Here is a 60,948-nt window from a genome sequence, read left to right as displayed (position 1 = left end):
CTATTATGGAATATAATGAGGCTTAAATGCAACTCGGGCTCTACACACTTTACATTTGCACTTCTACTGTATGTACAGTATAAGTGCATAAGCTTGCATCCTCTGCAAAATTAGCATGGGTTGTTGGTGTGACATGGAATTTTCATAAACATGAATATAATTAGTATTGTAATCATTTAAAATGCAGTATATGGTTAAACATGCATTTGTAACTTTTATAAATTAAAAAGAAAATCATACAAATGTTAAAACACACCATAGGACACATTTCAATAAAAATATAGAAACATATAAAGAGGAATCATCTATTACAAAATTTGTAAACAGTCACTGATGCTCATTAAGGTACCTTTGACATTTTACACCACCAGATGTCGCTAGACACCGCGTTGAAAGAGTTAGTCTCCTGTTGCACTACTTGTGCGTATTTTAAACATTATTTTAGATTAAAAAAGCCTGCCACTAGTTAAATCAATTTAAAGCTCAGAAAGTATTTTGTGTGTACTTAACTAAAGAAGTGGCGCAAACGTACCCATCCTACTATGGTGAAGGCTTGTCTCATAAATATGCAACGTGATGTTCGTCCGATAGTACTTCCTGATTGGCTGGATTTTATGGTAAAGGCGGGGCTCATAATAATATTAATTACCTCGTTTGAGCGGTGGTCTCTCCAGGAAGGTCTCTTTCTAAGCAACGTCAGCCCTTACCTAATTAATAATTATGAGCTGAGCTAAGCCTTGACCACGTAGGATTGGCGCTGCAGCACGGGAAGTATTGCGTCACTGCACGGCCGCTTCCACACGCACTGGTGCTTCATGTGGGTGTTGGAGCAACTTTAGGAAACTTAAGTGTCCATCGCTTTAAAAGTAGGCTATCACACATTTGTACTTGTTCTCCGTTGGTTTATTATTTTCGAAAAAGCTTTTACAATCCAACGAGATCAACAGACGTTGGGTCACTGTCTTGGTAAGTAGATTGTAACGTTATTAGTTTAACTCTTCAACAGTTGTTTGATAACTTAACGTTAATGCCTTGTCAACTCGTTTATATAAGTATTACTAATTCACCTTTTGATAATGGATTTTTTGATAGACTCAACTGACACTTAATATGTAATGCTGACCCCCTCTTAAACACACACACGACTAAGTTAGTTAACGTAAGTTATGTTAGTCATACTCATAACAATCAGTGTTAGTAATAGAAGCTGTCGTTCATGGGTTTGAGCTATGTGTACAGACATGTGGCTCTATCCTAGTTCAGATGTAGTCATCTCAAACACGTTTATTATGACCTAAAATTTTAATTTTGTCAGAGTGGAAGAAATGTCCTGGGAATTTACCTGTCTCACCTGGGAAAATGCACTACTTCACTCCCATATCAGGTTACCTGTCAGGAATGTTTGGTTTAGGGATCATTTTTCCTTCTGAATGATCGATTTTCCATTCTTTCTTGCTTAACTGGTGGTGAAATATTGTAAGACATATGTTTGTGATTCAAAATCGATCTATTCTGTGGATTGATTTACCATGATCACAAGGGTATTCTAAAAAAAAGTTGAAGTTTGAGACTAAAAAGAATATGTCACCCTCCAAAACTAATATTTCTCACCCTGCCTGGTGTCATACCAAATCTGCTATTTTTCTCGCAAAATGACCAGTTTTTCCATGAAGTGAAAGTTAATGGTAAGTTCAATGATGTTTGGTCACCCGACATATTCAAGAACCAATTACGTTGATGTCACTTACATCAGACTTGCACCATGTTTAAATGTCCACAAATTTGAGAACTACAGCGGAAAAGAGACTTTTTAATAAATAATTAATATAGAATTAAATATCATTCAGTTCCACAAAAATCTCTCGCATAACTTCCGAAGACTAGAATATACAACACAAATTGTATGGACTACTGTATTTTTAGAGCTTGTTCACTTTCATTGCATGTAGTCAGAATCTTCTGCTAAACATTGTGTTTTGTGTTACATGGAAAGCGTTTGGAATGTGGAGCATGAAGAGTGAGAAAATATGGTTTAAATATTACTTTTAAGTAACTCAAAAGTGTAATCTATCATCAGAAGAACTTTCCACAAAGCTTTAATCATTAAAACTGGCTTATCGGTTTTTCCTGTCTGTTCTAGAGAAAGCAAATTAAATGAACATTGGAGTGTGTGTGTGTGCGAGCGCGTGTGTTTTTAAGCAGGGTCTTGGCAGGGCTGGGAATTGAGGGTCACATGACAGGATGGCCAAGAGCACATGAGCACCAGCTGATTGTTATTAGATAAGCCTAATGTTAAATCTTACAGTTCACATCCTTCTGAAACACCAAAAACGATTTTAGTGTGTCTGAAGTGTGTCTGTTTACACTCGCTATGGCAAAATACACCTTATCCAATAGCAAAGTTGATACAATTCATTATTTAGTTAATGAAGAATGTTTTCAGCCAAGTGAACACGTATTTATGACTGTAATATAATTTCAGCTCAAGTTAATAATAATAAATAATAATACTTTTTTTTTGTAACGCACTTTATATTAAAACAAATCTCAAAGTTAGTACAATTTGCATTATTAGTATTGCTTGCGTATCCTAAGTATTAGAGTTGAGCTTGTCAATCATCCTGCAGCATTAATGTTTCAGACATGATTGATTTCTCAAATCATGTGTGCTGTTGAGCTGAGTGTGCTTCTGTCACTTCACTAAGTGATCAGATTCAATATTTTCACCTGCTCAACCATAAAACAAGCGAAAAAATCCCACATACACACATTAAAGGAGGGACCCGAGTCATAGTGTGTTTAAGTCCTCCTGAGAAGGTTGCGTTTACAAATTGGGAAGTTGTGTATATATATATTTTAGAGGTGGGCATGCCATAGATACAATTTCTTAATCTAGATTAATTTTGAAATTAATCTTAAAATGGCTCATCTGAATTCAATCACACTGGAAGTGTCACAGCAGCGGCTCCCACGCTACATATAATGCCAGAGCCTATATACCTGTCTGAGTGTTACATACTAAACTAAAAGAATGTTTATCATATTTCCTGTTTTGTTTATTTATTTATTTTATAATCATAACCATACTTTCACCCAAACTGAATAATTAAAACAAGTTTAAATGGGTTAATCTCCTAAAGATATTTTTTATTCTTCGTTTTTTTTTCTGACATACTCCAGTAATTGTGTGCATTTTAAGCACTTTTTGTCCGAAATCATATTTATTTTGTCCATTAAAGGTCCCATGGGAAGACTTTTTTTTATTTTATGAGGTTTTTCAACATTAATATGAGTTCCCCTAGCCTGAATGTTGTCCCCAAGTGGCTAGAAATGTTGATCGGTGTGAACAGAGTTCTGGCTCTCTTTCTCTGCCTTTGAGAAAATGAGAGCTCAGACGAGCTCATCCTGAATTCTCCACTTATGACGTCATACCAGGAAAGGTTACCTTCCCTTTACCCCCTCTCTCTGGACTGGCAGTGCTGCTGGTGCCTCGCTAAACCACGCCCCCTCCGTGTGTAATCTCATTTCAAATGCAAAGATGTCAGCCAATCACAACAGTCGGTGTGTTCACTGACGTATCACATCAGACACACCCCTTGAAGCAGAGCATTCAAGCCAGAGGGTTTATATCAGTATAGAACAAATGCTTTTTATTTCTAAATGTTGAAATTTTTTGATGTAAAAACCATACTAACAATATAAGTACACGTCAGGAAACGTTATAAAATAATAAATAAAAAAACATGCCATGGGACCTTTAAAAGTGTACTTTCACTTTAATTGAACGTCAACAGCGCAGCTCCTGCTCCCGGTGTCATGACAAATCCTGTCCGCTTGTGAAATCGTGTCCGCTGGTAGCAATTTTAAATGCCTGATCGAAAGTTGTTAACTTATACATGGTTCTGGACAAGCAATTGTTTAAAAATAAACTATGAATTCATTGCCATACTAAGTACACACATACACACGCAAAACATTTATTTGAAATATGTAATTGATTGCTATAATGGGAGCAAAAACATGTTGAATTATTTTGACTGATAAACTAATTGCCAATACAAAATCATGACATAGTAATGTACCTATAATGTAAATAATAAAACGGCAATATACAGAACAGGTGCACAAAATAAATAGATTATATACGAGATATGCTTGTATATATCTATATAAGCACTTATAGCTTCAGTTATATACTACTAGTATATGAAAAATATGATTTGTAAGACATTAAGACTATGGCTGTAACCCTGTGCGAGCCATATGTCTTGACAGTTGCGGAAGCTATTATGGTCTCGTGTTGTTTTCACCAGTGCAGAACATCTCATTGTTTCTTTTAATTAATAAAATAAATATAAAACGAAGGAGAAGTCTAAAAAAAGGCCCGAAGCCCGGTCCGCGTTTTAGGTATGACGTGAAAATTGGCCCGAAGCCCGGCCCTAAGGCCATAAAAAAGTCGGGGCCCGTCCGACTCGGGCATAAATGCAGGGCTTTACAATAGACGCCCTCTAGCGGACGGAAAAATTACATAGTGCAGCTTTAATTACATTGTGGTCTATGGAGTAGCCTGAGAATACTCTGATTTCATCAAAAATATCTTAAAGGGGGGGAGACTCCATTGTTCTATGTATAACGTTACACTAGTCTGACGTGCAAAGCCGTTTTGCTTGCTACTGCTAAGGTTTAGTCGCATACAATAGTCCATAAACCGAATCATGTCCTCATAAACTGCGAGTAAAGACACACAAATGTTGACAGGCCACTAAATACAGTACATACCACAGAGACGGACGTCCTGCTGTTGCTGTTTCTCCTGTTCAATTTATTTCAGCCTCCGAATGATTCTGGATCATTATCTGTGATAGCGATGGGTTTCTCCAAGCTTGAGGACGTCACCGCTTTGCGCGCTTGTCATTCTTTAGCTCCGCCCACACAATACGCCTCCAGGCGCTCGTTTTTTTCCGGAAAGACTCTGTACAGCCCATATTTCTTTTATAAATATAATTAAACTAAAGACTTTTCGGAGATATAAAGGATGCAATACTACTCTATAGGTACTCAAGATTGACATGAGATTGACTGAGATGCTGCATCCATTGTGTCCGCCATGTTTTCTCACTTATATGCCTTGAACTTGTAAACTTAAAAAAATGTAAATGAAATTGCGACTTTGTGGTGCTGTTCATGCTCTTAAAAACGAATAAAATACAGTATTTCTGACATGACTTCAACGCAGACCAGATGACCACAAATACTTTTTTTCATGCCAGACATACCAGAATGTTCTGTCCTTTTTTTTATCAGCAGAACCAGAATGTCCTAGATTTAACTTCAAGTAGTTCACCCGATTATATTTATGTTGTCGCATTTTCTAAATCTTTCCCCGCGAAACACAGAATTTTCCGTTTTTTTGTGAGAAAACGCTTCCCCACCAAGCACAGAATTGTCCAGAGTACAGAAATCTCCTGATCAAAACACGCAAGGAAGACACAAAAACAAGCAATCATATGTACACAGAGATGCATATGTAAAATAACGTGATTATCAACATTAAACATCATATAAATCAAAACGATCTACTGTAATGTTACTGAATGAAATGTGGACCCAGGACTCTATCTTCTCTTGATAATCGCTCTGAATCTGATCTGGATGTAGGCTTTGACAAAAACGTGATTTTTCTCAGCTTTTTGTTCAAAATGTGTATTTTATTTTTTATGATATGTACCCATATTTAAGTGCTGATAAATAAAAAGGAATACATGAAGCTAGAATACAACAGCTTTTTGTTTAAAAAAAGAGGGTCAGCTCTTTCTTTTGATTTATTACACGGCTCTGTGAAATACTTGATTCTGATTGGTCAATAGCACATTCCAGCGGTATGTTATTTCCATATAACAACCGCTCATCCGGGTAATACGAGTTATCTTGACCGGTACTACTTCTATGCTTAACGCTGGCGCCATCTTTTGGCTGTTAAATACTTAAACAGCCATGGCTACAATGAATGGAAGACTTCAAGGTGGGGTTCCTTTATAAAGTTTGGATATTTAAAAATATGGATATTTTTCTTACAAAAACGCATCAATTCGAATCAGAAGGCTCTATTAACCCATTGGAGCCATGTGGAGAACGTTATTTGGCGGACAGCTGCATTTTTTTATGGACTTCAAAAACAGCTTACGTTACAACTACTGCTTGGATTAACGTTAGCCTGGACTTTTTAAAGGGGGGGTGAAACACTCAGTTTCCGTCAATCTCATGTCAATCTTGAGTACCTATAGAGTAGTATTGCATCCTTCATATCTCCGAAAAGTCTTTAGTTTTATCATATTTATAAAAGAAATATAGGTACCGAGTCTTTCCGGAAAAAACCGAGCGCCTGGAGGCGTATCGTGTGGGCGGAGCTAAAGAATGACAAGCGCGCAAAGCGGTGACGTCCTCAAGCGTGGAGAAACCCATGGCTCTCTCAGCTAATACAGATAATGATCCAGAATCAAATCTGAGGGAGAAATAAATTGAACAGGAGAAACGGCAACATCAGGACGTCCGTCTCTGTGGTATGTAAGTTACTGTATTTAATGGCCTCTCCACATTTCTGTGTCTTTACTCGCAGTGTATGAGGACATGATTCGGTTTATGGACTATTGTATGCGACTAGACCTAAGAAGTAGCAAGCATACTGTAACGTTATACAGAGAACAACAATGGAGTAACCGTTAGCGCATTTGAATGACGAAGCACGCGATCGTGTCGTTTACTGATGTTTACTCATGCGTCCGTAGCCAAAAGCAGAGACATTTGAAGCAGTTTAAGTTAACTCACCGGCTGCTTCCAAAGCAGGACCGAAACTTTATCGCTGGGACTGCTCCGTCAAAAACACACTTCTTTGGTATGATTTGGTAAAGTCCTGACAGCAGTAGCGTGTAAATCCATTTTGAGACGCAACTGAAACGATGTTGTGAAGCATCCCATCATTTCTGCGTTCAAATCGGTTCAAATGCAGCGCTGCCTTCCCGGAATGCTGTGCTGAAGCGTTGAAGTCGCTCGACGTCACCCATAGGAATAAAGAGAAGCGCGGCGCCACATAAGTGTTCACGGACGACTGGATCTGCATCTGAGGGACTGTTTACGGCATGCTCTAGTCACGCGCGCGCACCCTACCGGGAGAAGAGCCCGTACGGCCCATACAAGGACCTTCCGCTCTTATTAACGTCAAGTGGACCCATACTCGAAAAAAACTCTCTGAAACTTGTGAGAAACCGGAAGGAGTATTTTTAACACAGAAATACTCCATCAAACGTCCAACATTAGTTTTTGAAACTTTGTCTATGTTTAGGATGGGAATCCAAGTCTTTAACAGTGTAAAAAGCTCAGAATGCATGAAACAGCATTTCTCCCCCCCTTTAAATATAACTCCGATTGTATTTGTCTGAAAGAAGAATGTCATATACACCTATAATGACTTGAGGGTGAGTAAATCATAGACTTGGTTTCATTTTTGGGTGAACTAACCCTTTCAGCATTCATTTTCAACATTTAGCAGCAATAGATAAAGGCTTAAAGCAGTTTGGAACTGTTTTTCTCCGCGGAAGCTTTGAGCAAGAGCTAATAAAATATTTAATCTCAAGACAATATTTTGTGTCTAATTTATTTCAGACTAGTAGCCATGTAATAAGCGGGATAATGTATCCCGCTTATTACATCTGCTTCGCGTCGGGTTCTTGATCACTCTGTCGGGGTTTATTCTGCGATGACAACCGGCTGGGTGTACATTATCCCTTACATATAGCATGCTCAGATATTCATAAAAAAAATATTCTGTGGGCTATTACATTTTTGTGAAAATTACCAAAATCCTTTGGGGGGGCTGGCTACTTTTCTTTCTTTCTTTTTTTTTTTTTAAACACTAGTGGGTAAAGAGTTAAAAATAATTATGTGTATATATATATATATATATATATAATATGTGTGTGTGTGTGTGTATATATATATATATATATATATATATATATATATATATATATATATATATATATATATATATATATATATATATATATATATATATATATAATGTGTGTGTGTATGTGTATATGTATATATATGTGTATATATATATAAAATTAAAATGTGACTGTAGTTGGGTTGGAATGTCTACCAGGCCAAAGAAGATGTTTATTTTGTTTATTATGTTTCTTGCGTCAGGTCAAAGGTTATGAGCTTCTGTCTGCATGATAGTTTTGTCTTTCACAAGTACAGAACAGCTTGAAAAGAGGGAAGTACATGAGAGAGAAAAAAACTTGTCACAGCTTGACTGTCAGTGAAGAAACTCTGGTGTGAAATGCAGAAGATGTTTGGTTTGTGGATCAGCAGCTCTCCGTCAGCGCTGGTATGGCACCCAGGGTGGGGCTCTGCTGAAAATGTTTGATAAAATCCTCTGTTTCTTTTTTTCTTTATCCCGGCTTTTATCAGGGCTGTTTTGGTTGGACGGGAAGCACAACTCAAACTCAGGCGTTTCGTTGATCTGTTGCACAAGGCCAGTGTTTGTTGATATGCATGCGTTGTGTAGATGTGTCTAACTGAATGAAGGCGGGTCTGACAGTCTTCAGAAGTTACTGTAGTGTCAAATCACCATCAGACGTGTCAGATGAAGCAGCCAAACACTCACCCTTTGTGTCTAGAACGGATCCTATAAGGCTTGTGTGCTCATACACATGCACGTAAAGATAAGGTTTTTGTAAATCGCTGGACTTGTTTCCACACATCAAAAACCCTTTCTAACCATCTGATATGTCAGTTTTCTTGTAGCCAAGCCATAATACATTTCAATATATGAAACCTAAGGTATAGTTGCAGGTGTGATCCTTCTACAGTAAGATTCTTAAATTTGAGCAGATTTGTCCTCAAGAGTGACTCTGTTCTTGTTTACAAGCTCTGTGCAACTAAGAAGATCAGTGCATACTTGAACTTGAACTTCTGTTTTGTGCACATTGTTTTTGAGCACTAGACTTATGCAAGTATTATGAAGTGACTGTTATTATCCATGTGCTTCCAGTGTTAACAGTAGTGATAACAAATTTTTGTGTAAATCGTTTTTAAAGCCACTCTGATGTAAATTTTTCAGATTCATAAAAGCGTTCGTATTTTCAAAAATGTTAGTGTCTACAAAATAAATTGACACCTGGGGCCTGTTCTTTGTTCATCGCTAACTCTGTTAGCTGGATGTGATTTTTGACGATTTGGCTTGATCTCAAATTGTTTGGTTTGGTTGAAGCTCATCCTGGACTTGCTGTCATAGCAACAGGTCCGTAAGCTTAAACCTGCACAGGAGCAGCTTATTTCATATAAACAGGATTAGATTGCATCTTGGAGTGATACTTAAAATCTGTCCCAATCAACTGCTACTTTATTACAAAACTTTATTATTGAACCAGGGGCAATAATAGTTTAAAATTAGTTTATTTGAAAATAATATTTTAATGTTGTGTAAAAGTTGTGTATAATACTATAGACACAGTCACTTGATTGAGAGATTTATTTGTCAATTGTGATGGAATAATTACTTTATAGTTGTATTGGAGGTTTACACACATTTAATCTTCGTAGTGCATTCATTTGAGTATTGACGGATAATATGAAAGTGGCTTAGTGGAGCGCAAGTGATCCAGATAATTTGATCTTGACCGTTAAGAAACTTTAATTAATACTGTCACATAACAAATCTGCTTCAAATTGAATTAAAACGGAAATTACAAGTACAACATTAAAATAAAAATGTAAAGTGTGTACAAATATTATAAAATCGTGAATATACATAATTGGGAATCATGTTCATCAAAACACACACATTTAATTTATCTAACTTTTATTGCTGGTTTGGTCGTTTGTCTGTTTCCTTATAAAGGTCCAGAAATTTGTTATTCTGTTTTTGCTAGTTGGCTTTTCTAATTATATGATGTCATTATGTTGTCTTGACGCCAGCCAATCACTGAATTGCTGATCGTGGTTTCAAGTATCGATTGATCTGCCCTCTTTAGGGAACACAGGCACGAACAGTGATCTCAGATAATTTAATCCAGATATTTTTAATCCAGTCCGCAAATTAGTTTGAAGAACCAAATTAGCCAGAGATCAGTTATCATGTCAAATCATCTCAAATGTATTAAAGGGTTACTTCAGCGATTAGCATATGGCTTTCTATCAGTAGAAACCCTGGAGTATATTCAAATGATCGTGCTCACCCCTCTCATATCCCCCTGAGATGAGAGATTTATGCATTTTATTTCTGGAAAAATTACTCCGGTGACGCAAATATCGTCGATTTGCGTCATCGGTAAAATGTTTGGCCAGACGCTAAAGACTACAGCCAGCAGAGGGAGCTATTTCCGCATGTTTTCAACTCGCACATGGGGGATGAGGTCGCACTCACAGCTCAGCTCGGCTCAGGCATTCATGGAAACGGTGCGGCCGGCGGAGCAAAGTGAGTATTTTATCTTTTCAAGTTAATTTCTATGGAAGTTAATCTTCTAAAAGGCATGAACTGAAAACGCGCTAGACTGAACACGCGCTGAGAACTACTGCCGCGAGCGTGGACGAGTTTACCTCAGCTCTCATTATGAGCAGTTAAAGTTTGGATGCGTGCATCACATTTTCTGTTATCCGGGCGTGACTCGCGATGACGCGCTGCTAAAATGGCAACGACCAGCTCATCTTTACTTTACGCTTCAGAACAGCTTATCGGAATCCTATGGGTGACGTCACAGACGCTACGTCCATATTTTTTTACAGTCTATGGTTTCAGCACTTCATGCTCGAACCCCTAAAAATTGTGGAAAATGTTTTTTGTTAGTAAAATGAATAAACTATATTGTGTAATATGTGAACAGGTGTTAATTCCTCCCTTATTTATTAAGGCTCTCATAACGAGCTTTACATGTTTCTGAATCAATGTTTTTTAGCTGAAAGTCTGACTCTAATAATGGAAAAGAAACACCAGCGCAGTTCTCTGTTCACCCAGAAAAGATGAACCCAAGAAAAGTCTCCTGTGGTCTCGCTGGATGCATCTGATTGCTTGGGTCAGCCCCAGACGTTAAGCAGCTTATGGTCAGGATGGTCTTTAGCCCTGCCGCGTGAAATAATGTGGTCGTTTGTTTGAGTTATGTTCTTTTTGCAGTCATATGATCCGCTTTAATGCGGCCTTCAGCGGAACTCCAACTAAATGTGCTCACAGCGACAGCTGAGCCAGCTCCAGATGCTTTTCTCTCCTCAGTTGTGTTTGCAGACATGACAAGACAAGATGCGCATCAAGACATTATGAAATCATACTGCTGTAGAATCAGGAACGGGTTTTAAGCACTCAAGCTGTGTCTCATTTCAAAGGCGGTGTCCTCCGGAGGCCGCATTTGTTAGCCCTGTATGTCTTAAATGATGTCTTATTTCAGAACAGTAACATTATAAAATGGATCGTTAATCCTAGTGAAGTGTGAATTGTGGTACTTTAGGGATAGTTCACCCAAAAATTTAAATAAGCCCATATACTCACCCTCAAGTCATCTTAGGCATGACTTTCTTCTTTCTGACGAATACAATCGGAGTTAGATAAAAAAGTCCTGCCTCTTCCAAGCTTTTATAATGGCAAGAAATGGCTGTTTCTGTTTTAAAGTCCCTAAAAGTGCATCTATCAATCATAACTGTGCTCCAAAGGGTTAATATAGGCCTACTGAAGCGATGTGTTTGTGTAAGAAAAAATATTAATATTTAAAACTTTACAAATTCTAACTTTCGCTAACTGGCGTACATGCATTCATGAGAGACTGGCGTTCCAACGTAGGACGCGGTTGTAGTGTAGGTTCCAGTGATGAACGTGAAAGCACAGAGGATGGAGCAAAAGAAAAGTTAGTTCTTGAAAGATACATATTCTCATCGGAGCGTCATATGCTGGAACGCCAGTCTCTCTTGCACGCGCGTAGTACAGTGAGCATAAGTTAGAGATTACAGTTTGTAAATTTTTAAATATGGATATTTTTCTTACACAAAAGTATTGGTTTGCTTCAGAAGGACTTTATTAAAGGGGTCATTAATTGATAAATCGATTTTCCCTTGAGCTTTTGATATATTACAGGCCATGGTAATATAAGAATATCCTGTAAGTTTCAGAGCTGAAAACGTCCTTGTAAGTCAAAAATAAGCATTTACACCAGGCTCATTAAACGATCAATCTCAGAATATGCCACACCTTGGCGTCGGAGGGATGGGCTTCATAGAAGCAGGAAGCAAATGAGCCGTTCAAAGGATGGAGACAGCGGTGTGGAATAAAGGTAAAATATAAGATAATGTGGCGTAAAAAAAAAAAAAAAAAAGATGTATCAAGACGGGTTATACTGCGCCCCATAAACACAACACAAGCACCACGGAACCACCCCTTTAACACTGAAGCTGCTTTGAAACAATCGTCACTGTTTAATGAAGTTGACTTGTACACAGAATGTACTGTGAGTGTGCGTGCATGTGTGTGTGTGCGGTGTGGGTGAGAAATGCATTGTTTGCATTTATATCCACCGATCGGGCGGGCCAAGTAATAAAGAAAAATAACATTCCAATCAATCGTGGGTAGATGCGAGAGAAATCATTGTGTTTGTTTTATAAAGACGTTTTTTTTTCCTGTAGGCAATCTATTCAGGTTGCCGTTTTCCCACATGTACTGACAAGGGAGCTGTAGATTATTAAATACGCAAATCTTATCTTATTCAATCCTAGCTGTGGGTGTTTACTTCCAAATCTTAAGTGCGGCACGCCCATAAAATCTGAGTGTTGCAGGAGAGAGCCTCAAAACCAGTGTAAAAAATAGCCTATTACTTTTTCATAGATTTTTTTTTTAATATAAAAACCATGCGGACGTCATAAGTTGACCTGAGACAACAGCATTTTTTTTTTAAAAAAGCCAGTTCAGGAAACCTTTAACCCCTGGAGCCATGTGGAGCACTTTTATGATGATAGATGCACTTTATTCTGTCAATATAAAGCTTGGATTAGCCAGGACATCTATATAACTCTGATTGTATTTGTCTAAAAGAAAAATGTCAGACCCACTTTATATTAGGTGGCCTTAACTACTATGTACTAACATTTTAATTAATCATTTGATACAATGCACTTATTGTGTACATACATGTTTTTACATTGTACTTACATTTTAAAAAATACCTGCATTTAATTACGTCTGTAATTCATTTCTGTAGTTACATTTTTAATTACACAGTTGGCATTTCCCTTACACCTAACCATATCCTTAAACTTACCCACACCACCACATCTGTCTCCCACCTCAATATCAGCAAAGGTGTTTTGCAATACAATTTGAACACCGTGTGTAAGTACATAGTACTTAAGGCCACCTAATATAAAGTGGGGCCAAAATGTCATATTCACCTAGGATGACTTGAGGGTGAGTAAATCATCGGATGATTATCATTTTGGGTGAACTATCTCTTTAATGACATTGGAACGTTGTGGTCAGTTTACTCAAATGAAGCGGCCGACAAATACGATCTCCGGAGGATGCAACATTACAAATGAGAGACGCAGCTTAATTTTATTTATTTTTAAGCTTACACGCCATCTCGGAAAAGAAAGATGTTAAATGATCTTGTAAGAAAAGATGTTAATGTGCTGTCAATCAATCGATCTACTTTATTTATATAGCGCTTTTACAATGACGATTGTTTCAAAGCAGCTTCAATATTGCAACAAAATTTGATTTGGCTGTACAGTCGTTCCTAGCTGTAAAAGCTTACTGTAATTTTCAGTCTTGTCTTTTGCAAAATTAACAAACTCTTGTCACAGAAGGTCTTGTGATTTCAGTGTCACGTTAAACCTACAGTACAAGCATTCAAATATTTTACTGACGGACAAAAATAGAGCATGACCATTTTAAAGGCTACAGTGACAGATAATGACTTTCTTTAGTTTTAAATTCCATAGGTTATGAAACCACTTTTAACTGAATGTCTCTCGGTTAACAGTGAAAAGAAACTTGAGTTGACAAATGTGAGTGGAAATAAAAGCTGTTGTGTAGATGCATTCAAGTGTGTGAGAGTCTGTTTCCTCGTTTAAGCTCCAGGATTTTAGCATTTATGGACTCACATGACCAATAACAAATAAAATAGTTTTAAGAAGCATATTTGCTGTTCTAAAATAGAAATGCAGTTGTTTCCTGTTACCAAATCAGCACTGTTACATCAGTGAAAACACTCGCCTTTCTTAATTTTGAACGAAATGCTTGAAAAATAATGGTCTCTTGATGGACTTTGTCAACTAATTGTTTAATTCAATGTTCTCTAAAGTCAGCATGAATGTTGTTGAATATCCTGCATGTTATGAATGTAAAATTGGTTTGTGAAAGGAAAGTTGTGTCCCAAATAATGCAATATACACTATGCTCTTATACTATGTACTATGAACTCAACAGTGCAGAGTTTTATATGGTTATTTCCTCAACCAGCATGATCAGCGTCTGATAGACCCTCCCCTCCGCAACTCACCCGGGTATTTAAGTACACTTTATCTTTGGAATTTTCAAAGTGAACACTACTGTATATTCACACTATTATACTACTAAACAACATAGAATAGCGCTTAAGCGAATTCGGGCTCACATGAAGCTCACCTGGACTAACTTCAATATATATAAGCCATATATTGTTAGTGATTTGTTTGTAGGAATTCTGTAATATTTGTGACATGGGTTATTATTGTCAAGTAAAACGAAAACCATAAAAACATGGCGCTTTTGGCGGAGGACAGGGGTCAGCTTAGGCATCCTGACTAATTTGTGTCTATGCAGCCCAATACGCAACAAACGCTGATGCGCTGTGTACTCGAAAAGCTTTCTGTCAGAGCCAGCATTAACCACTTGAGCAATTTGAGCTACAGTAGTTCATCTGTTTGATCGGCCCACACAGGGCAGCCTTTCGCTCCCCACGTACATCAATGAGCCCGGGTCGCCCATGACCCTGTCGCCGGTTTACCACTTATTGATAAAGACCACTGCAGGAACACCCCACAAGAGTTGCAGATTTTAAGATGCTCTGACACAGTTGTCTAGCCTTCACAATTTGGCCCTCATCAAACTCACTCAAATCCTCACCCTTGCCCATTTTCCCTGCTTCTAACACATCAACTTTGAGGAAAAAATGTTCACTTGCTGCCTAATATATCCCTCCCACTAACAGCTGCCTTGATGAAGAGATAATCAGTGCTATTGATTTTAACTGTCAGGGGTCATGATATGCCTGATTATATGTTAAAATGGAATTTATTCATGCGATGCAAAGCTGAATTTTCAGCATCATTACTCCCATATTTTTGGGGAAACGTTCAGAAGAACTGCATTTTTTTGGGGGGGAAAAAATTTGTTTGTAAAATTAGAAATGAATTCCTGTCACTTTTGAGCAATTTGATGCTTCCTTGCTAAATAAAAGTGTTCATTTCTTCTTTTTTATCTTACTGACCCCAAACCTTTGAATGGTATTGTTTATCAATAATACTAAAAGAGACTGCTCTGTGTTTGTCCATTGTAGGTCCTCGTTCAGCTCTCAGTATGTCCGATGGGGACTATGATTACCTCATCAAGTTCCTCGCACTTGGGGACTCTGGGGTGGGAAAGACCAGCTTCCTATATCAGTACACAGATGGCAAATTCAACTCCAAATTCATCACCACAGTGGGTATAGACTTCAGAGAAAAGCGTGTGGTAAGTATTTTTATTACTGGAACTAAAATGACTTATATTTTCATAGTTTTATTGATGTTTCTTGTATTCCCTTCACCAATGTGTATATGCAAATATGCATGCATTGCTATTTATATGTTGACATTGAGTATTCAACTAAGGTGGTATATTTATAGTTCTATGCAAATGAGATGCCTTTCTCACAGGCTCATTGGTTCAGATGTTTCCTGCTTGATTTGTAATGGGGCTTTTGTGTGTTGGAGTGCCTGCTGGGGTTAACTGGACTGTGAAATCCCATCGTCCTGTTCAGCTGTGCACATGGAATCTTGCCCAGAGGTTAAAAACAGCTATTCATGTGTAAATCGCAGCCTCAGGTGAAGGGAGACATACACACGTTCGTCTGAACATGATCATGAATACTAGATGCAGAAAAAACACATGCAGAACACTGCGCTCCTGCGAAAGCAAACAGACGTTCTCAGAGTAATTATGCTTTTCCTGAATGCAATACGAAGCCTGAGGCTGCTTAATTTGTTGGGAACACGCTACAACAAGAGGCAGTCTACATAATCCACATGATACACACCTTAAAACATGTCAGTTAGACAGAAAGACAGGATATACAGAATACAATAATATGTGCATTAATATTTATGTAATATTGTGTACAGTCAGCCAATCACTGTGGTAAAATAAACTCCACTGCAAGCATTTTATTCTCTTAAAGGAACACGCCGACTTTTTGGGACTTTAGCTTATTCACCGTATCCCCAGATAAGTCCATAGTCCATACATGCAATTCTCATCTCTGTGCATCCCTTAACTCTGTCTGACGCACCCACCGCTAGCCTAGCTTAGCACAAATACTGGAGGTTAACAGCTCCATCTAGCCTACTTACTCACTCTCATTCCTGCGTAATGATCAAGGAACTTTGCTTCCGTACCATGGGTGCAGCGCCTGAAAATAGGCTAACTTCCGTCAACATAAGCATCGTGACAACCCTTCTTGCACAGAGAATGTGCTGGGGACTATTTTCAGGCGCTGTGTAATATCATTGCTCCGCTGCACCTCTGGTACGGAAGCAAAGTTCCTAGATCAATTTGCAGGAATGAGAGTATACAGGTGCTGGTCATATAATTAGAATATCATCAAAAAGTTTATTTATTTAGATAATTCTATTCAAAAAGTGAAACTTGTACATTATATTCTTCATTCTTCTACACTCTTCATTTTTATCAAATGTTTATTTCTTTTAATTTTGATGATTATAATTGACAACTAAGAAAAATCCCAAATTCAGTATCTCAGAAAATTTGAATATTGTGAAAAGGTTCAATATTGAAGACGCTTAGGCCATATCCACACTAATACGTTTTCATTTGAAAACGTATATTTTTCTCTCCGTTTTGGCCTTCCGTCCACACTGAGACAGCGTTTTAGTCAATGAAAACGTATCGTTTTGAAAACGCTCTCCAGAGCGGATAAATTTAAAAACGCCGTCTTCGCGTAGTAATGTGGACTGTGAAAACGGAGGCTTTTTAATACGATGACGCATTTTTAGCCATGTGATGCAGTCATATGACCAATTCAGCCAAGATGGTGAACGACATTGTACAGCAGTTGTTTTGTATGCTTTCTGTTTTGACAGCCTTGTTAAATATTAATGTCAGTTTGTACATACTGTTAAAAAACTCAGTGCCTTTTCTCGACATTGTCGAAAAATGAGTATATAAACGAGTAGCGGAAATGACGCAAGTCGAAGTGTCTTGGATTTGCTCATGCGCAGTACGGGGATGTAAGCGTTTTCAGACGTTTCGGTGTAGATTAACACTTTTTGGAAAACGATTGAAAATGATAGTGTGGACGCAGAGCGTTTTTAGACGAAAACTCAGTTTTTAAATTGATCCGGATTAGTGTAGACGTAGCCTTAGTGCCACACTCTAATCAGCTAATTAACTCAAAACACCTGCAAAGGCCTTTAAATGGTCTCTCAGTGTAGTTCTGTAGGCTTCACAATCATGGGGAAGACTGCAGACTTGACAGTTCTCTAAAAGACGACCACTGACACCTTGCACAACAGGGTTTTTCCTGGGTCAAAAACGGTCTTTGGTGGTGGCTGACAGACATGGTCATTGGCCATCCCCACGTGATCTGCAAGTTTAATACTGACTGAATTTTGCTTATTTTGAGAACTCACATTTTGTATGATCTCTTACCTTCAAGTTTCTTCTGTTTCTCATTTTTTACACTATTTACTGAAAAATCCTTTGATATATAACCATAGCAATATTAAAAAGTAGCATAAAAAACGTAAAAAAATGCCTAACTTTCTACCATATACTATTCTATAAAATGATTAACTAGCTTACAACTTGGTTCTCACCTCACTCCAGTTTAAACTAAATGATAATATATTTTACTACACATTGTCATTATAAATAACCTGAAAATACTGTGGATAAGTAAGATTAATTCTTGCTACTTGCTGAATTGGGTAAGCACACTTGTGCTCTCATTTCAGAGGTGTTCTGAGTAAATGATTAAACTGATTTGTGAGTTCAGTGCTAGACAGATCAGTTCTTTTAACCATTCGTTAAAATGATTTCGGTTCAAATGAGTGATTAGGTCATGAATCGGACATTAGCAGACGTGTTCTGTGCGAGTACCGTCTGTTAGAACAAAAGATTTGTCAACACAGACAATACTTCTTAACTGGATATAATTTTTTTTCCCCCGTTTTTTGAAAATATGGTTTATGCCAGCTGATCAGACAAGTCAAAAAATTTTGAGCGCTATTCACACCCAGCGGTAATTCAAAGGAAAAAAAATGTTTGATTGCGCCACATGCAACATGGTCTTCAGACCTTTTGGTTTTGATTAATATATGAAATATGAGGAGTTAAGCATACTCATTTTGAAGACCAATAGTGTGTGCGCAGGGGAGGAGCTGTCTGCACGTTCTCTGTCACTAAGTTAACACGCGGCCTGTGACAAGCGCAGCAGTCAACTAAACCACTCATAAATCACGATAACTCCTCTAATAAGGCTTTGCTGGGACAAAAGTTCATTTTGGCAGCCGTCAGAAAAAATTTAATGCAGGAAAAACCCTGCACAAGGAGGGCAGGACACAAAAAGTCATTGCAAAAGAGGCTGGCTGAGCCAGAGCTCCTTGTCCAAGCACATTAATAGAGAGGCGAAGGGCAGGAAAAGATGTGGTAGAAAAAATGTGTACAAGCAATAGGGATTAGGGATGGGCATTTGATTAAATTTATTTAGTCGATCTTCAGGAAAATTAATGATCAACTATCAATTAATCATCAATATTTTTATAATAAAATTAATTATTTAACTTTTATAATTCAAAAATGCAATGAATACAAAAATACAGCACATTTTTCCTCGATGAGACCTTTATTACAATATCAACTTGTGGCAGACAGTTAAACTACATTCAGTTAGCCAAATCAAACATATGCGCTTGTACATATGCGTTTCTGTTGTGTGTCTGCGTTTCTGTTTTTGCACAGCAGAAATGTGTCTAATGCGGCGCTTCTGCTATAGGTGATGTACAGGGAAGCCCTATACGTCATGTTAAACATAAATATATAGCCTACTGATACAGCAAAGACATATTTTGGTTCTTTTTCTAGCATGCACAAGTTACCTCTGCGCTAACTTTTCCAGCAGGACCACCACCGACATTAACCAGGGACGGATGCACTTTGTTTAAGTGGTAGATCATTTGAGTCGTGGCCGCGTTGTACTTATACACGGCATCTTAATGTTGCAGTGAACTATTTCGGTTTAATCGGTTAAATCAAAATGGTCCCACACCACACTTCGCCGTGATCTCTTCATAATTATTATTCTTTTGAAATCAAAAGGGAAGATCACAGATAACGAGTATGGTGTCAAATATTGCACCCTGGTGGTAAAATTTATAATTGCTGCAACACAGTGGAATTCATTTAATTGCTTCAAGACTTGCACTATGCAACACAACCTGCATTAGATTTATTAATTTTTTTTAAACATTTGATTAATCGATAAAAAATTAACGTGATCAACAAAATTCTTAACGATTAATTATTGATCGTCAATTAATCATGCCCATGCCTAATAGGGATTACCACACCCTGGAGAGGATTCTGAAACAAAACCCATTCAAAAATGTGGCGGAGATTCAAAGCTTCAAAAAAAACAAACAATGCACAGACGTATGTAAGACATGGGTTTTAGTTGTCGCATTCCTTGTGTCAAGCCACTCTTGAACAACAGACAGCGTCAGAAGCGTGTCGTCTGGGCTAAAGACAAAAAGGGCTTCTGAGTGGTCCAAAGTTATGTTCTCTGATGAAAGTAAATTTTGCATTTCCTTTGGAAATCAGGGCCCCAGAGTCTGGAGGAAGAGAGGAGAGGCACACAATCCACTTTGCTTGAGGTCCAATGTAAAGTTTCTACAGTCAGTGATGGTTTGGAGTGCCATGTCATCTGGTGGTGTTGGTCCACTGTGTTTTCTGAGGTCCAAGTTTAATGCAGCCATATACCATGAAGTTTTAGAGCACTTCATGCTTTCTGCTGCTGACTAACTTTATGGAGATGCAGATTTCATTTTCCAACAGAATTTGCCACCTGCACACAGTGCTAAAGCAACCAGTACCTGGTTTAAAGGGTTAGTTCACCCAAAAATGAAAATTCTTTCATTAATGACTCACCCCAATGTCGTTCCACACCCGTACGACCTCTGTTCATCCTCGGAACACAGTTTAAGATATTTTAGATTTAGTCCGAGGCCTTTCTGTCCTTTGAATGTAAGTGTATGCCCATTTGCTGTCCACGTCCAAAAGGTAATGAAAACATCATCGTCTTCACTTCCGCGTTTGTTTTCAAACCTCAAATAAAGAATCAACCGATCGCGACTCAGTAGATATTTTTGTCACGTGATTTCAGCAGTTTGCCAGTTTGACACGCGATTCGAATCTTGAATCATGACCGTTTTGATTCTTCATTTGAGGAACACGGAAGAGAAGACAATGCTGAATAAAGTCGTATTTTTTGTTATTTTTGGACCAAAATGTATTGTCGACGCTTCAAAAGAGTCTAACTAACCAACTGATGTCACATATGGACTACTTTGATGATGTTTTCATTACCTTCTGGACGTGGACATCAAGTGGTCACACACTTACATTCAAAGGACAGAAAGGCCTCGGACTAAATCTAAAATATCTTAAACTGTGGATGATCGGAGGTCTTACGGGTGTGGAACGACATTGGGGTGAGTCATTAATGAAAGAAATTTTGGGCTGAACTAACCCTTTAAGGACCATGGTGTCCCTGTTCTTAATTGGCCAGCAAACTCGTCTGACCTTAACACCATAGAAAATCTATGAGGTATTGTGAAGAGGAAGATGCGATATGCCAGACCTAACAATTCAAAAGAGCTGAAGACCACTATCAGAGCACCCTCATAACACCTGAGGAGTGCCACAGACTGATCGACTCCATGCCACGCCACCTTGCTGCAGTAATTAAGGCAAAAGGACCCCAGACCCAGTATTGAGTGCTATACATGCTCATACTTTTCAGTTGGCAAAGATTTCTAAAAGTTCTTTCTTTGTATTGGTATTAAGTAATTTGAAATATATCAGTCTTTGTGTAATGAATGAATATAATATACAAGTTTCACTTTTTGAATGGAATTAGTTAAATAAATACACTTTTTGATGATGTTCTAATTATATGACCAGCACCTGTAGTCCCTAGTAGACATATCATCGCTCTAGAAAATTGCAACTTTTCATTTTCCATCGGTCTTAGTACACGATGTAACTATACATATCACAACATGTAAATATGAAACTGTTGGTGTTATTTAGTCACTTATTGAGCAGGAGGCTAGATGGAGCCGTTTACCTCCAGTCTTTGTGCTAAGCTAGAGTTATAGTATGCACGGAGATGAGTATTGTATGTATGGACTAACTCTGGGGGATATGGTGAATAAGTCCCAAAAAGTCGGTGTGTTTTTTAAAGGAGTTTATTTTATGATAATGACACCTGTACATTATCCAACTCTCATAAATAACTATACACATCCCACCTATTACACATGGGCATAAAATATTGATTTAAGGCTGTGGGGAAAGATTGTGACGTGATATGCTTGATCTAGCAGCTGTATAGCAAATTCTAGATGATTAAGTTGACATTAAAAATAATACATATCTAACTTCACAATTCCTCATTTGAGCAATCAGAATCAAGTATTTTCAAGAGACATGCAACAAAGAGTGCATTAGTGCACTATAAAAAAATATTTTGAAAAGCTTAAAACAAACAGATGTATGCCATTGATTTTAACAACCTTGTAGCTTACTTTAAAGGCCTATCTTTAATGGATTATAAGTTCCCTTATCTATATCGAAATAGAAAATAATGGGATTTTTACTTCCAGACTGTTGCCCTCTATAATACTATATAGTACTAAAAACGGTTCCCATGGTAAAAAGAACTGACTAAACATTTGCTTGGAGAAAACTGGTATAGATACAGAAATGTGAATTAAAAAGAGCAGATTGTGTATGTTTTAGTGGAAAGATAAATGTGGGATCCTTCCTGCTTCATATGGCATAACAGAGCAGGGATCCCTCCTTAAGAACAAACACTTCAGCACTTAAGACATCAAACAAATGCTGATCGTTTAGGGCCACACAATCTAGAGTCATGCTACTAATGAGACACTTCCAGCTCTGAATCATCTGAATCATCATGTATTTAGTGGTTGTGTTTGACTAAGAGAAAAGTAAATTCAGGTTTCCTGGAACTGCATACCAATGTACTAAAACACACACACAGCAACCACATAGTAACGACCTAGCAACCACCACAACAATGTGGTAGCACATTTTACATTGGGTAAACCTCACATTTTCTGCAGAGAATAGTTTCTTTGTCGAAGTGGCAAGCATATTCAAGTATATTTTGCACTAATATGTTCGTGTACGGGTCTTTAAATTAGGTGTACAAATCCAGCGGTCCTGATGGCACAGCCGGGAGAGGTCAGAGGATCCACATTCAGCTGTGGGATACGGCCGGTCAGGAGAGGTGAGATGCAGATCAGTACTTCTGCATTACTTTCTTACATGCACTTAATAAAATAAATCAAATAAGATTCAAGTAGGTTTTGTTTGATGTTCTGGCTGGTTTCTCATTGTTGTGTAATCTTCTCCTCTAAACACAGATTTCGGAGTTTGACCACAGCTTTCTTCAGGGATGCCATGGGCTTCCTCTTGCTCTTTGACCTCACGAGCGAGCAGAGCTTCCTTAATGTGCGGAACTGGATGAGTAAGTCCTTCATATCTTACTGAGTCCAGCCAGACTCTCTGAAACAAACACGAGACAGATACACACCGCTTATTTAGTTTTAATAAAATTGTTTTTTAATTTCTCTGTTACCACATTTAAAGAGTAGCTACATTACATTTACATATATTTTTGCACAAGCAGAAACGTGCCTGATGCGGCGCTTCTGCTATAGGTGATGTACAGGGAATTTTTTTTCAGTGGAAGGAAGTGATTAGTGATTTTACTTTATGAAAGTTGCATTGATGCATATTTTTTGGTTTTAATAAGTAATATTTTTATTGTGTGGTAAAACTTTTATAAATACTCTATTTTATAAATATAGTTTTATGAATAATAATTTTACGAAAATAGTTTATACTGGTTTAGAGGAGAGGAAGAGCAAAGGCTCGTATACAAGTCGATGTATCAGAATGGTAATGCGTTTCATGTATCACTCTCTACAATGCTGGACACATAACAGTAATTAATATGTCTTCTGCTTGACTACATTATCAGACAGATAATAATTTGTAGCTGATTTTACACAAACCATTATGGCTGCACGATTATGACAAAAATCATAATTGTCGATTATTCCCCTGAAATTTTAACTGCGTTTTTAAAATTATGATTAACACAATTTACATTTAATGATGTTTTGAATAGTTTTATGCCATTGTTTAAAGCAACTGCATGCCATATTGTTATATCAGAATAAACAAGTTGAAAACACTCTTCCTTGAAAATATGTATTTATTTTTTTCTATTGTATTTATGTCTTAAAATTCAAATATACATTGGTTTTGTTTCTTTAAATAAAAAAAGTAAAATATGCATGGTTTTATAATGTTATTCTTAAAGCTAAAAAATAAAACAATGGAAGAAAAAACTTGAAGGGTTAGTTAGGCCCAAAAATGACATTTATGTCATTAATGACTCACCCTAATGTTGTTCCACAACCGTAAGACCTCCGTTCATCTTCGGAACACAGTATTTAGATATTTAGTATTTAGTCTGACAGCGTATCTAAGTGTATACACACTATACTGTTCATGTCCATAAAGGGAATAAAAACATCATCAAAGTAGCCCATATGTGACATCAGTTAGTTAATTAGAATCTCTTGAAGCATCGAAAATAAATTTTGCTCCAAAAATAACAAAAACTTCAACTTTATTCAGCATTGTCTTCTCTTCCACGTTTGTTTTCAAACCTCAAATAAAGATTCAAATGGTCATGAATCAATCGGCGCAATAATCAATAATCTTTGTGCTCTTATTTATATTGATATGAAACAAAGTCTTAGATTTCAAATTTTGTCTTTGTTTTTTTGTTTTTTTTTCCGAAATTCAAATATATAAATACCATTTTGGCGCTGTGGCGCGATCGCTCTGCCTCAGCTGAGCTCGAACCACGGCAGCACATGCAAAACGCACGCACATGAACAGATCCTCTTCCGCCTTAATACCGGTTACAGCGCAAAATAGACATGAATGAGCATCTGAAAGTGTGTTAAAAGATACAGGACAACTTACCGAATTCAGTATCATGTCACAAAGAATAGCTCATTCAGTGTTTGAACCGCAGAAAGACGTAGGATAAGAAAAGCGGCTTGTAAACAATGTCACAACAAACTCAGAAAAAAAAATCCAGTCCATAAATGCGTTAGTCAGCTAGAAAAACAAAATATTCTAGAGAGGAGTATTTTCCTTATTATATGCACCACATTACATATTCATTGTAATTTTTAATGTTCTTCAGTATTTAATGCATGTATAAATCTGGCTGGTTTTGACAGCCACCATTTAAATGTTTATAATTCAAAAAACTAATTGAAGTAGGAATATGGTTATATACTTGTAATGTTAATATTATAACTTTATTATTATTTAAAACATAATTTAAGTGTATGTACACAAATCTGTTTTTTGTACACAAGTCAATTTTTACCTTCAATATTATAATGGGCTATTGTAGAACTGACTCCCGTTACCATATTAGTTCAGAGATTTGTTTTCCTTGTCAAAATTTGCTATGCATTCTACCTGATATATATCTAAAATAATCTATATTGATTTGATTTGTATCGAATCGAAAGCTTGGGAATCGAAATTGAATCGAATTCTGAAATTTGTGTCAATGCCCAGCCCTATAATCTGCTAGTTATTGTCATTTATTATTAAAATAATAATAATAGTAATAGTTAATAATTAACTCCTGTGATGTCTTTTTCAGGTCAGCTGCAGACGCATGCGTACTGTGAGAATCCTGACATCGTCTTGTGTGGAAACAAATCAGACCTGGGGGACCAGCGTGCCGTGAAAGCGGACAGTGCTCGAGAACTTGCGGAGAAATACGGGTGAGGCGCCACATTCACCTGATCCGTCAGACCTGATGAGACTGTCCTGTATCTGTGTCTGAATGTGATGTCACACATGACCATGTCTACTTAGAAAAGTTTAGGACAGAACTGCTTCAGTACTCGTGTGGAATGATCTGTTGTTAGAAAGCATTTAGGTTTGCCGTGCCGGACCAAGCAGGGGGCTGCTGGCCAGTTAGTTAGGAGGTCATCACACACTAATTTGATTGTGGAGGTAAAATTACACGAAACACTAAGGAAGTTGTATGGGTTTGTCTGATAAAGGTTTATAAATGTGAGAATTCCCAGGCGTGCATCGTATCTCGATGTAGGTCTTCATACGTGTTCACAGGGTGCGGGTGACTGCAAGGATGTTTGTTTTAAGGGCCGTGTCTCTACCGTATTTGCCTAAGATGAGGGCAGCTCTCGTTAAATGTGACACGTTAAGATTGCAGTACACCGAAAAGCTAATATTTACTTTTAATGCGTCTTCAATTTAGACAAGCACTTGCATGCTCAGGATTACTTCAGAAGTCTTAAGGCATCTAAAAATGTTTTGGCTTTTAGGTGTCAAACTTAGACTTTCTTTGCTCTTATGTTTTAGTACATTTTTGTGTGAAATTTAAACCTTCAGAGTCACTTGCCAATCCCTCTTCCATATTTAGATGTACTGATTTTGTTGAGTTGTGTTATACCAAAAAAAAAAACAATGTATTCAAAAAAAAAAGAAGTGTCCTTTGGGTTAACAATAAGGCTAATAACTACTTTGATAACGGTCTAATCTAGCTATTATTGCAGCAGTTAATCTACTATTCAGATGAATAATGCAAGAATTTAAATCTCCAGCTCTTAATGGACAGCGTTTACCTTTTTTAAGTTAGGCATTTGTTAGATAATAATGAAGAGAAGCAGATGAAATCATCATAACAATAAATTATGCCCACTATACTTTTTGTTTTAGCACCAAATTCACTAAAGAAATGATGATAGTGGTGTAAAATGTTGGGTTTGCAGCCCATATTTCTCCATCCTGCAGGGTGTGTGGTGTACTACTACTGCAAAATATGTATAAATATCATGTGCTTGTCTACACAGCTCATTTAGATATTTACTAAATAGATCATTATACTTTTGTAACTAGCAGTTGTGCCTATATTCTAATAATAATAATTTTTAAAATCATATTATTCATTTTAATTTCAACTAGCAGCTTTGTGATTGGCAATCTAATATTAATAATAATAATAATAATTGTTATTATTGTTGTTGTAAATGCAGTATACTACTACTGCAATATACTATGTATAAAATCCCGTGCTTGTCTACACTGCACATTCAGGTATTAAGTTATAATGTGATTTCTATCATTTGATGAATCTTACAGTGTTAATTGCGACAGGGTACATCATGTTAGGTCTCGTGAGATCAAGCAACTATTCAACTGTTATTGTCATTTTGTTGATAATGTATTTATCCCTAGTTCTTAGCTGTGTGCAGCTCATCTGTTGAAGATGCCGTGACTCATCTGTTGAATGTCATTGATTCTGTTGACTGATCCTCACATCTAAACTCCTCCCAGGCTTGTCGTTGTACAAACAATAGAGACATTTGAATCTATCACTGCAGAGGATCTCAATCTGTTTTGCTTAATGACTCATTTTTTTCAAAGGTACACAATGTAACTTTTTTGTCAATACATCAATAATCCTTCTTCTAAAAGAAGAAGGATTCATGTTTTTAATTACCTTGATTCACTATGATAAGCCTATTAGTGGTAATATTTTAGACCAGACCGGATGGTTTTCGTGGGAATTTGTGTATTTGCGTCACTCGCCCATGTGTGTCTCATCATATCTGTAAATGGAGAAAAGTTGCTTTGGCTACTTTGATGTGTGTATGGTGGGGAAATGGCATAGGTTAGCTGTCACAACCGGTGAGAAAGGTTGACATGGAGCATGCTAAGGGCCCTATTTTACAGGGATGCAAACAGCACGCTTTTCGGCGCCTCCCGCTTTTTTCATTTCAGTTTGGGTGACTTGTGTGAATCGTGCAGTAAATATGAGCTAAGTAAATCAGAACACTAAGTGTGGGTGAACCGTGTTCCTTCTGGCTGCGTATCTTTTACCGTCTGTGGTATCTGCCACTGCAACACATTTCTCCCTGAGACCAGTTCGGCGCTGTGCCTTCCCATCTTAAATGGCAAAATTCTGGTAAGATCACTGCAGGTTAGGTATTGTTGGTTTATAATGTTATACAGGGTTTTTCCTGCATAGAGAATTACGAGACGGCCGCCTTCGCCTGTCGTCAACTCAGACAGGCAGACAATTGCTCAGATTCAGCCTGTCGTGATATCGTCACATGATCCTTCAGCAATCACTCTTATATTATGATTTGCTTGTACAAAGTCATTTAAAGCCATTCCATAGCTGAATGTGCGGGACAAGGATATTATATTAATATTTTTTCCATCGTTAAATTAAAGTTGACGGAAACTCGTCTTCCCTCCGCTGCAGCTGTCAATCATCTCCGTTCAGCATTCAAACTGCGTCGGCGTCGCCTTCGGTTAAGACAGTCAGCAGGTAAAACTCTCCAAGATCATACATTCCCATTATAATAATTGATCTGTAAATAAAGGGCTGTGGATTTGCGTTTATAGCTGTTTCTGAACGAATGTTGTACTCCCTATCAGGTGACAACACAAGGACTCTTTAGCATCACACGCACAATAACTGGAATTTAAAACTGTGAAGAAATAAAAGATCAGGAAACTGTTGGACAGATATTCATTATAGACTAGGATTTGAGCGCTCAACATCTCTTCTCTTTATGCAGTGAACTCTTCAATGTGCACTAGCGCTGCAGCTCTCACTCTGTGTTGCTTTAAGCACATCATTCTGCACCCGGGCTGCGCATAAGAGCTTAGTGTCGCTCTAATTTGAAGTGTTTCATATGGTTTTTGTGCAATGAACGATTATTAGAAGACTAACTTATCTTGTACTCGTATCTGTCATATCTTTGCTGCCCCATGAAAAGCTGCACATTACGTTCACAATAAACATCTTGTAATGTTATGCTATTATTTATATATATATTGGAGTTTATAATTCTAACTCGGATCAGGGTGGTGGGGGGTGGAGATTGGGGTTTCCTCTCTCTTTTTTGACTATACATGTTTGCATCCCTGATTTTAACCGATGGTCTAAAGCGCATCGCGCAAGTGTACCTAGGGCGTGTCCGAATCCACTTTTGCTAGTTTAAATGTTGGGAATAGAGTGCAGATCGGGCCGCATTTTTCTGTCCGAGCCCGGCCCGCATCCGACAGAGCAGTAACCGAACCCGACCCGAGCCCGACAGGCATTAAAATATTTATGTCCGAGCCCGACAGTTAAAATCTATTTTTTTCCTCATATACTAATGACATGTACGTTTGTTTGTGTGGAAAGCCCGCTTTTATTAAGCAACATTCTGACAGAAGGCATTCTGAAATGTTTACAGACGAGCGCATCAGCACGCGCATGGGGCATCAAAAGTTACACAGAGCCCAATCAAATAGCCAACTGAAATTAAATGAACAACGGCCTGCTAAAAATGGCCCAAGCAAACAGAACAAAACATTAACGTAACACAATTGAAATGCTTATTGAAATGAAAGTCATCTTACCAATTTTCTCAAACTGTATGGTTCCTAAACTGCAACATGGGATCTATTTACATAATCTATCCATCAAAGTTTAGGCTAATCGAGGTTTTATGCAGAAAAAGGATTGCATCAACTGTGGGTGGCTTCAAGGCTGTCCTGCTGCCAGCAGCGCTGAAGTTGCGCTCACTGGAATGACTAGGATGCCGTGGGCAATATGCACGCGCGTGTTGCACGTTGTTGTCACGGCAACATAAACAAATTTCCGCATACAGGAAGACGGATGTTAGGGTAATATTTTACATTTAATTTAATCACAAAAACAAACCATTGCATCAATTTATACAGGCCCATTGGCTACTTGCATAATAAGCAGTTTTAAATTTAAAAGGTTTAATGCCTTATCCCGCTGACGTGACCGAACCCGAACCTCATTTCTAAATATCTGTCGGAACCCGGCCCGACCCGTCGGGTACTGTCGGAACCCGTCGGGCTCGGGTCGGGTATCCATCCTCTAGTTGGTAACAATGATCATCATGCCTAGCGCATGGTCTAAAAGGGTTTTACAGATTCACTTAAATTTGGCACGACTGGAAAATGATCAGTAAAAAAATTATTTAATGTCATTTATTTCATCTGGACTTAAAGGGTTAGTTCACCCAAAAATGAAAATGATTTCATTAATTACTCACCCTCATGTAGTTGAACACCCGTAAGACCTTCGTTCATCTTCGGAACACAAATGAAGATATTTTTGTTGAAAGCTGATGGCTGAGAAAGGCTTTAGATAGGCCTCCATTGGCATTCAGTGTATTTTCACTCACAAGACCCATAAAGGCACTAAAAACATCGATAAAAAGTCCATCTTACTACAGGGGCTGTACAACAATTTTACCATGCGAAGAAAATTGTTATTGTGCGCACAAAAATCTAAATAACGACTTTATCCACCAAGTTATTGACGTGATCTTGACGCATGCGCGAGAATATGATGCAGATCAGTCGTTCGATACATGACCCAGAAGTGAGGAGGAGCGACGCTATCACGCGAGTTCACGTCCGAGACCTACACAGAAGACAATAACTTGGCAGATAAAGTCATTATTTTGATTTTTTTTTTGCGCACAAAAACTATTCTTGTCGCTCCATCAAATTATTGTACAGCCCCTGTAGTGAGATGGACTTTGTATCGATGTTTTTAGTGCCTTTATGGGTCTTGTGAGTGAAAATACACTGAATGCTAATGGAGGCCTATCTGAAGCCTTTCTCAGCCATCAGCTTTCAACAAAAATATCTTCATTTGTGTTCCGAAGATGAATGTAGGGCTTACGGGTGTCCAACTACATGAGGGTGAGTAATTAATGAAATAATTGTCATTTTTGGGTGAACTAACACTTTAAGTAAAACATATATTTTTTATAATTATTATTTAATGTAGTTTTGATTTTATGAGTTGTAGCTCCCAGTTCACGTTGCCTGTTTAGGGCAGGGCTATTCAGATCTTGCCCTGGAGTGCCAATACACTACAGAGTTTAGCTTCAACCCTAATCAAACATACCTGGACAATGTCTTCAGGATTGTTAGAAAATCACAGGTGAGTGTGTTTGATCAGGGTTGGAGCTAAACTCTGCAGCTTATTGGCCCACCAGGGCAAGATTTGAATATCTCTGGTTTAGGGTATAAAAAAAGGATTATCCACAGCATTGACAATGAATTGTGTTCCAAGGTAAACTGGACTCTCTGTACTGGTCATTGCATTATTGCGAATTCCAGGGTGACGAGTGAGGGGTCGGTTGTGTGTGGTGGGAGAGAGCAAGTTGAAATCTTGTTTGTTCCAGGACCACTGTACACAGTACACAGCCACCCCTTCTCAATCTATGTAGTATGAGTTTAAAACCCCCCTGATATTATTACTTTTTGTTGACTACATCTTTGCATTTTTAACTTCTTAAAAAGTTTTTTTTTTTTTTTTTTGTAATTTGTTTTTCTTTTTCTTGCAAGCCTGGGGAGCAGGGTTGAACACCAGTGTTCTTCCAATGAGTGTGTTAAATTCTTAAAGGTGTCATGAACTGGTTTTTTTATATGTTTTATACTATTGTCTGAGGTCAACAAATGACGTTTGTTTGGTTTTTACATTCAAAAACATCATAACTATTAAGAAATAGGCTATTTGTGGTTTTGGGGCTCTCTCCTGAACCCTGGGTTTTGATGGGCATGACGATCTGGAGACTTGGAAGTAAACTCTCACGGCTATGATTGGATAAGATTTGCATATTTAATGTTGGGAGTTCACATGAGGGAGGGATTGATTTGAAAGCGGCAACCGGGATGATTCTTTCACAGGGCTCGCAACCGTCTTTATCAAACAAACACAATGATTTATTTCTCATCCATCCGCTAATGATTAGAATATTATTGTTGTATTACATGGCCCGCACGATCTGTGGATATAAGCGTGAACACACACACACACGCGTGTCCAGATCAAGAAAATATTATTTCTGCCGATGGGCATACGTTTTGGTAGCCCGTCTGGAAAACACACAGCCCCGGGACTATTATTATATATAAAAAAAGACGTTTTACTCCCAAAAGTTTGTTGCACCATTCCAGTCGGATCCACAACATTGTGTCTACAATTTCAGCACCTGAGATTTGTTTACAAACGTTTCCGCAGTGAAATAAAGCGAACACACACGAACGTTCTTCCCCACGTGAGCAGGAACTTCATTAAAAATAAATGTAGTATCAAACATTCCTAAAATTAGGATCCAAAGGAAGCTTATGCAGCGACTGTGTTCTTCCACAATGCTATCTTCAGCATGTTTATTGCTGCTGGCTAGTATAATCCGATGAGTCGGTGGGCAGGGCTACTGAATTACACATGCTTATTATTCTGTAGAGGTGGTGTTTCGCCACTAAATGACGTAAGAATGAAGCCCACGATCGTTTTCTGGGCCTGGTGTCGCTAAAAGCTTTTCTTTGACTAACAAGGAAGTTTTCAGCTCTGAAACTTAAAGGATATTCTTATTATCATGACCCTTTTATACATCAAAAACTCAAGGGAACGTTGATTTCTCAATTCATCACCCCTTTAAATGGCATTTATATTGTGGTGTGTATTGAATGAAATACTGTATACCAATGAAAGTAACTGTCTAAAGAAAAATTGACTATTTTATCCAATATCTTTTTTATGCTTTGAGCACTATATCAGTAGCCTAGCAACATGCTATTTTCCAACTCCGTTTTATTTTTCTTCTTGCAGTGTCCCATACTTTGAGACGAGCGCTGCGAATGGAGAAAACGTGAGCCATGCTGTGGAGGTTTTGCTGGATTTGATCATGAAGCGCATGGAGAGATGTGTGGACAAATCCTGGATACCTGACGGAACAGTTCGCACCAACGGTCACAGCACGAGCGACCTGGCAGAGCCGCGGGACACAGACCAGAGCAAGTGTGCCTGCTAATGCCATGTTACAGTTATAATCCTCCCCGTGTGGCCTCTGCCTCCAGACGCAGGGAAGGCGCTCTGATCCTTCTCATTAGCAGTAGTAGTATAGATTTTGGTTTAAATCAGTGGATGTAAAGGATCAGAGACCCTGCACTGCATTAAAGGGATAGTTCATTTTAAACTGAAAATTGCCATCCTTTACTCACCCTCAAGTTGTTTCAAACCTGTATGAATTTCTTTCTTCAGCTGAACCAACTGGAGTCACCAAACAGTTAACTGGAGTTATTGACTTTAATAGTTTTTTTTTTTTCTACTATGGAAGCCAATAGTTCCAGTTAACTGTTTGGTTACTGACATTATTCAAAATATATTCCCTTGTGTTCAGCTGAAGAAAGAAATTCATATAGGTTTGAAACAACTTGAGGGTGAGTGAAGGATGACAGAATTTTAATTTTAAAGTGAACTATCCCTTTAAACCAGGGGGCGCCAAATCCTCACTTATTCGTTTTTCTCAGAAAGGACTAAAGTCAGCTAGGTTGTTATCAAGCTTTCGACTGGTTCCCAGTCTCCACGCTTTAAGAGCACTTTACACCAAATCCTTCATTCACAATCCTTAATACATCAGACTAGATGTGTATCAAGGGCTTGATTTCTCTCACTGTTTCACTGTTAGTGCACATTTACTGTTAAAACTAGATCTGGACTAAATGCATGCAGTGGACATCAGTGCATTTCTCCCATTCCAACACAGTTGTTAGAAAATGAAGTTTCGGTTGTTGTTTTTTTATTTTTTTATTGAACCTCACAATACAAAATTTCTGAAATATAAATTTATTTCAAATATATACTTAAGTTCAAAATGACAATTCTGTCATTATTATCATGTCACTTGAAACCCACGTGACTTAAAAATAATAATAAGAAAAACATGAACTTAATGATGAGAGTAAATTATGACAGAATTGTCTTTTTTTGGTAATCTTTTCCTTTTGTAATTTGTGCTGGTTGTCCCTCTCTAGTGGACTGATGGTGAATTGCACTCCCTTCAGCGCCATTTTTATCAAGTTTGTAGAACTTTACACTTTTAATTGTGTTACTATGTTATCTCTAGTCATGTAGATGTGTCAGATAAATAGAATAAGTATTTAGACGTTATGATATTCATATTTAGATTAGTGGTTGATTTATATTGTACATTTCTTTAGATATTCACCAGGTGTTGGCTGTGGATTTTGTATTTCTGGACTCTGGTTCATGTAGCTTTACTGCCACTTCATTTAATCATGGGATTTTATTTAGATTAAATCTCCACATCTATACTGTAAATCATGGTTAAAGTTCATACTTTATTTCTCAAAAAGGGGTTTGCAAAGTGCCAGTAGTTCATCTAGTCTTTTTAGTCCCTCAATTTCAAAAAGTAAAACAAAAGAATTGAGTGAATGTCTTCTTCTTCTTCTTCTTCTTCTTCAGATATTTTGGTTTTTGTTTACAGAATAATTTCCAAAGTGCTCTATTTTACTGTAGTGCCTGTAACACTGGTTGATTGCCAACACTGTCTTTTGTGCCAAATACTGAAACTCTATTTGAGAAAATAAATATATTTTATTTATTATTATAATGTTGTCATATGACTCTTTTGAAATGCATTACTTATGAGCTGACGCGTGTTGAAATGGCGATAATCTACATGCTTCTCTGATGAAATCTGAAATTGCAGCACAGACCCACAAATGACCCCTTGTTTTCTTTTTGCATTTTTGACTGAGATATTTGTTGAACGAGTTTCTGGTTTTAGTTTGACAATGCGCTTCAATCTTTAACTCCTGCCTCCATCAAATAAAACCTGTAGTACTTGGAAAGAAATGGAGTACTTGAACAGAATGTGTTGTTCCCCTTTTTGCTTGTTACAATATCTATTCTCTCGGTTTACTTGATTAACCCTTGTGTGGTGTTCATATTTGTGTTACTCAGCCAGTGTTCGTGGGTCTGGTGGACCCGCTGCATTTTTGGGTTTTTAATTCAACTCAATCTAAAATGTTATGTTAAAATACTCAACAGATGTTTACTTCATCCCAATTACAAGCAATATAAATAGCATATATGGTTAATATTTTCTCTTTACCTTTGTTAGATCACATTTAAGAATTGCAACCTCGTGTGGGAACGGCAGGGGTAGAAACAAAACAAACTCTTGTAGCTACTCTCTCACACTTAAACACAATCTCTCTCACACGTACGCACACACACACACAAACAATAATGCACACACACACACCCATAACACACACATGCACGCAACCCCCACCCCCACCCACCCACACACACGCACACTTGGATATGTGGTGTAGGGTTCCTCTCCATAGCCATACTGGTTTTTCTGATGTACAGACTGTATAATCTATCCCCCTACACTAACCCTACCCATAAACCTACCAATCACAGAAAACTTTTGGCATTTTTTTAATTTAAAAAAACACCATTTAGTATGTTTTAGTATGAGGACACAGATATCGTCATAAACCATGTTTACGTTGTAATATCCATGTCATTATACACATTTGTGTCCTCATAAACCATATTCATGAACACACACACACACACACTAACAGCAGGCCCTGAACGGAGGAGGACAGAGTAAAGGTACACAGGACCTACAATTCCCACACTTTTATTAGCCCCGGGTCCAGTGGACCCGAACATCTTGTGTGTAATATAAATGTGTAGGGGGGGTGTACAGTGTGTGGTCATTGAAAATGTGTTCTGATATATATTCCTCACAGAAAATGAGCCAAGGCCAATGAGTCTCAGTTTGAAAAAATAATTAATCATATCATTTTTCTTTCGATAAAAACGGAAAACGGGTCCAACAGACCCGAACACCATACAAGGGTTAATAATAAAATAATTACAGCACCTTCTGAACTCAAACATGATTCTTGCTACTTTCCTCGACACTGGTAATGATAATTCACAGTCATGGAGGCTGAATGAGGCATATTTTACAGATTGTTGGGTCTGATTCCTAGCCTAGAAATCTAGACGCACCCTAGCAGGAGCAAATCTAATCTGCCCGCGAGTGTCGTCTAGCAACTCTCAATACCCTTCTACCCTAACTCTTGCCGGACCAATCACATCGTGTATAGAGTCGGTGGGCGGGGCCATAATGACGACGGCTGAGTTGCACTTGCGTGCTTCTAGTAAACACAGAAACTGGTGAACGGCGGTCTTTCAAATCAGCTTTGACCGCGACTGGAAGACTTGGAGTTAAGCTTTTCTCTGAGAAAAGAACAATGAACGGCACTGAAGTCATTCTTAAAAAGGGAAGATGTGTTCAGAGTTTTGCTGACCGGATACGGGGAATGTTTAATCTATCAACAAGCTCTGCTTCACCTTCGTTGCTCTGGTTGGTGGTAGCGCTATCCTATCGCGTGCAGAGGTAGTTTGAAAGACAACCGTTTATCCCGCCCCTCGGATTGAGCCCTGTCAAAAGTAAGTTTCCAGACCAAACATCTTGATGTGGGTCTGGCTTGTCAGGCTATCTGATTCCCATAACTAGACTAGAATTAGGCTCTAAAGCGCAAACCTGAAAGAAACAACCAATCAGAATGCTGTAATGGCAAACACCTTGATCAGCTGACAACAGAAAGGTTTGTTCAGAGCCATTGAGAGGTTTTGCTGTTTTTCCTTAGACGGCCAAAATCGTACAGTGTACACCCGTCTTGGTGTTTACTTTGTTTTTTAATACATTTCTAATCATCACCATTATTTGAATTAATTATATATTTTTTATTGTCTAATATTGTGTTATCTCTTTCAGATGAACCCATTCATAAACATAAACTGAAAACAAAATATTTTCAATTGTAATAATATATAACAATATAAATTTTCTTCTGTATTTTTGATCAAATAAATGCAGACTTGATGAGCAGAAGAAACTTTTTTTAAAAAACATTACTATCCTAACGTTTGGCCTGTTCTTTATATATAGAGGGGCGTAGTTACCAGGGGGATGGGCAATAACTAAAACAAGCAAGTATTAAAACAGTGAACTATCCCAGTGAACTGTCTCTTACATAAAAAATGCAAACATAACATAACAAAAGTTTTTTTACTCTCCTAAATATAACCAAGATGTGTAACTTGTGAACCCTAACCAAGTTGTTTCTTATTAATGTCTAACCTTAACCACTGTTTTCCTTTTCCACCCTTAATCGAAGTTCCACTTAGGTGCTGTGCAAACATAACATAACCAAAGTTTTTTTATTCTCCTAAATATAACCAAGATGTGTAACTTGTCAACCCTAACCAAGTTGTTTCTTAATGTTTAACCTTAACCACCCTCCCACCAAGTTCCACTCAGGTGTTGGGCACGCTCATTTTCACACTGTCTATTGATGAGGGAGGTTGTCATAGTACTGGTGGGCTACTCTTGGTAGTACTGGTTTCATTGCCTGCAAGTCATTGAATTTCCTGAGAGTAATTGGCAGTTGGGCAGGAAAGAGTGGGACCCAGTGGAATGGTTCTTTGGGGATGTTGATTCGCTGAGGCAGGTCCTCCCATTCAGACTCAAAATCCAACTTGTACCGGATTCGACCATCAGCCAAGTACTGGAGAGCCCGGAGGCCATGGACTGTGGGGTCACCAACTTTTTTACCGAAAATATTTTGAAAATATGTCTCACTCACAGCACGCGTTCCATTTTCACCAGCAGCTTTCTGATATTCCTTGTGAAGATCACTTAGAACTGTTCCCGGCTCCAGGAACTTCTTTTCCTGATAGGAGGGAACCTGACGGCAGTAATGGGATGGGACTGTAGGCAGTCCAGAGAGCCATTCTTTCAGGAAGGTCTGGTCAACATCTGATATGGGCACACATGGGCCAGTCTTGTTGATCTTGGGTTTACACGGATCAGTTTTGGATATTAACCATGATCCGATGGTTCTAGGGGCGATGCCAAGTGTTGAACAGAAAAGATTCTTACACACAGGTAGTTTAAGTCTATCTGCCAGTTGCAGGTGGTATAATAGGGACGTTGTTCTCCTTGATGCAACACCACCTTTCTTCTGTTTTATGGGCACATTTTGGACTAGAGTCTGGATATACAGCTTGCGTGTCTCCCAGAAAGGCATGGACCAGAAATTGTTGAAGATATCTGTTTTATGCTCTTCAGTCAGTAGTTCACAACTTCGTTTCTCTGAATTTAAGCAGTGCTGTGATGTGCAGGGTGGGCCCATGGTCTTTGGTGGTCTCTCCTGTCCCATTGGATTCTTGTAATTCTCCTCCTTAAGATGCTTCTGCTTTATCAGCTCTCGCTTCCACATATCTGGCCTTGGACGCCTATGACGTTTCAAGTACATCTCCTGCATCTCCTACACTGACAGCTCCTTGAGCTGTGTCTGTATCACTACCATTATCTGGGCTGTCATCTTTCTCAGGTCTATAGTCCTCATCCAAGACAGTGTCATCGATTTCACTATTTGACGATAAATCAGGATCTGATTCAGCTCTGGAGGCTTTACTGGCTGTTTCCTCTTCTATCTGTTGCCCCATGTCTACGTCATTACCTTCTTTCTCAGGTCTGCTCTCATCTAAATCCTCTAACTCCACTACATGGGTATCAACTTTATTTCCTGACATTAAAGCAGAAAATGCAGTGCTGTTTAGTATTTTATCTCAGTAAATCATGTTAAATTCATAGGTTCACTGCAAAAAAATCTAAATCTTACCAAATACTTCTTATGTCTAGTCAAAATGTCTAATTTATAAAAATAAAATAAAAACTATTTTACTTTTTTATTTTTACTATTTTTACTTTTATTTGCACTTAAAATAAAAAGTAAATGCTTGAAAAATTAATTCACTTGCCTAAAAGTCTTTTTATGGTGATGTTTCTTAACTGTAAAGATTTGTTCTGACCAGAAATGAGGTTATATTTTGCTAGTGTTGGCTAGCTACTTCATCATATCTTGTAGCAAAAAAAGTCAAGTTTAAATACACAGTTTATAATCCCTTTGATTGACTGAAATTACATTTAGTGTCTAGAAAATTTAAGAAATATGAACTCTTACCAGATGAAAACGAATCAAACAGAAGAGCTAATACATCACTTTTGGACATCTGTCTTCCCATGTTTTCTGCCATTTAGTTTGTATCAAAACTGCCTAAGTCAAAGAGATGACTTAGGCAGATAGTGTTTTTGGATTCTAATAAGTGTTGTGATTGGCTAAGGACATAGGCAGAAAGGCAGAATGATGCAGCAGTGGTAGGACAGTAAAGTTAGGCGGATATCTCAATTGGGCCAAAAAATGACTTAGGCAATTATGCTATGAGGCTAACGAAATGTAATAATATTTATTTCTAAATTAAATATATTAACTTTTTATATAGTTTAAGATATGTAAGGTGCTTTAATTAAATATTTGTAATAATGTAATTTTTATTTGAATTATTAATATACTTGGCAAACCACATATGATTGAAATTTTCAATATAAAAACATTTATTTGAAGTGTAATTTGATTGTTTATTGGGCTCATGTCCAAGAATATGATGAACAAGAATTTTTAAAATAAAACATACATACATCATTTTGGCGCTCGAGCGGTTAAAACACAAATCTGCATGCATTTTGCAGCAGAACATTGTTGATTCCTCGACTCTGTGTGACTGCGGATGAATACAATTATCCTACTGCTCACAAAACATTGACTACTATGCTTAAGAGATATAACAAGTTTAGATAGAAAGGATGTTAGTTAATTAATAGAATGTTCAAAAGATAAGCATTTATCTGATATATGTTTTTGCAACTTTATAAATGTCTATAGCTACTTGATCAATTTCATGTATCCTTGCTGAATAAATGTATTAATTTCCATAAGTTTAACAACAACAACAAAAAAAAGCAGCAAATAATCATATCTGAATGATTTCTGAATTATCATTTGATATTGAATGTAATGTAATGATGATGAAAATAGCGCTTTAAATTACAGGATAAATGACACTTTACTATTCAAACAGAAAACAGTTACTTTACATTTTAATAATATGTCACAATATTACAGTCGGGGCAATATCCGAAATCCTTGTCCTTGTGGGGACATTTTTTGGTCCCCATGAGGAAAACATCTTATAAATCATACAGAAGGAGTTTTTTTTAAGTAAAAATGCAGAATGTTTCCTGTGATGGGTAGGATTAGGGGCAGGGGCAGTGTATGCCCCTTAGGCCTATGGAAAGGTAATTTTCTTCTTTGAACAAGTAGGTAACTTGTTGGTGTTTTTTTTTTTCAGGTGTTTTGTATTCATCAACAGATATGAAAGCTTTCTTTAAACTTTTTATCTCCCTCTTTCCCAGGCGGGCAGCAAAGCAGAGAAGAGACACGGGCTCGACACAACTGTCTCCACCCTCTTCAGAACTCCCGGACTTTTGAGTTGATGGGCTAGTGGTGGTGGTTTTATTAGAGAAGCTCCATAATTTAAAATAAAATAAAAACTCCTTTACAGTAGGCCCCCACCCCCCCATGTTCCCCCTGATGATAGGCTCTCTGGATGTCTTGAAGTGAGCTGGATTCTCCTGTGAGACTGTAATGTTGTTTGTATGAAAAAAAGTATAATTTTATAATTGTGTAAAGTGTTGTTGCATAGTGTGTTAATAAAACAAAGAAAAAAAACTGTCTTCATCGTTTTTATTGTAAACTAACAAACCACCTCCATCCCCCGCACTTTTGAAAAGCAATTGCTTCGCAATGAAATTAATTAGCCTACAAATAAGATGCTCTTAAGTGGCGAAAACATTACATTTAATTCACACTTGTGTATTTTTAGCTGACATTAAAGTATAAGTTGTTCACATTAATTGCTTGTCAGTAGATTGAGCAGTGCACTTTAACTATAGCCTACCTATTTTGAAGACATCAGAAGAAATAAAGTTAGGCTATTAAAGTTGGTTATAAGCTGTCATATCAGTCAAAATATGTTTTTATTCTGTTTTTCTCCGTTCAGTAGGCCTATTGCAGGTAATGTGACGGTATATGAAAACTCATGTTCTGTTTTAGCCTATTTACATGTATAAAACACGTAAATAACAACAACAAATGCACTCATTGATTAACATGGGCGCAGATGAAAATACGCGCTGCTCACGCTTGCGGTGTGAAACGGCGTTTATTAACAGAGAAGCGTGTAGCCAGTAGCAGCAGAACGGCTAAATTGAACTCGAAATCTGGCTACGCGTATTCCCCCCACCCCCCGAAATCGACGCCTATGATGACAGACATTTAATGAAAATTAGGATTTGCACATCCCTATTTATAAAGCAATAGCTATTATTATTACTAGCACTTTTCCAAGTCAACGACATTTGTAAAAGAAAAAGAAAAAATAGAAAAAGAAGAGATAAAAAAATGCCAAGCTCATAAATAATACTTAGTCTTCTAATAATTAGCAAATTAGTCTTCAAGCTTCAGACATAAACTTCAGTACAAGGGTAAACAGATAGCCTATGTGTATGAACAATTATGGATTACACAATGATTAGTCACACTTATAGACTATTTGTATTGCTAGTCCAGTTTTAATATAACTAAGCAGATCTTCCGTTACTAACAAACATTGAGTTTATTGAGCGCCGTGCTGCATTGTGATGTCATAATCCCCACATTCGAATAGAACGTTGATGAGTATATGAGTGCAAAACTTGTAACCATTTTGTAGCGAGTCGGCGAGTGATCGTAAGTACGCTTTTTATACAGGGTTTGGGGTTTGGGGATTTGAATAAATATTTCCATAATTAAAAGAAGAATCTGCTTAAACAATATAAATGTTGTTGGCTCGACGCACATTACGATAATTAAGTATGCATGATATAGCTACACAGTGTTGATTTATGTGGAAAGTTTTCGGGAAGGCTGATATGAAGAGTTCAGATGCAAAAGCCACAAAAAACCACTTCGGTCAAAAATGTGATTACGATACTGAGTGAATGCTCTCTGCCTGTGGTGGAGGAAGTACTGAATCTCAGTACTTAAGTAAAAGTACAAATAACCAGAGCCATATTTACTTAAGTAAAAGTAGAAGTACTACAACGACAATCCTACTTAAGTAAAAGTAAAAAAGTACTTGATTTTAAATGTACTTTTAGTATTAAAAGTAAAAGTACTTGTATAACAATTTATTCTCTTATATTCTAATAATTAAAAAGAAGAAAACATAATGGGCTGTGGTGCTTTAATTAAGTTAGTTTTGGGGTAATGTAGGCTAATTGTGCGTATCATCTGTTTCCCAGTTTACATTCTGACTCACAATATCAGGGCGATCTGCAGAGTTAAATATCAATATACAGAAGTAGCATTTTCATCAGCTCTGATGTATTTAAATCTTCATATTTATGAGGATTAATCTTAAATATAGGATATGCTTCAGCTTTCCTTTTATATTCTTAAATTTGATCAATAAATTAAATTAGAATAACGCTTTGTTAAATTAAATAATTTGCACTGACAAATTACAACTGCAATAAATAATGTTATGATATTGTTTTAACTATATATTTTTAATACAATAAAAAAAAACGTTGGAAAGGATGTTTAAACATGTGACCTAAACTACCAGTAGGTGGCGGCAGGTCTTAATGACTGAGTCATTGAGTCGGTTCGTTCAAACAGCTGATTCGTTCATGAATGAGGAAGTCGCTTCCGAACAGGTCATTGAATCTTTGATTTAACCGATTCATTCAAATACTGAATCATTTATTAACAAACTATTGCTGTGAGATGCGTTGTGGTTCTGATGTGGAAATATGATCTGATCTTGGAAATATTTTCGCTGCTGTAATAGAACAAAAGCAGTTTATATTGCATCTAAAATGTAAGTGACTAATTTTAATTAATTGTTTATGGAACTGTCATGAAATCAGTGTCACATTTTCAGCCGTGATGGTATTCAGGAAAACAACACTCTTGGTCATGTCATGTGATGTTTCTTAAAGGGGGGGTGAAATGCTGTTTCATGCATACTGAGCTTTTTACACTGTTAAAGACTTGGATTCCCATCCTAAACATAGACAAAGTTTCAAAAACTAATGTTGGACGTTTGATGGAGTATTTCTGTGTCAAAAATACTCCTTCCGGTTTCTCACAAGTTTCGGCGAGTTTTTTTCGAGTATGGGTCTATTTGACGTTAATACGAGCGGAAGGTCCTTGTATGGGCCGTACGGGCTTGAGGACGTCACCGCTTTGCGCGCTTGTCATTCTTTAGCTCCGCCCACACGATACGCCTCCAGGCGCTCGGTTTTTTCCGGAAAGACTCGGTACAGCCCATATTTCTTTTATAAATATGATAAAACTAAAGACTTTTCGGAGATATGAAGGATGCAATACTACTCTATAGGTACTCAAGATTGACATGAGATTGACTGAAACTGAGTGTTTCACCCCCCCTTTAACTGTATTATACATTATAAAACATAAAAACCTTCTCATTTTGAATATTTACTGCAGTGTTACTGAGTTTCTCTGTACGAGCGCCATTGGTTTGTTTCCATTTCTCCTCGAGAGGCTGCGCGATTGTCAACAGCGCAACCGTCAGTTCATACATTAGCCTATTATTATCCATTAATTATCCGAACAAACCTTAATCTCAAGCCCTGAAACTGATCAGAAAATGTAATGAAAACTGTAACGAAACGTTGTAGAAATGTAGTGGAGTAGAAAGTAAAATATTTGCTGCAGAATATCACGAAGTCAAAGTAATAAGTATATGCACTATTGATTCTACTTAAGTAAAGTACAGATACGTGAAAAATGTACTTAAGTAAAGTAACGAAGTATTTGTACTTCGTTACATTCCACCACTGCTCTCTGCATAGTATGCATTCATACAATACTTTTACTTCTTATACTTTATAGCCTCAGGCCATTCAGAAGTACCGGGACTTAGGTTGAAACACGGAAGCCTGACAAAAATTCTATAAAAAAAAAAAAAAACATCAGGCGGCTTTTAGCATCTGAACTCTTCATATGTAAATCAGTAATGATCAAACCAATGAAAATTGGTTTTGATTTTATTTATTTATTTATATATTTGTTGATAGTTATGTTCAAATACATATCCTCCTACATTATTGATATTTAATTACATTTTTGATATTCTCTCTCAAACACAACATAGGTTTATAGTAGATCTGATGACACATTGAACTGATACTGAAAGTTGATATGCCTTAATAGTTATGCCGAAGGGGGTCATTTTAATTTAGCCTCTAGCCTCTACACTCAAAATTCTGAGTAAAAAACAACCCAATGTTGGGTCAAATATGGACTAACCCAGCAATTGGGTTGTTTTAAGCAAATATTTAACCCAACAGCACGGTTAAAACAGTTTAGTCCATATTTGACCCAACATTGGGTTAAAACAACCCAGCATATTTTTAGAGTGTGGCCTTAATGGCCATTTTGGACAGTAGAATGTTAATTTAAATTTAAATATTTATTCTCATTGGTTAGTTTAGTAGGATTGGAGCATTTATCGCTGTCATCCTGTTCTATTCATGCAGTCAATAAAATATAATTTTACATTATCTTACCTTATCTTATCCACATTAGTAAGTAAATTGATCAAAACAAAACTGCGTCATTGTTCATTTTCAATACAGACTCTAAGCCTCCCTTCCTTGCCTCTTCTAATGGACATAATGAAAAAAAGACAATTAACTAAGACAAATAGCTTTCAGGTTCATATACTGTATGTTTACTAAACTAATCTCTTCCCTTTCTCTTTCTTTCACAGTGTTTTACAGATATAGATAATACAAAGTCAGTATTGTTCAGTTCTATATATATCATCTTTCAAAATCAATATGAATAAGTCAACCATGCCCACCGGTTTTCCTGAGAATGCAGAGCAGTCCTTATCTCCTGAACTCTCAGAGGAGCTCACCATGGCCCTTGCTGCGGGACGTTGGTGGGCGATAATGGAGGTTTCACATCCCATCTCTGAGGAGCCCGAGTATTGGGAGCTCACCTCAGGGCTGTGGTGGGGACCAGGGAAGGCAAGAGAAACTTCATGCCCCAAATCCCGGGTTTTTAATTATGCACGTGAGAAGGCTCAATACCCACACTCAAGCTTCTCAGATGCAAAAGCAAAAACCACAAAGCAGTGGAGGCAGAAGAAGACACCGGAAGCACCCATGCATGCCAGGTCCACACAGGGAGTGCCTGTGCATCCCAGTTCGAAAAAGGGGAGCCTCACCTCCTCACTGGTCTTCAATGAAGCATCAGTGGCTGCCGAGTCCCCACAGGAAGCACCTGTGGCTGTTGTGTCTCCACAGGAAGAACCTGTGGCTGTTGTGTCTCCACAGGAAGCACCTGTGGGCGCACCCATAGCAGATAAGGTCCCAGATAGGCAAAATCTAAATATCCCAGAGCCTTTGAGAAGTGAGCTGCTGCCGCAGAAGCCTCAAGCTTATTCTGTTCAGGAAGCCCCTGTGTCTGACAAGACCTCAAAGAAGAAAGAAATTAAGACCAATGAGCCACTGAGACAAGAGCAACTTCAGCAGAACCCTCAATCTTCTCTTCAGGTAACACTGCCTGACAACAAATCTAAGAGGCAAAGGCTAAAAATCCCTGAGCCTCTGAGAAGTGAGCTGCTTCAGCAGAAGCCTCAAGCTTATCCGCTTCAGGGTGCACCTGTGCCTGACAAGTCCTCAAAGAGGGAACAATTAAAGATCCCCGGGACACTGAGAAAAGAGCAACTTCAGCAGAAGCCTCAATCTTCTCTTCAGGTAACACTACCTGACAACATCTCTAAGAAGCAACGGCTAAAAATCCCTGAGCCTCTGAGAAGTGAGCTGCTTCAGCAGAAGCCTCAAGCTTATCCGCTTCAGGGTGCACCTGTGCCTGACAAGTCCTCAAAGAGGGAACAATTAAAGATCCCCGGGACACTGGGAAAAGAGCAACTTCAGCAGAAGCCTCAATCTTCTCTTCAGGTAAAACTGCCTGACAACATCTCTAAGAGGCAAAGGCTAAAAATCCCTGAGCCTCTGAGAAGTGAGCTGCTTCAGCAGAAGCCTCAAGCTTATCCACTTCAGGGTGCACCTGTGCCTGACAAGTCCTCAAAGAGGGAACAATTAAAGATCCCCGGGACACTGAAAAAAGAGCAACTTCAGCAGAAGCCTCAATCTTCTCTTCAGGTAAAATTGCCTGACAACATCTCTAAAAGGCAAAGGCTAAAAATCCCTGAGCCTCTGAGAAGTGAGCTGCTTCAGCAGAAGCCTCAAGCTTCTCTTCATGGAGCACTGTCTGACAACATCTCAAAGAGCCAAGAAGTAAAGATCTTGGTGACAATGAAGCAGGAGATGCTGCAGCAGAAGCCTGCGTGTTGTGAACAGGTAGCAACTGTCTCTGACAAGAATCAAGAGAAGAGAAATCTAAAGATCCCTGAGCTGCTGGGGAAGGATCTGCTGCAGCAGAAGCCCCAAGCCAAGTCACCACGGGATACAGCTTTACCTGACAGGGCCAAATTGGGAGTGCCTGTGCATGCCATTACCCCACAGGCAATGGCAGTACCCGCTGGGTCTCCAAAGGAAGCAGACATGCCCTCAAGGATCCTAAAAGGTTTGCTTGTGCATTCTGGGACCTCACAGGGAGCACTTGTATCCACAAAACAGGGAGAAATCATCAGGGACTCTAAGCAGCCGAAGCTGAGGGAGCAGCACAGGCAGCCAAATATCCCAAAGGTACAGTTAACAAAACAAAATACTTTGTACTTTGAATTTGCACTTCATTGCGTTGTGTTTTATGGTTAAGGGAGTGTCCATAAAATGTCTGGGTGGGGCCAGTACTTTTTCTGTTATTTTACAGATTTATTTTTTTATTGCCTCCTAAGACCTCACAGAGCACTTGTTCCACCTTGTTCCCCACAGGGAGCATCCGACTGTGAACAGGAAGCACAGGAGAACAGGAGGATGGCCGCCATGGCTCCACAAGATGCGCCTGTGCCCATGAACTTGTCCCCATTAATACAGGGGACCCCACAGGGAGCAGCAGTGCCCGGCAGTACCATAAAGCAAGGGAAATGCTGGATCCCTCACCATCTGAGGCAGCAGAAACCCAGTCTCTTTGCACAGTCCCTTCCAGGACCACCCATGCCCAGACAGAGTAAGAGGCCTTGCCCATGGAGCACAAAAGTATCTGTAAGTCCCTTCCATCTCTCGGTTTTACTTATTCAGATTTATTCAAAAAATTGTCCTCAAATATGCTACTAATTTTTTCTAGGTCCTCTATTAGTAATCCTTTTATATTATATTACAAAACAATAGAAAGATATGCCTTTTTATTATATTAAGATGCAGTCATTGAACCAACCCAACATGATTATGTTTGTTTCTTCAACAGGAAGGTGTCTGTCAGCCACCTCCCCAAAATAAAATCTGTGTGAAAATTGCCAAGGTGCAGCTGGATCTTAAACTGAGGAAAAAGAACCAGATAAGCCCTTCACACCTGGACCAGAGCAGGCTTCAGCCTAGGTCTAGGCGGAACCAGAAGAGAGCATTGGTTAGTTTCCTCCTTTCTTTCAAATTGAAATAAATAAAAAAATGTAAATACTTTAATAATTCAATCTATAGTCTCATTCTTATCAGTTTATAGAACCCTCTTATTGAAATTGTTGAAGCAATATTTCTTTAGATTTTTTCACTTATTATTTTCTGGTCAGTGTTACATGATTATATGTCTGTTCCTTCAACAGGACAATGCAGATGTGGACCAGTCACCTCCACAAAAAATACAGCGCTTGGCAATCAAAGTCAGGGACCAGCACATGGAACCAAGCAGCTTAAAGCAAAATCGCTATTTATGTAGCATGCTCATACATTTTTGTAAAGTTTTAAATATTTAATATATATATATATATATATATATATATATATATATATATATATATATATATATATATATGAATGCATGCATAATAAAAAGATAAGATATAAATTGTGTTTTCATTTATATATCAAGGCTAAAGGATAACATTGTAACAACAAAGTTTTTACTAGACCAAAACATGATCAAAAAACATAAGCAGTTTAAGTCATAGCTAAGTGATTAAATTAAGTTGGTTGGACAACTATTTTACTATTTTCCTCAGTCAGTTGTGTCCACGACACAAAGATTTTACACAGATTAAAAATGAACCTTTAATGTTAAGAGTTGGTTTTGTGGAACCACTGTCCCTAATTGCATTGAGATTTATAGGCCCTATAATTTTTGAGTGATTTTTTCATCTCAAAATCATATTTAAAAAACAATTTTAACAGGACATGTAGACTTTTTAAGCCTCTTGGGAGATGTTGAAGTTCCATTCTGATTTTTCAAGTCTGTTTGTTTACTGGATTATTACAATTATTGGCAATAGAATGTTTGGAAATGTAAATATTTTCTACAGTATAGCAAAATTACTGTTTTGTGTATAAATAATAAAAGATGTTTGCACTCAGTGCTTCTAATTACATTTTTACTAGACCAAAACATGATCAAAAAACATAAAAGACGTTTACTATCAGTGCATCATACTTCTAATTACATTTTTAGATTTTTTTTTAGAAATTCCTAAATATATCTGATTATAACACTTGATTATATAAATGCTGTACAGTTTACCAACATTGTATCATTATTTTTCCTTTAAAAATTTAGCAGAGTGAGTAGCGAGTTAAGGTTATAATGTATGCAGTATCAATGTCACTACCTTTGGCTCAGAGAGTTCATAGAGTTTCTTTTCAGGTTGTAGTCACTCATGAACACTTAGAGTTATAACATAGTAATAATTGTATTATAATTTAATTAATCTCTGGACTGAGATGACAAATGGCCCCTGATATGTAGTGATTGACACTAAAATGAACAGACTTGAATAGAATTGGCTGTTAAATATTGTTACTGGGTTTAAGTGCCTTGTTCCTTCCAGAAATCATTATCACCACTACAATTAATAACACTAACAAAAGGAGAAAAGACACAAAAAAGGCATTTTAATTCTATCTACCCATCCTTCATGAAAATACCATTTAATGAATGATTCATATTCTGTCATGTCTAAATCAAGTTCTTTCTTAAAGAGATTTTAAGGTCCCTTTGACCTGTCCCAATTGCACAGCCTTAAGAGCGTGCATATCATGAATGCTGGGTCTTGTTTGTTTTCTGACAATCTACTGAACCTACTGGTAACTTGTTTGCCACGTAGCAATAAAAAATATACTAAAAACCTTCATTATTCTGGTTAGTCACATTGTACTGCTATTATTTTGAACAAGACTGTGTATATATATATATATATATACACACATATATATATATATATATATATATATATATATATATATATATATATATATATATGCTGCATTAATTAAAATGCAGTAATAAAATGTAATACAGTGAAATATTATTCTGATTTACGTCATCTGTTCGCTACGTGAATATATAGTAAAGTGTCATTTATTTCTGTGATCAAAGCTGTTTATCATCATTACTCCAGTCTTCAGTGTCACTAATCATTCTTGTATAGGCAAAATTTATATTAACTCCGTTGCATTTCTGAATAAGATACAAACCTTAGCCAATTGTGTCTTTATAAAGATTTAATCCTTGCAAGAATGAATCCACAATCAACCAGGCAATGCCTGCGTCGAGTGTGAACTGGGGAAACAAAGAAAGGTCCAAGCTTTTATACCTGTGTCAGTGTTTTACAAAAACAAAAGGAAAGATGAAACAAATGTCTCCCCCCCAACCCTTTTGTCATGGGACACAATGGTCCCTGTACCTACAGAGGGAAAGTAAGAAACACACACACATACATGGCCCCCCTTCTGTCTTAGAACTCATTTAAATGAAAAGCAACAAACAGTGGTCTTAGATCTAATTTAGATTAGCTGACACCTCTGATGAGGGAAAACTCTCAAACTAGGGTTCCCGTCCCTACCCCCTGGGTTTCAAAAGACACTGTCTTATGGTGTTTTACTATGGCAGAAACAGATGTTGACTTCTTGTGTGAACTCAAACATAAATTATAAAAATTTCTTCAACAATTCCCCCTTTTATCATTCTTTGATAACTCGCAAGAAAAATTTAAAATGTGTATTAATGTTGTTCTCTTCAAGCCTCACAGTCCAGGCGCTCGAAAAGGGTGTCATGGCTTTGCTTGCTCCGTCCTTTTAGTTGCCAAGATGAATCCCACAGTTGTACGCCCAGAAATTCAGGAGGATTAGTCTTTGATGTGCTTGTAGTCTTTTCTGCTCTCTTAATGAAAAGGCACCACCTCTCTTCAGATGGACCAACTATGGTTGTATATCCTGTCCAATCACCTTCTATGCGCGTCTCGATTTTGTTGGCTTACAATAGGTTCTAACTTGAAAAATGGTTGCCTCAGCGCCACGTTTTGCCAGTTTCTCTGCTCCTCAGATCATAATGCCAAGTGATGTTTGTGTTTGATCTTGGCCCGCACAGACGTGTGCCTCCTGCTCCTCTCCTCTCAGCTCCTTCTCCCCTGTCTGCATTGGCTCGCATGCACCCATGTCTCTCTCTCTCAGCAACCTTGACGCCCATTTGTGTCGTCATCAGCATGACAAAAGCTCTAGCCACTTTTACGCCTTCCAGCTCTAAGGTCCCATATCACCATATCGGGTCCCTTAACCTGCACACAGATCTTAGACAAACAGCAAAGGCATTTCTTTTCCAATAATTCACAATTCTATTGATGTAAGCTATTGTGTACCCCTCTCCATTCCTATGAATGGTGGTTTTCCGAAAAACTTTTTTTTTTAAATGGGCTCAGATTTGCTGTAGGCCTCTGTTGTTGTTTTTTGTTGTTGTTGTTTTTCAAAAAATTTCATCAAATACTGTACCCCAGACAGTTTAGTTTTATATTTAATAATTCCCCCTTTGGCTGCCTGGTCATCCATGCAGCCATCTAGCATAACGATCAAATAATTTTCGGGGTAAACAAGGCTTGCCATCACCACACCATTTTGAACGGTGCAGCCACATCATTTCCACAGCTGTCTCTGCTGTTGTGGCAAAGGTTTCCATACTCTGTAAAGAAGTGAAAGCATTTTTGTTAATTTCACATATATCAAAAGACATTATGGTTCCTTTGACTGCTCCTCTGCCCCGGCCTTTGCAGCCTCATCTGCTCTCACGTTTCCTGTTGAAATCAAATCTTTGTTATTAGTGTGCGCTGCGCATTTACAGATATCAACCTGGCCAGGCAAGAAAAATTGCGTTTAGAGGAATAGACACAATTCGCACAATGGTAAGACGGTTTCCAGTGTTTTCACAATGCCCCAAAATCATGCGCAACTCCGAACGCAAAACGTCTCAGGTTACGTATGTAACCCTAGTTCCCTGAGGGAACGAGACGCTGCGTCAAAACGCTGTGAGAACGCCTCTGCGTTAATGCGTCGTGAAGCGCCTGTAGAACCATTCCATCGGAAAAAAGATCGATCGTCGGCGTGATGACGTCATCGACCGGAAGCTATAAAACGTCCGTGAAAACAAACAGGAACTAACTTCTGATAAAGCCTGAAGTAAGTGATCACGGACACGCCGGGAGTATGGCAGAGCGACGCAGCGTCTCGTTCCCTCAGGGAACTAGGGTTACATACGTAACCTGAGACGTTCCCTTTCGGGGAACGAGACGCTGCATCGAAACGCTGTGAGAACGCTTATACCCACATCGCCATAGGACCAAGTGTCTCGTATGTGTGAAGCCGAAGCGCACACGGTTACGAGAGTACCTGTGCCCCAACTGTAGATGCCAGGTCTAGTTCATAGAACCTGACGAAGGTTAACGGAGACGACCATCCGGCCGCGTTGCAAATATCGTGGAGGGAAGCCCCCGACAAGAGAGCTTTTGAAGCAGCCATACCCCTGGTTGAATGCGCCCGGACAGCCAGTGGAGACGGCTGCCCGGCCGCTTCATAAGCAAGTGAGATGGCCTCGACCACCCACTTGCTCATCCTCTGCTTGGATACTGGAGCCCCCTTCTTAGGGGGTCCGAAACAGACAAATAATTGTTCAGATTTTCTCCACAGGGCAGCTCTGTGGACATATGTATCCAGTGCCCTCACAGGACACAGCAGATTTAACCTTTCCTGGTCTGACGTCTTAAACGGAGGAGGACAGAAGGCTTGTAGAGTGATGGGGCCCCGTGGGCTCGTAGGAACCTTGGGGACATAACCCGGCCTGGGATGCAGAAATGCTTTCACCATCCCTGGCGCAAACTCTAGACATGAGGGCCCTACTGACAGGGACTGAATATCTCCTATTCTTTTAAGAGACGAAATGGCCAACAGAAAGATGGTTTTTAGGGTGAGGAACTTGTCCGAAACCTCCTCCAGAGGTTCGAACGGTGGTCCGGACAACGCCCCCCCGAACAATGGCCAAGTCCCATGCTGGGACCCTCGAGTGCATAACTGGCCTCAACCTTAGAGTGCCACGAAGGAAGCGTGTAATTAGAGGGTGTCTTCCCAAAGACACTCCACCGAAAGGGACGTGGAAGGCACCCAAGGCCGCCACGTACACCTTTATTGTGGAGGGGGTCAACCCTGCCGAGAACCTTGCCTGCAGGAACTCCAGCACTGTACCAACCGGGCAGTTAACTGGGTCCCACTGGCGTTCTCTGCACCATGCTGAGAAAAGTCTCCATTTCAAAGCGTACAGCTTCCTTGTGGACGGAGCTCTGGAGTGTAGGATGGTCTCTACGACCTCGGCCGAGAGACCTTCCTCTATGAGCCTAGCCCCCTCAGAGGCCAGGCCCACAGTTTCCACATCTCCGGGCGTGGGTGCAGGAATCTCCCGCCCGCCTGAGAGAGTAGATCCCTCCTGGTCGGAATCTCCATCGGAGAGCCTTCCAGGAGAGATATCAGGTCCGAAAACCATACTCGGGTCGGCCAGTTCGGAGCCACTAGAAGTACCTGGGCCCCGTCCCGGCGTACCCTCTCCAGAACTCCTGGAAGCAGGACAATCGGGGGGAAGGCGTACAGAGGAAGCCTCGGCCACTCCTGTACCATGGCATCCAGCCCCAGCGGGGCCGGATGGGTCAGAGAAAACCACTGCGGGCAGTGGGAATTCTCCGCCGAAGCAAATAGGTCTATTTCTGCTTTCCCATAAACCTTCCAAAGGAGCTCCACCACCTCTGGGTGGAGTCTCCATTCCCCGGGCCTCGGCCCCTGTCTCGACAGGCTGTCTGCTTCCTGATTCAGGGCCCCCGGGATATATACTGCCCTGATTGACAGCAATTTCCCTTGGGCCCACAGGAGGATCCGATGTGCCAATTTGTCCAATGGACGAGACCTCAGACCCCCCTGGTGATTTATATAGGCTACCACGGACGTGTTGTCTGTCCTGACTAGTACGTGGTGGCCCCTGAGGTCGGGCAGGAACTGTTTCAATGCAAGAAACACTGCGAGCATCTCTAGCCGATTTATGTGCCAGTGCCGCTGATGTTCCTGCCATAGACCCTGGGACGAGCGACCACTCATGGTCGCCCCCCAGCCCGTGAGAGAGGCATCTGTCGTTAGCGTTACGCGACGAACATGAGCCCCCAACACGGGACCCTGAGATAAAAACCCCGGGTTTTTCCACATGACCAGAGCACGTAGGCATCGCCGCGTGACTTTGATCGTGCGGAGCGGATTTCCCCTCGGGGAGAACCCTTTTGTTTTGAGCCACCACTGCAGTGGCCTCATGTACAGTAGGCCAAAAGGTATCACGTTGGACGCTGCTGCCATGAGACCTAACAGTTTCTGGAACTGTTTCACAGTGACGGCTCGGCCTAGCTTCTGCTCTTTGACGGCTGCCAGGATCGATGCTATGCGTGTTGGCGATAATTGCGCCCGCATAATTACCGAGTCCCAGTTCACACCTAGAAAAGTGGCTCTCTGAGCCGGAGAAAGCACACTCTTCTTGGCGTTCAGCCTCAACCCCAGCTTCGACATGTGGGCGAGAACAGCATCTCGATGCTGAACCGCCATCTGCTCTGTATTCGCTAGAATCAGCCAGTCGTCGATATAGTTCAGTATGCGGATGCCCTGCAGACGCAGCGGCGCCAGAGCTGCATCCACACACTTGGTGAACGTGCGGGGTGACAGTGCTAGACCGAAGGGAAGTACACGATATTGGTATGCCTCTCCCCCGAAGGCAAACCTCAGGAACTTCCTGTGATGTGGAAGGATGGAGACATGAAAATACGCATCTTTGAGGTCTATGGTGACAAACCAATCCTCCGATTTGACCTGCGCTACAATCTGTCTGAGTGTAAGCATCTTGAATTTGAGCTTGGCCACCGAGCGATTCAATAGCCGCAGATCTAATATCGGGCGTAAGCCCCCATCCTTCTTCGGCACGATGAAGTAACGGCTGTAAAAGCCAGACTCCCTGCTGGGAGGGGGAACCCTCTCTATAGCCCCTTTTTGCAGGAGTGTCTCTACTTCCTGTGCCATTACCAGAGCCTGCTCCGGGCCCACCTCTGTAGGTAGGACACCGCAGAAAGGAGGTGGCCGACTTCTGAATTGAATGGCGTACCCCTTTTCTATTATCTGCAGGACCCAATGAGATATATTTGATAGACGTTTCCACTCGTCTAGAAAATCTACTAAGGGAACCAGCCTCTCGAGGCTGGCCTCTGGTGTATTTTGAGCAACAAGCACAGTGCCCTGAAGCGGCGGACCGGCAGGGAACAACTGACTTGACTGCTCGGGGGCCCCCCGAAGGGGGTGCGGACCACCCTCGGGTGGCCCGCGGAGACCGACTGCGCCCCGGCATTGCGGCGGGGTTGGCAGCGCGGCCCCCCGAGGGTGCCGTAGGAAAACGGGTACCGTTGGCAGGGGTAAACACCGTTTCCCTACGGGGGGAACCACCCTCAGCGTCCTGACGCTTCTGGCGTCAGGAACGCTTCGACGAGGCCTTCTTGGCGACCAGGACTGTCCGCAGATCAGCCCTGCCCCTCGAAGGCCTCGTCTGAGAGCGCCGCCCCTCGTCCCCGCGCTGAGGGGGAGCTCGGGCAGCGACGCTCTGCTTTTGCTGAGCCCGATGTGAGGAGCTCGTACTCGGTTTGGGCTGCTTGGTGGTATCAGCAGCAGCCCCAGGGACCTGGACCCGGAGAGGGAGGATCTGCTTGAGCGCCGCAGCTTGCTTTTTCGACTCCTGGAACCTCTCGGTGACAGTGTGGACTGCGTCACCGAAGAGGCCTCCAGGAGAAAGCGGCGCATCAAGCAGGAAAGCTTTCTCCCTCTCCTTGATGTCTGTGGGGTTCAACCAAAGGTGTCTCTCCGTGGCCACCAATGCTGCCATGGAGCGGCCAACACATCTGGCCGTCTCCTTGGTGGCCCGGAGAGCTAAATCAGCTGAAGTTCTTAACTCAGTAACAATATCTCCCCCCACAACATCACTACCATCCAGATCCCTCAGCAGGTCAGCCTGATATGCCTGCACGATAGCCATCGTGTGCAGGCATGCAGCCGCCTGACCTGCTGCCGAGTACGCTTTACCCACCAGCGCCGACGTTGTTTTTAAAGGTCTGGTGGGTAAAGTCGGGGCCTTAAGGGACGATGCCGAGGAAGGCGAGAGATGGCTCGCAAGCGTCTCTTCCACCTTTGGCATCGCCCCATAACCATACTGTTTCAGCCCGCTGATGTTGCTGTAGACCGAGGTCTGCGGGCTGAAAACTTGATATGATGCCGGTCTCTTCCATGATCTTGCCACCTCGGTGTGCAAGTCATAGAAGAACGGCAGGCCCCGCCGCTGAGGCTCTGAGGCGCGAGATGGCAGGAATCGTTCATCTAGCTTGCTATGACGCTTTCTTCCTGCCTCAGATCTTTCAGTGGGCCAGTCGATGTTTAATCTGGCCACTGCTCGCGTCAGAACCTCAACTAGCTCCTCACTAGCCGGGGACTGAAGTGGCGAGTCTTCAGTCTCGATGCTTTCAACGTCCACCTCCTCAGAGCTGGACAGATGAAGCACCGGCGACTCTCTCGGGGGGGAAGAAACCGCCATGCGTGCTTCCATGCCCCGAGAAGAGCCGCTGGATGGAGCAGGTGAGGGCAGAGATAAGGCAGCGCCTGTCTCTAACCCCTCTGCAACATCCAATTGTGATCCCCACGACTGCAGCCTTCGCTCCGCCTCGGCGGCAGCGGGACCAGAGCCGCGGGGAACACGAGCCGAGGCACCCTCCTCGAAGAGTGCCCGGCGGGAGCGCAGCGTTCTCAGTGGCATACGCTCACAGTGCTCGCAAGCAGCCCCCTCGAGGGCTGCCTGGGCATGCTGCGCTCCCAAGCAGGCTACACAAAGAGAGTGTGTATCCCCACCCGTGATGTAGCGTGGGCAGGGATGAACACACTTCTTAAAACTGCTTTCACTCGCCATATTTACTCTATCTATTTTATTTTCTCTTTGTTTGTTAATATATACTGCAATATTTAACAAAAGGGTGGAAAATCTCTGATATAGACAGACAAAAACACCAAATAGACAGACAGGTTCACACAGATCGCTTGCTGAAGGCTCAGAAGCTAGTTCCTGTTTGTTTTCACGGACGTTTTATAGCTTCCGGTCGATGACGTCATCACGCCGACGATCGATCTTTTTTCCGATGGAATGGTTCTACAGGCGCTTCACGACGCATTAACGCAGAGGCGTTCTCACAGCGTTTCGACGCAGCTCGAGTTCCCCGAAAGGGAACATAATTGTGTGTAAATTGTTACACTTGTACCTTTCATCAACTTGCATGCTTCAGTCAGGGCTTCAGTCTTAACCAGGCAATCTTTATCTTGATTCTTTCGTGTTTCAGTGAAAGTAAATATACGATTTATATTTCATATCTGCAAGCCGGGCTAAGGGAGTAAGCACTGTCACTGCACTCCTGTCAATTTAGGGGTGTGAAACCTTCAAAATCCAGCACACGATGCCTTGTTGCTATCAACTGTTTAGTGACACATCAAACATTCCTTGGACAGATCCTCAGTCCCTCCTCAGAGACCAAATACACACTGTTAGAAAACATGAAGGAAGAAACAATCATTGTTTCTCTTGATTAATCCAAATCATCACAGACTCCAATAGAGGTCCAATTCAAATTGAACAACAAAAAATAAGTAATATATAGATAATAATTAATCTAAGCCCTTAAGTCTATATATATAAACATCCTTCAGTTTATATTTGTGCTTTGCCCACAGTTCAGATGACTCCTCTGCCCATGCATGACTTATTTTTAAAGCTCAAATGTCTGAGGTCACTATCCTCAACCTCAACTTCATGTTTATATCTAGATCTGTACAGTTTCTCACTGTACATCATATTCTTATGAACATAAATCAGAATGTATTAATGTTGAAAACTTTATCAGAACGACATAATTATGTGGTTGTATCACATTCAGTTAGCTCGTTCCCTCATCTTTCTCTTGTGACATTAATGATTAATCATATTCAATACCCAATTCTTTATCAATTAGGATATAATAAGATATAATATGATATAATAATTAGGATTTCCTTCAAAGTAAATTTTTTTTCATTCAATGTTTTGTCAATTAAAACTCCAAAATTATCATAATTTTACCAAGAACTTACAAATGGTTTTCATATTATTTAATCTTCTTTTCTTTTCGGCTGTTCCCTTCAGGGGTTGTCAAAAACGAATCATCTTCCTCCATCTAGCTCAATTCCTTAGTGCAACTGTCTCCAAACCAGACATCATCGCTGGTCTCACAACTGTCCCGTACACCTTTCCTTTCTCTTTTATCAATCAACAGACTTGACACCTTTCTCCACCCATTCCAACCTGCCTGCACAGACTTCTTCCCCTACTTCTCTTTTCCCTGTAAATCTCACTGTTCCACTTGGTTTCCTCTCATTCATTCACATGTATGCTGTCTTGCTGCCTTCATTCCTCTTCTCTCCATATCAAAACCTCCACCTTTCTAGACTTTACCCTACCTGCTCCCTGCTGTCATGCAAATTACTTTAATAAAGTATTCAAATTTGTACTATAATTCCAAAATTTATTTTAAACTTTTTAAAACAATCCCTATTTTTACCTCATCTCAATCCCAGTCACACAGAGAGCATCACAGTCCTTTTTATTTTATTTTTATTATTCTCTTACATTAATTGTAATTCTGTTTATATGTCAAATGTCATGCTTTCCTTCTTATGAACCATACAACTTAAACTTTTTTTATTTTATATTTTTATTTTTTACTATTTTTATTTATTTATTTTTTAGAGGTTTTATTCCTTTGTTCGCCCTCCAGCATTTCATAAATGCGATGGAGTCTCTGGATAATTTCAATAGTGACTTAAGACAATCTGTCACTTTGTCTCTGTCTCTAAATCTATAGCTTTTACTAATCCAGAGTGTAATTCAACATCATAAATTACAAAAGTATTCATAATTAATATTAACAGACAGAGCTGGATATCAATTCACTTAAAGCTCGTCCCAATTTTATTCTGGATCATCTTCTTTATCAGATTCAGAATAATCAGCTTCTTTTAAAGTTTGTTGTTTAACTTTATTATATGTAGTGCTAAAACACTACCTTAATCAGGACACATAAATATGAACTGCTCATTCTCAAAATTTGCTTCTACTTGGTTTCTCAACCAGTTTCAAATCATGTCTGTTCACTTTTTAAGTTGTCTTTTAGAAGTCAGCTGATTCCAAATGTATGTATTTATTTTTCCGTCTCAGTTTTAACAGACACTGTGCCATCCCTGCTTCCACAAGCAGCCTCTCTCTCATTTTATCTCTCTCTGTCTCTTTACACAGATAATCTTTTCAACAGCTTCTGAGACTTTAACTCAGAGCAACTTATAGTATTAAATTCTGTGAAATTGTTTCAAGTTATCTTGAGTTTAAATACCTTTGTTATCCAGACCTTCCCTCTAAACTTCAAAAGTTGTCCTCATCTCAAAGCCATCACCATGTCTCTGAATTATCCTCTGCCATATCTAAAGACCTGCAGGATTTAAAACTATGATAGAGACATATTAGTTCAATATCACACAGTTTTACTGATGCCAATTAATACATTTTGTTCTGATCTCCAGAAAAGTTAATGACAATCCCCTCATGGTCTCAGCTGGCTCTTGAATGCCCCTTACCATCATAACTTTCCCTCAGGGTGCTCCCTGGCATTCCCTGGCATTCAAACACAATATATGCGGGTTTTTGCTTTGTTTTGGTGAGCGGTATTGAAGAGCCTTTCTTTGGGGCAGACTGCTGTATCTCTGTCTGGACTCTCGGCCCCTACAAGACACAGCTCCCCCCACACAGTGAGTCTGATTGCCTCATACAGACATGTTCAACTTTACACACCTCACATAGACTCCACCCTCATTTTGGGGGCGGAGCTTGAGTGTCAGCTTGATTCCCCTGGCTTAGGTTGTTCTGCGTCAGGCCACACAGAATCTTACCCGTCATTGGGAAAATCACTTCGTGCCCACTCCCCGCTTGAGATCTTTGACCCTCAACAGGATCGGCTGTGTTTTGGAACTTTGGGGAAAGTGCATTCAAGAGTCACTAGAGCCGTTTGGTCTGCTTACTATTGGTAAAACATGGAGACAGGTTAATTACAACACAACTTAATCATTAAAATTAATAGATTATACATTATCAGTACATCTGGTCATAACAATTTAATGTTCTGTGACCAAAGCCATCAGTTCTGTACATGGTGGTGGCTAAGAGCAGGCATGGAAGTTAATGGTCATATAACAGATTAGTCTAAAATTTCAGTTCATTTTGTAGTCTATATTTGAAAAATTTGAAATATTCTTCATGAATATTTATCATTGCCCTCTCATTGGCAATCGTTTATTTTTAATAAATCATTGTCTCTATGATTGTCAACTTATGCCTTGTGTCTTTATCCTATGACATCCTGTGACACTGGTCCAGATATCAGCTTTGAGCTAATTTGGAATGAGAGAGAGACTCTGAGGCCTTCAGGGCTGGCACACTGCATTCTCACAAACTTTTCACTCTTCACACTACCTCAGTGTAAGATCTGGCTATGAATTAAAATTGGTTCCAAATAGACATCAGACATTTTCCTTTTAACTCTATTCTTGGACTGAGATCACATTTTCAAATAATCAACCCAAAACATCAGCTTCTAGGTTTTCCAACATATTAACTCACCTATAGTTATTTCAACAATCCAATTTCAGTCAAATTAGCATTATCAAAGTTTTGCAAAAGTGAGAAGAGCAAGAGCATATTTATTTTAAATCTTCTACATCAAAAATTTTATCGTCTTTAATTTTATCTCATAATTAAAATTAAAATCATCTCAACTCCTTCTTTCCAAAAAATAATTATTTAATTTATTCTTTATTTAGTTTCGTTTTCAAAATTTAGTCTGGTGGTCTCATTTTGCCACATTTTCAACACCTTATGGGTGAGTGGACACAGTTATGTGCAAAAATGCCCCGCTGACCACACATGAACACTTATTCAGCAATTGACATGTTTCAGTCTGGTTCCCAGTCTGTAAGGCGGTGCCTAAAGCGGCAATCGCTCGGACAGTCAGAGAAGAGCTCTGGTCCAATAAAACATACAATGTCTTGCAATTAATGGTATCATTCATCTGCTTTTTTCAAAACAAAAATTCACATTTAGCTTTCAGATTCCCTCAGTTACTGGGATCTTTCCTTCAGAGTTAAATGTTATCAGATTATACAATCCCTCAGTTACTGGGATCTTTCCTTCAGAGTTAAATGTTATCAGATTATACAATCCCTCAGTTACTGGGATCTTTCCTTCAGAGTTTAATGTTATCAGATTTTACAATCCCTCAGTTACTGGGATCTTTCCTTTAGGGTTTAATGGCATTCCACCCATTTTACTACCCATGGATAAGCATTAACACCTAGAAATTTGAATTTCTTTTGTTCTCAATTTATTTGTAGCCAGTTAAGTTGCCGTATAATTTTCTAAACATAATTAAAACATTGCTGCCCATTTTCTTAATACGTTCTGCTTATTTATTTCAATTGCCATCTTCAGAGCAGAGCAGTTTACAGCATTTGCTCTCTAGTCTCAAAATCTTTATTCGGACTAATCAAGTTACTCATCGTGCCATTCAAATTGTTAGCTCTAATTTAGTTATCATAAATTGTTATCCATAGCTTAATCAAAGTTCATACTCACCAGCGATCTTTAAACAGCTGTGGCTTCTGTGTGATCAGACAACATTTTCCTTTCCCTTCTATCAGTTTCATTCAACACTGTTAGTTTGCATTTCTCACACACATCCCCCACAACAGCCCCTAGATTAATCTCCTCTCTTCAACAGACCACTTTCAGCCTGGTGAAACACAGCATTCCCTCTTTTGGAAATCATGATTAATTTAATTAATTTC

The 60,948-nt window shown here is 39.2% G+C and overlaps 1 protein-coding gene across 1 annotated transcript; it reads left to right on the top strand.

Annotated features, from left to right (window-relative positions):
- Window positions 1-759: 759 nt before the first annotated feature.
- rab27a (RAB27A, member RAS oncogene family) lies at window positions 760-34,250 on the top strand. Its single transcript, XM_067419290.1, has 6 exons — window positions 760-966; window positions 15,582-15,754; window positions 22,750-22,835; window positions 22,972-23,075; window positions 25,311-25,434; window positions 32,340-34,250. The coding sequence occupies exons 2-6, from the start codon at window positions 15,602-15,604 to the stop codon at window positions 32,539-32,541; spliced, it is 669 nt and encodes a 222-aa protein (XP_067275391.1). The 5' UTR covers window positions 760-966; window positions 15,582-15,601; the 3' UTR covers window positions 32,542-34,250.
- Window positions 34,251-60,948: the final 26,698 nt, after the last annotated feature.

The sequence above is a fragment of the Pseudorasbora parva genome, chromosome 16, assembly GCF_024679245.1.
Source record: "Pseudorasbora parva isolate DD20220531a chromosome 16, ASM2467924v1, whole genome shotgun sequence".
NCBI classification, from domain to species: Eukaryota; Metazoa; Chordata; class Actinopteri; order Cypriniformes; family Gobionidae; genus Pseudorasbora; species Pseudorasbora parva.
The sequence above is the reverse complement of the archived record's forward strand: the minus strand, read 5'-3'. Positions and strand labels throughout refer to the sequence as shown.

What these genes read in the sequence shown, in the direction of transcription:
- rab27a (XM_067419290.1), top strand. Translation starts at nt 15,602, where the DNA reads ATGTCCGATGGGGACTATGATTACCTCATCAAGTTCCTCGCACTTGGG. An exon ending in GATACGGCCGGTCAGGAGAG is followed by an intron (nt 22,836 to 22,971) that starts GTGAGATGCAGA and finishes CTCTAAACACAG; the next exon opens with ATTTCGGAGTTTGACCACAG. An exon ending in GAACTTGCGGAGAAATACGG is followed by an intron (nt 25,435 to 32,339) that starts GTGAGGCGCCAC and finishes TTCTTCTTGCAG; the next exon opens with TGTCCCATACTTTGAGACGA.